Source organism: Meleagris gallopavo, chromosome 5 (assembly GCF_905368555.1).
Source record: "Meleagris gallopavo chromosome 5, MGAL_WU_HG_1.1, whole genome shotgun sequence".
NCBI lineage: Eukaryota > Metazoa > Chordata > Aves > Galliformes > Phasianidae > Meleagris > Meleagris gallopavo.
The window spans coordinates 31,369,392-31,441,480 of record NC_139408.1 but is presented as its reverse complement, the minus strand read 5'-3'; positions in this window follow the sequence as shown (position 1 = coordinate 31,441,480).

The following is a 72,089-nucleotide window of genomic DNA, read 5'->3' as shown; positions in this document are numbered from 1 at the left end:
TTTTTTAATTTTCTGGCTCTTTCTCCACTGTCAAAACAACTAACTCAACATTTTGTTCCCTTTGTTTTATAAATCTGAGAGAATCTTGAAGTCATCCTGATGCAGCATGAAAGAATATAATATAAAATTCTAGTAGCCTGAGGGGTCAGAAAAACCCTTTCCCAAACCAACAGTATGTTAGGGGACTTCTGTTCCCTAAAGGAATGTTACTGCTCATGCACTCCTGACTTAAAGTTGTTGTTGGCTTGTTTTTGTTTTTTTCTTGTTTTTTTTTTTTTTTTTTTTTTTTTTTTTTTTGGCTTTAGGAAGAGTGCATAAACAGCAACATTCCTTTTGTCAACTGGAATTAATTATTGAAATAAACTATTGTTTCTTTTAGACTACTACAGTCAATCCACAATGAGTCAGTCTTTAAAAAAAAAAAAAACAAACAGTTGTTCGTTTGCTGCCTTTGTGAAGGTAAAAACTGAATAAATTTTAAAAAGCAGGTTTCCAGCACAAAATTCTTGTTGCTTCTACTTCCACAGTTTTTATTTATTTATTTATTTAGCCTTTACTGTACTTTATTCTATGTTGACAGGAAAAGATAATCACATCAGCTGCAGGTAGAAAAATAAATTTGCTTCGGCCAAGCGTGTATTTTTGTTGTACAAAACCTTATTAATCAAGACTTGCTTCTGCCTTGTATGACTTCAACATTCAAAAGCTGGGAGTGTGGAATAAAACACCCTACTGAATTATAGTGGGAATTTCAAATGCAGTGGGCATAATGGGGAAAGCTGCACTACCGTGCAAGCTCTCTCATGATACAGAATACTCTAGGCTAGGCATTACACATCTTATCTACACCAGCCCAGAATCTGACCCTTGTTTGTTTGTTTTTGCTGAAGTCACTGCTGTTTTTTATTTTGTTGTGGTTAGAAATATAGCTCTGCCTTATTTCAATAAAGACCATTCAAATGAAAAAGAAATTCTTTTTTTCCACTATTATTTTCTAATATAGTCACAGCCACAGGGAAGAATGTAAAGCATACACAATTTTGAAGTTTTCTCCAATGTAACTTATACTGCCATCTTTTTTTGTTACTATCTTATTTTTTAGTTCCCTAGAATAGACAGCATGCTTATCTGATGTTAAGCTCTAGTTCTTACACAAAAATTTTTACTAAATATCTAACTTCTCTGGGATACGGAAAACTCCAATTAGAGCCCATTCCTGGAATGAGTATTTCCTGACACCTGAACATTAACAGTCAGTGAGCAACACATGGTTTCATCAAAGATATGTCATAAAGGGCAACAGCCAGAATTTCCTGCAGTTACCAGAATACTTTCATGAGCAATACTGGTTCAGAGTTTTTAGACTCCCTCATTCTTGAACTTGTCACATTTTAGGAGAAGCTAACAGCTTCTAATAGCTGCTCTTATAACCTCAGGATGCTATACTGACGACTCAAATGCTTTCACTCTGTTAAATTTGATGATGGAAGAAATGTATCATGCATACAGGCACACTGACAACAATATATAATTTACTAATTACTAACAAAAGCAAATACTTAGTGTAATATTATGGCTTTACATGCACAGAATTCTGAAGTCGTAATTTAATAATTGTTCTCTAGTTGTCTAGTGCATAAAATTTTTACCCACTTATGGACTCCTAGCTTTGTATACATGTAAATAATTTTCACATAGGAATTCCGGATCAGCACTTCTCCACTGCAGCCAGCAGTTCTATGTCAAATAACCATTAGCTAAGATACGGTCACCCATATATTAAATTGCATCTTTGACGGCTGTTATCACACATCTATTGGTTCACAGAATCATAGAATGGCCTGGGTTGAAAAGGACCATGGTGATCTAGTCTTAACCCCCCTGCTATGTGCAGGGTTGTCAACCACTAGACCAGGCTGCCCAGTGTCACATCCAGCCTGGCCTTGAATGCCTCCAGGAATGAGGCATCCACAACCTCTCTGGGCAATCTGTTCCACTGCGTTACCACCCTCTAGGTGAAAAACTTCCTCATAATATCTAACCTAAATCTCTCCTGTCTTAGTTTAAAAATATTCCCCTTTGTCCTGTCACTATCCACCCACGTAAACAGCTGTGCCCCCTACTGTTTATACGCTTCCTTCGAATACTGGAAGGACACAATGAGGTCTCCCCAGAGTCGTCTCTTCTCCAAGCTAAATGTGCCCAGTTCCCTCAACCTTTCCTCATAGGAAATGTGCTCCAGTTCTCTGATCATCTTAGTGGCACTTCTCTGGACCCATTCCATGAACTCCGTGACCTTCTTGTGCTGGAGGCCACAGGCCTGGATGCAGTACTCCAGACGGGGCCTCACAAGAGCTGAGTAGAGGGATACAATCACCTTCCTCTCCCTGCTGGCCAACCCTTTTTTAATGCAGCCCAGAACACAGTTGACCAGGCTAAAAGCACACAATGTTGGCTCATGTCAAGCTTCCTGTCCACCACGGCTCCAGGTTATTCTCCACAGGGGCACTTTCAACAGGTTCTTCTCCTAGTTTGTATAAATATCTGGGATTACCTCAGCCAAGTGTAGCATCCTGAACTTGGCCTTGTTGAACCACATTAGGTTCTCATGGGCTCACTTCTCGAGACTGTCCAGGTCCCTCTGGATGGCTTCCCTTCCCTGCAGTGTATCAACTCTACTGCTCAGCTTGATGACATCTGCAAATTTGCTGAGTGTGCATTTGATGCCATTGTCTATGTCATTAAGACTGTTGAAGAGCACCAGTCCCAAGACTGGCCCCTGGAGGACACTGCTTGTGACTGGCATCCACTCTGACACAGAACCACAAGTTTGTTTGGTACATTACTTAAAGTCAGCTTGAGTCAGTCACAGCACAGCTCCTTGCTAGGCATGATAACTAAACAACTAAAACAAGCATACTATATCACATTCAGCAGCTCTTAGCCTACAACAGGCTTCATATGGAAACAGAGATTCTGCTGGCATCTTTGCAAAGCAGTTTGACTAGTTTTTGCAGACAGTAGCTACACAACACAACTTACTAGTCTGTGGAGCTCGAGTCTGATGAGAGACCAGTTTCTACTTCATTCTTTATAAGCTAATTTCTGATTGAGAACAATATCTCCTACATGAAAACAAACCTGCAATATACAACATCACTAGAGCTTGTCCTTTCCTGCAGATTAACATCAGAGCTGACTTTGAAACCAGAGATCTGCTATAGTATGACATTTTATTCCACAAACAAATGCAGCTGATGAAAACTGTACATATTCCTATTTACAGAAAATTAAATAGATAGCAAAAAATGTCTAGATAGGAAAAGGAGATTTACCATCTGCAAATGATAGAAAAGCATATTGATTATCTCACCACAGATTCTGGAAATTTGATTCTCAAAAGTGGCCATTTGTTGCTTTAAAGAGTATATAAGGCATCTTACACAATTATATGAGAATTAGTTCAAAAATATAGGATTGAGTCATGCTGAATGAAAAGTTTTGTCACATTCATGAATTCTTGAATAATCTTATATAATTTAGCAGAGAGAGGAAAACTCAGTTTTAATTTACAGATTTATACACTGATTGTCTAGTGTAGACTCCTGGTGCAGACATTCTATCAGTCTTGTACAAGCACATGAATACCTGAAAATTCAAGACTATTGTACTTAGAATAACTGACAAAATGTAAAAATGCTAATTTTCAATGAAGAATTTTGAAAATGGAAAGATACCACGACATGGGAACAATGACAAATAAAACACTGAGCTCCTCTAAGGAAAGATTTTGAAAGTCAGCAATTTTCCAATAGGCTTTGAGATAACAAGGAATTGATCCAAATCACATTGTTAAGAAAAACATGAGGCAAAATTAAAATAAAAAAATATTTCAACTTTAAGCATTATTTTCTTAACTTTGTTGCCTTGTTTACTCGCTTGCATCCTACTCGCTTTTCTTCTACCTACTTGGCCCAAGGTTAGAGGGAAGATGGTCATTCACTGCAGAAAGAATTAAGCAACTGTGGGAGAAAATCCATTTTACCATGAATTCCATCTCTTTATGGTATAATCAAACCTACAATACAGTGTCAGAATTTCAACTTACCAGTGTCTTAGCAGAATTGCTATTTTTCTGTTCCTAAGCTAACTTCCAAAGTAATTTCATTTATGAGATCTTAAAACTTCCTTCATTTTTGATAAGTCTTAAGGTCTTGCTTTTGTCTCTGTCCATAGTAGGATAGTTAGAACTAGATGACATTTAAGGTTTTTTCCATCCCAAACCATCCTACTATACTATTCTACAATTCTATAAATAAAAGGAAAGAAAGAAATATTGATGCTTAGAAAATTTCACCTGGGAGTACGTTCCAGTCTGAAGAACTCCACATTCTACCCAAAAGGAAGACATTCAAATCTCTTTTTATTTTCTGTGACAGTGTGTCATGATTCTAGAGTATTAATGGCCTTTGTCATTTGTGGAGTAACTGGTCTCTAAAAATCAATAATTATGCTCAGCTGCTTGGCATTAAAATCAATCAGTAATACTTTGGTGAGAGACATCACATCCAACAGTAAATACCAAGTAAGCTGTCACTTGATTTTCACTATGAAAATATTGAGTATTTTCACACTTCTACCTTTCAGAATTTTTTTTTTAACTCCTTAACTGCAAGAATATATATATATTTTTTAATATATATTTCTGAACGGAATCAGGATATCTGACTGTTCACTGTCCTGACAGAGAAGAAGCCTAGTGCAAGAGAAGCAGTCTGTAATCACTGATGCTTTAAAGCGTAATACCATGAAACAAAATACTACATTACGAAGAAATATTAAGGAAACACATCTGCATATTACTACAGATTGATTAAACGCTAAGTGTAGAATTAGCTAATATCTTGGTGCTTCAGTTTTGAAAATATGCAGGTCAGTAATACTTAGACATGATTTATTTATACTGAGATTACATTTGGAAAAATCTCATAAATGCACTTTCATGACTGTCTAATTAATGTGTATCTGAGACAAATGAGACAAACTTTGCTGCATTTATTGCAAGATAAATGCAAAGAAATTAAAATTATTTCAGAGGAATTGATTTTCAACTCTTATGCCCAGAGGAGCTCTTCATTGCTTACATGAGAAAGAAAAGAACAAAGATATTAAAATTAGCACATGTGGGAATTCATCCTCTTGCTGTGACACAGGGAAATGCAAATTATACGATAAAATAAACATATGAAAACATGCATACCTGGAAAACAGGAGAAAGTGATAGAGCTATTACTCTTAATTAGGAAGATGTAGCAGGTGGGATGATCAAGAAACCAAAGACAGTTTGGCAAAACCTTGCGAAGAAAAAGCTTTCTGCTTAGATTTCTTTATTTCTTGAGTTAGATTAGTCAACTTTAGGATTTATGACTCAGTGAAGGTTATTTAGGATTTGTGCTTTATTCTGATCCCGGATAGACTTCTGTCCAGAAAATGAGTTCCTCTACTGAACAGAATCAGATGCATATTTCCGAACTGATGCTACATTGATTTGAATACAGTCAAAGCAAAGCAGGTTTTGTTGAAGATCTGCATTTCAGGTTTTCTTTTCCTCCCGCAAGTACGCTTCTCAAGAACTTAATGTTATGGGAGGACAGTTCTATATGACTCTTGTTATCTTTAGTTGCTGCCAATTCATTATTTAATGGGGATATCAGAGATAATTAAAGACATAGTCACTCTCAATAGAAAAAAATATAGTTAATCTATTATTTATTATCTCCAACTCAACATATGTGAGGATCTCAATGCAGAATGACATTGCTTTGGATTTTATTTAATATTTCAAGGTAGTATTTGGATCTCCTTTGACTAATATTTCTACATCTACATTGCCTTCAAAGCCAAAATACTTGACTGACTTTGCAGATTGATTGTAAAAATCTGTATACTTTGCCCGCTGTATGAATCAGGACATCACTCCTATAGTAGTATATGAAGTCACTCACTTCTGCGATGAAGTATCATTTTGAAGTTCTCATCATAGTTCACTGATAGCTCCAAACTAAAAATAAATTACTTGTCTCACTGAACAACAACAAACATCGTATTTCAGGAGAATGCAAATATTCAAACCGGAATTTGACTACAGCAAATCACTGAGAAACTACTTGAGAAATTTTCATTAATCTGTAAGAATCTCACATTACATACGTGGAAATCTCACATTTTCTTTTATCTAGTTTATTATCTGCATTACTTGTTTTCCCTATGATACTAAGTATTCTGTTTTAATATATTATTTAATTTTCTCTGGTCTTGAGGAATGTCTAAAGCTTCTTAAAGTTTCCATTTGCTTTTCTGGTGTGTTGCTTTTTTGTTGTTGTTCTATCATTATTAACAAAATACTGTATTCTTTCTTCTTCATTTATTTACTCAAAAGTTCACTATTAACCAACTATTTATTCCTGACAACAACTCTAAGGGCATGACAACTAATGTTGATAGTGGATTGCCCACTCTAATTAAAAAATCAATAAATTGTTCTTAAAACAGTTATTCTACCTCCACTAGAAGTATTAGATCAGCAGGTAAGGATTGTTGAGATTCTGAAATAGAAGAGCACAGTTTGTTCTTACTTCCACATAAACTAGACTTCCTACTACACTAAAGGTTCTCTTCACACTTTGAAGACTGCTATTCTTTGTTTTGTCCTTGTTTACAAAAAAAAAAAAAAGACTTTCTTACAAATTTCCTTTATTGATTGCAGTTATCAGAAGACACTGAGAAGATTTTTAAATTCTAACTATGGTGTGTTTATTTGAGTGTTTTAACTACTAAGTAATTGTACTGACTTAGAAAAACTATCTGGACTTTTGTGTAAATGAATGGTATGCCACCTACTGAAATATTTGTTGAATCCTGTTATCTTTAGTATATTCAAGTTTACCTGCTATCAACTATTTCGCGCTTTCTCAATTTCACATTTCTGGGCCCAGATTTTCACAACTACTTATGCGAACATCTTTTATTGATTCTAACATAAGAAATGACAGACAAAGTTAGAGAAATAGTCCATCTTTTTAAGAATAGTCTCAGTCAGTAACCAGGAGCCAACACTTACAAAAAGAAAACAAAGTCCAGTAGATATAGCATGGTATCTCTTTACCACGTCCAGTACAAAGGATTGTCAAACCAGAGTCTATATACAGATTACTAAAATTCAGCAGATCCTAACATTCTCATCCACACAATTAAAACATTGCACACAAATGTTAAAGTACTTCTTTTAAACCCGTTGCTGGTAATTTAATTGCTCCCCTGTATCTTTTCCAAAGAAGGAGCTAGTATTTTTCTCTTAATTTTATAAACATCTAGCATGCTGTTCTGATAGCTCCTTTACAAATTAGATTTCTTATCTATCTAGCTTCTTGCTACCTGAGAAAGTAACTCCAGTTGTTTTTACTACTCTTTCCTGCACTTTCCTCTTGCAGTGTATATTTCTTTATAGTGAGGATGATAACTGCTCGTGCTGTTCGAGTGAAATGAGTGTTTAACAACTATGAGGCTTGGGCTATAACCTACATATACTTAGTGTGTACAAAGGCAAGAGTCAGAGTTTAATGATTTGCAGCAGACTACATTTATTAAGAGCTTGAAGACAAAGGAGGATCACATTAAAACCAAGGGCTATCACGCTATGTCATGATAAATGCTGTGTTCAGGCAATGCTTTTGTATGAATCAAGTCTAACATGTTTAAAGTTAGGTCCACAATAAGTGCTTTGTTGGACTGAGTCCCAGAATCCTGCTTCCTTGAAAGAGGCCATAGAGGTTCATCAGCAAAGTTCACAACTAGTACAGGCACTGCCTCTACTTCAAGCCAGTGTGAAACTCTGCTTACTCTGTCCTTGACCTAGTATCATCTTTGTTCTGCTTTACTATTTGGAAATTTTCCAAAAATATGTTTTCACATGTAATTTAGATACTATTTTCTTAAATGCCCTGCCACTATCATCCCTTTTTCTTAGAAACACTAGCAAGTATTAGCTGATATCTTTCTTCTGGTCTTTCAAGTCATCTGTTTAGTACTTCAATAAATATTCATTTATTTTCAAATTGATTATCTTTTCCAAACAGGCACTCCCTACCCCCCCCATCATATTCCTTATATTTACTTATACTTTTCCTTTTTGCACTGTATAATTAATATTCTTTTTGTTCTCATTGACTCTTTAGGAACAGTACATATTTCAAATATCTAAAACAGATCTTTTTAAATTTAATCTTCAGTGTCAGAAATAGTGCAAGGAAGTCCCTTGCTCTTGTGCGTTTCAAAGCTCACCTATGTGGTATAGTTTAAGGACTTTCTCCCCACAAATCTCCCCACATATACATTAGGGCAACACTAGAGCTAATCTAAAGATTTTTCACATTACTGTTGATACTTTGATACTACACAAGGAGTAATGTATCTGGTAAATCTAAAGACTAATATGCTTTGCTTTTTCAGTGAGATATAGTGAAGTATCAAATCAGCTTTTTAAGGTTAGATGCCTCTTGTGCTTTTTATTTATTTATTTATTTTTTTTAAATCAGACTATTGATTTTCTCCCAACATTCATTGTCTAAAAGTTGATCACTGACTCCTTTTATCTTTTAAAACAGGACACACTACAGTTTGAATAAAATATCAAAGAACTCCAAGTAAAGCCAAAAAAAATCTGTCAGCGCAGTTTGTCAGGGAAAACTTCTTTAGAACTGAGAATCTGCGAAATACAACGGTCTGCATTGTAGTTTAGTGCCACTTCCTGTAAGTATATTCGTTCAGACATTTAGTCACTTTGTGACTGCAATGCTGAATACTCTGATACTCAAGCTAGTAGCAATTAACAGAAATGTTATAGAACACTTGAAAAAATCCTCACGCAAAATATTTTTTCAAGTGTAATTAATTTCCAAAAACCCTCAGGAAGAGCTACTTTTGGCCTTTAAGTTTGAATGGATTCTATTTTGAGTATACTTCTTAATAAAAAAAAATGAAAGAATTGTATCTCTTTGTAAGTTCTCCAACAACTGTAGGAAGTCCCAACTGCACTTTCTATACATTATGTCTTTTCTGCTAATTCCAATTTCTTTCTTACTTGCTTTATTTTGTGCAATAGCAGTCATAATCAATAATTAATATATTTAGCAGTAGAGAAGAGTACTAGAAAGAGGGAAGGGATCTATTCAACCATGTGGAAGTCTAACACCAGCAGCTAATTCTCACTTGCAGAAATATGAACCTTTTCAGGAAGGAAAAAAAACAAAAGCCTGAGGCAAACAGGAGGAGCTATTCTCGGACGAATTTAAAATATGCATGCAATCAGATGGAGTTCTAAGATGCAAGTGGAAAGATGCTATTCATCTGCTGCTGCTGGTGTTAGACTAGTACAATCACTTGATCTGAACGGACAAGATACTAGTTAAGCAAGAAAATTAGAAGAGTGGAACATTTTCCAGGGATTAATATGTGATCAGGACGAATGAATTGCCACTGATGCAGCAGAAAGCTAATCCATATAGTCACTAATCCTCAGGAAGTTCATCACACTCTTGCTGTTGTGTTTTTTCAAGTTGAAAACAAAAAGAAAAATTACTCCCATATTGAGAGTTATGTATTTTATTAAAAAATAAACAAAAGAATGTGATTCAACCTAGTTATAGCTCTGAGAGCAAGAAAAATTTTAGCATTATACTTGAAATGAACAAAAGCATATGCTTAAATGGCAGGTAGTTTTTTTGTATTTTTCTTTCAGGTCTTGTACAGGTGAATGGGAAAATCTTCATAACTACCACAGGTGATGAAGCCCATGTGAGAATTGATACTACATCTTCACACCTTGTGATTTTTTATTATTTTTGTTAGTTTTTTTTTTTGACTTATACTGAATCTATACTGTTTGGAGTTACGTATAAGAACAACTTCTAACATTTATTGAAGTTACATACCATACATACCAGTTACCTGAATTACTGTAAGATCCACTGTAACGTAAATCTTACACGGAGTAAAACTTTGAGAAAAAAAACGTATTTACAGTTTTTTGTTATCTCTATTATGAAGCAAGAGAGAATCAGTACATAGTAATGAGATTCCTAGAAGACAGAAAGTGCCAATTTACACAAGGAAAAGGAGGAGATGAAAGGGAGGTGAAATCTATTGAAAAGAATTCACATGCATTAAAACAAAGAAGGCAGGGGGACTGTCAGCTTGCACTGATCAGCATAGACAGATAGAAATTAATTATATTTTGTTTAAGAAGCTTTCTCTGTAGCCATGGTCAATTTTAGAAAGCACATTAGAAGATTTTTCAGGCTAGGTTTCCAATTACCTTGGACAGCAGGGAAAGTACTTTGAAACAAAATTTGTTTTAAATTGGTAAATGCAACCAATTCTGACTGGCAGTGTTTTCAAAATTTGTTACGTAGTATTAGTGATCAATATAAAAGGGAACACCAGAATAAGCTTTCTTTCTTTCAAAGAGCAGTAAGACAAGAATATCAAGAAAAGCCTGCAAAACATCATTATTTAAGAAATGGTGAATAAAGAAACAGGAAAAAAAAAAAAAAAAAAGGAAAGGGCTTGCCCATGAGGAAAACAATTTCACTTGCAACATTAAATATGAGCCCTTACAAGAAACGATATAGCATGCCTGGAAAATATACCACTTCTGACATTAGAAAATGTACTGTCCTGAGTGTTTTTTATTGGACCTCATGGTATGCGTGACACCCAGGAAAGTGTAAATCAGAATTGCTAGGCAACAGACTCCTGCCTTTGGGATGACTGTGGAGGGAATGATACTTTAATGCTTTTCATCTCTTTTTCATAGGTTGCCTGGGTTGTCTTTTTAGCTTGTGGGAGATCTGTATACATGACCTTCTTTAATGAAATAAACTGTTTCTGATTTAGTTATTTCTGTAATTTTACAATGATCTCTGAATGAATTTAATTCTCAGTAAACCTTGTTTTTTCTGTTGAAGACCCATAATCAGTTTTATAATTGTTATCAGAATAGCTATACTAGTTCTTGGAAATTTTTAGTGTTATGTTAGCAAAAAAAACTCAAATAAATTGAAGTAATTATCAACAGAAAGTTTTTCAGGAAAATTTAAAGAAAACTTACAAATAATTGAAGAACAGAGTAGCCTTTTTTCCTACATGACAGACTTTATATATATATATATATTATATTTGTATTAAATACATATGGTGTGATTTGTTGCTAAGATGTGTTGCTATAACTGCCACCTCTTCCTGAGGAAAAGGGGCAACAGCATTTTGTAGGAGGAGGCTGTGTGTCATAATTATGTCCTTTAAGATGCATATTCTGCAATCTATGGCTGCTGGAATAAGCCATGCTATAATTCAGACTTTATATTTTTTAAGCCAAAAACTGAAACATGGATTGTATCACAGTACCAGACACTTGTACATTGCACTCAATTCCAAAGTTGCCAATACGCTTTGAATTTTTTCACTCAGTGTAAAAAAAGGCTGTCCACAAAAATAATATTCTATGGGTCAGGGTGTAGAATTAATATTTCCACCTATATGAGATCTCAACTGCTTTCTTAGGCAAAAAATAATCACCTTCCCAGCTGGCATATATCAAAATCAGATTTTCTTCACTGTTCAAGCACATGCAATTACTAAATATTTGAAGGCAAGTTCATGTCTATTTGTTTTTTTTTTTTTTTAAAGAAGAGTCTGAGAAACTGACTGCTTCAGACCTGACCTTTGCTATTTCTAGATGATACATTTTTGTGATCCTTTGATAAATGATATCAACAGCATCTTTAAAGAACATTCATTCTTTCTCTTCCTGAGCAAATTCAGCACTATGATTCTATTCTTAATTTGACTGTAAAGAAAATAGTGCCTAAGCTGATACTGTTAGTTTTCTTTTTAATCTTCCATACACAGATAAAGAATCACTATTTATTCAAGGAGATGTTATTGCTGAAAAAAGTTACAATATCCTAAACTCCGAGCATTCAGAAATTACAAGTCAGCTTCCAGCCTTTTGACAATCAAAAAATTTCATAAAAGCAGTATAAAGATTTAAGGTAAATGTGAGCTATGCACATATACTTCTAAAATTATCCAAAAAATGAAGTTTTAGGTAATGTACACAATCTTATTCAATTAGAAATGTTTTTCTATTACCTCTGAGAGAATGACTCCACTCATTCTTTTCTTCTAGTGTATTAAAAGAATTTGGCCAATCCTTATTTCTTTCAGTTACATGTATATCTAGTACTTCAAGTTCTCTCACATGAGCGCTTTCACTTGCATATTCTGCTTTGTGTTTTGTTTGTCCTTACCATCATCTTCCTATACCTGTCACATACTGTACTTCACAGTTTCATCCATACATTGCCTTTCATCTCAGTTCCCCTCAACCTTTCCTCCTGGATCCTGATTCCCTACATATTTTATTCTTTGTTTCCTCGATTTCTCTTCCTTTTACAATATATTCCTCACTTCGAAAGCTGTGTGGGACCATAATAGCTAATTGTTACCCAACTTTTATCTTGATGGAAACAGTACCATGAAAATTATAACTCCTATCTCCAAAGCTAAAAGAAAATATCGTTATTGTTCATTGATTGATCATTATTGTCATGAATGTAGTAATACTATTTATATTATAAAAAACATTAATAAATGATATTCAGGCAAATTTACAATGGAGTCTAGTGTTGACAAACTCCTAAAGCATGATTGTTATGCAAAGATAAGTAGTAGACAAATATGAATTAATATTTACTGAAATTGACCATAGAAATATGGAACAGTATCTGCTGACAAGAGAATGATTTAACAGGCCTAATTTCACCCTTTATGAATATAACTCTAAGCAAACAGAACAAACAGTTTTTATAGAGCCAATCCTTTTACAATGGCTGTAATTGTATTACCAGCCATAAATAACATTGATAAACTTCGTTACACAGTCAAAATATCAGTGAGGAACAGACATCTAAACTCATCAAATCTTGAAATCTAGATTTCATTCTTGACACAGTCTTCTCTAAGACAATCTACAGATTATTCTGAAGTGAGACATTCTCAATTTGTTGATTTTGTGATATGATAACAAATATCAGGAGAGAACCAAAAACAGTGAGAATTGCTCAACCTCAATTTTTCCCCAGTGCAGCAAGTAGTAAAAAAAATTAACAGAAATGAAATGTAACAAACCCTGGCTTTCCTGAACAGCATCTAGCAAGTATTTTTTTGCAGTGAGATGTGTCAAATTTCACAAAGGTGATATAAGGAGCGTTAAAAAAAAAAAATACTAGACAGTTTCAGGGTTATCTTTCAAATTTGCAAGATTCAAGTGTCACCAGATATACTGAGAGAAAAACAAACCAAACCAACCAATTAACAATGAATTCCTGCATATTTAGAAACAGTGTTGTTGGGATCACAGCAAATAGAAGTAGGATAAATACTGATTTTCTGCAAGTTGGTTACAATTTTCTAACAGAAGTAAAAAAATATAATCACAGAATTTTGTGTCCTAAACAAAATATGTAACACTTTCACTTTGTCATGAAATTAAATTGAACATTCATTAACAGGGCAGTTCACAACAAAAGTAAGTTCAGAGATAAGTAAATAAGGCGCTTTTTGACAAGAATTGTCAGATTTTTCATCTTTCCACATTTAGACTTAGTCACTTCACAATCACATCAGCCAATTAAGAAGATTTTCTGGATCTTCAGATTAGTAATTAGAATAAAGTTAAGATTTTACCAAAAGAACATGAGCATATTCTTCTAACCTTGTATGTTTCATTATGTTTTGCACAAACAGGGTGTCTTATTCTGATAAAAACTGATATTAGCATTTGCTTTTGTCCTATTCTAGTTTCAGTTAACAATACGTGCTGAAAACAAGACCTGATCAGCAAAACATTGTGTAAAGAAATAGAAGATATTTTCCACTCCGGACCAATGACGAGGATCTAGCTCATTTACCTCATTTGAATTATCACCTTCAGCTGTTCAAGACTGCGCATTTTGTACTGCTTTACAAGTCTCAGAGTTCATTAAAAATTCTACCTATTGGAAGCTACCATATTTTCTTGTAGCTTATGTAATTAGCAAACAACTTGCAGGCTTCTTTAGGAAGAAAAAAATCATTTGAGTCACGTATCCCTTCACTGCAGTCCTCGCATGAACAAAAATACCTGCCGAGTTCCACTGAACACTCTAAGAGTAATCAATACTCTTACACAAAAAGAAAAAAAAAAAAAGGACCACTGCATTATTTCTGCTCTCTCATATGTACTTGTTGGTCTCTTGAGAGCTTTCCAAATTCTTTTTCCTCAGGTAGGCAAAAGCTGCAATCGAATACATTTTTAGTTTTCGCATATACAGTTGTCCAGTGTGTAATATCTCAGCTGGCATAGCTTAACTGTTGTGGAATTTTCCCCCCCATGTGTTTGTGAATTTGTGTATGTATATATATAGACACACACACACACACACACACACACACGATTGACAGATAACCATCAGTAAAGCCTGCAATGGCTTCTACATCCAAGATATATTTGATGGCCACCACTAAAACCACCTTCCACAATTGTAACTATTTTTCTTTTCAGTGTTGGTAAGGCACATAGAGCATTTTACTAAGAGAAATTCCCCAGGTACTACTATGATCAGGAAGGCTTATGTAACCTAGGAAGATGTAAGCAAAGAAATGGTGAACAGAAGTAACAGAAGAGTATCCTGGATTTTGGCACTGTTCCTATGGCTACTGAAAACAGTAGCCACTCCTGAAGCCAAGAATCCAACTTGGAGAGAACCAAAAAGCATGCTTAAGTGATTTTTCTAAATGCCTTACAACTTACAGTGAGGTCAACCAACATAGTTTTTCAAAATAAATGGCCAAAATGTGCCTTGAACCACTCTCTCTTAAAAAAAAAAAAACTACATAGGAAGTAGAAACATACATTCACATGAAGATAGCACATAAGTATAAAAATAGTTAACATCTCAAATATCAACTTAAATTCCAGCTTAAATAAATCACATATGACAAATAATTCCTATGGGTAATTGGCTAAGTGCATAATTGAAGTCCTCACCAGTAAATATTTCAGACATGGTAGGTTGTTTTCTATATATTTCATCTTAATTTATGCAGTAATTAATTCAGGAAGGTTTTAAGTCCCATATTATGCAGGAGGACAAATAAGAAGATCTTAATATCTCTGGCTTTCAGAATACATTACCTAATTAACAGTTATTCTGATGCTGCAAAGAGCCTAAACACTCGTTGCCCTTAACAGCAGTTATACTAATTTCCCTTTTGAGCACACATTTGGTTTTTCAAGTTCTTTTCATTACAAGCATAGATGTCTAAAATGCACATGAGGGTTAATCTGTCACTACACTACCAAAATAATAGACTGAGATTGCGCAAGGCTAAGCAAGGGATTATTTTCTTCTTTCACAGTGCATGTAAAGACAGAAGTAATTTGGGTTAACTGTTAGATATATTTCAGACAAAGCTAAAGGAAAAAAAAATTAAGAAAAAAGAATTAAGAATTAAGGAAAAAAAAGAAGTGCATGAAACAATAAATATTCTCCTCTGACTTTAGCACATTTTTAACTCCTATGAGTACAGTAACTGTTTTATCTTTTCTAATTCTTATTCCTAAGCAAGATCTCCTTAATCCCCACTAGGAATCAAACTTCTTTAGATCACTTTAGTCTTAACAAAAAGTTACAGGACAGATTTGTGTTTTTTTTTTTTTTGTTTTTGTTTTTTCCTCCCCTTTTTCCTATTTCTTTTTTAAAACAGTAGTGCCAGTGAAGGGAGATTTTTCCTTGGCTTATTTGCAGGAAATAGTTTTAATTAACTAAGCACTGGCAGCTTCTTAACTAAAGCATGATTCTACCACTACCCTTGCATCTAATGCAGATAAGGTGTGAACATGCATTGTGATGTGTTGGTCATGTCTATCTACCAGGCACCCACACAGCTATTTCTTCACTGTCCCTGTAAACATAACCCCAATAGCAGTAGGAAGAAAAATTCAGAGCAACAGGAGTGGAAAAAATTCATGGTCCAAAATAAAGATAAGAAAGTCACTGACCAATTGCTGTTGTAGGCAAACTAGGCTTGACTGGGGAATTTAACTTTATTTGTTGCTAAATAGTATAAATATTTGAGTGTTGAGTCAGAAATCAGAAAAAAAACAAGGAGAAAGTTTTCTACTACTCTTACACAAACCCAGCTTCTCACTCTCACATCAAAGACCTCTCCTTTCCCCCTTCTTATCACCTTAGGTTACAGCTGGTCCTTTCAGTGTGGCAATGAAAGATGCAGGGGATAAGAGTATGCTGTTTTCTTTCTGTTTTCTTTCACACTCTGTTCCTGTACTCCAGAATGAGTCCTCCATAGGTTCCAGCTTATGGGTGGAATACTTTGTCCACCATAAAGACCCTTCTACTACTTTAACTTCTTTTTCTGCTATTTATGTATCTCCTTTCTTTTTTCCTTCTCTTCCTCATTCTCTTTACACCCTTGCATTCTTTCTCCTCTTTGCCTCTATTCCTCCACTGTCTCTATATTGTTTCTCTTGATGTTTTTGCCCCTTTTAAAAGTCCATTTTCTTATGATAGGCACAGCTGCACCCTACAGCAAGTCTATTGTTGAGTCAGTGGCACCTGCAACCCCTCCCAAAACCTTCCTGTGTATACGCAACATGAATGTTAACAAAAAAGAGGAATAAGAATTAAAATTAAAAATGTCTGGTATTCTTAGTTTGTAGAACCAGAAGACTGTAAGGAGAACAAAAATTTATTTTTGTTTATTATAACAAAGAGAAAAATAATAAAAAAAAAACACTGTAAAACTCCATGTAAAGTTTGAATAGAAAAAGTGTTTTTAATACGTTTCTATTTTAAAGGAAATTCCACATTGAAATGTTTGAGTCCTATAAGCAGCTTTGCTATCTGCTGTACTCAGTGAACTACATGTATATACTTCTAAGTAATTAATGTTTCCATAACAAAATGCTGTCTTGAATGCTCAGAAGCAGAGACACTAAACAGCAACCCTCTGCAGATAAATGTAAGTTTACATTTTTATTTTAGTATGTTCTTAAAAACTCTTTACTATAGCCATTATACCAAAGTACCAGTCACTAGTTGAAAACATAGTCCTGCATTTCTGTAATGCTACAATGGTAGAACACTATAGTGATGGAAGGTACAGCAGTAAAAGCAGAGTAGCAAAGTCTGTGACTGCAACAAACAAGGACAAACCCAACTGCAGCAGCCATGAATGCAGAAACAAAGGAAGAAAATTTGCTTACCTCAGGAAAACCTCAGATAGGCAGGATCACCCTCACTTCCACTGCCAACCCTTAAATGAGGTCTGGGAAGCAGTGGATCTTGACTCCACCCCCTCCAGTCACTCTGGTGCATTGCATACAGCTGAGCTTCTCTGGGCTGGCCATCCCTCCCCACCAGTGCTCAATCACCGTTTCAGGCCATGATTTAGCATTTCCAATAATTGCAGTCTAATTGTCTAATTGCAGTCACAAGTATTTGAATGCACTAATAAAATCATCTATTTTTTAAGTTTTATACAGTTATGTGCACTAACACTGTTCAAATGACCTCCATTCCAGAACTTAATATAACTCAGCAAAACCAGCTGTTTTTCCATAACATTAAAGAAAGAGTAGTTGAGTCAATTCTATCTTATACAAAGGTTCTAATTAGAAGAAATTTCTTTGTATTAAACAGAAATATCCTGACCTGCTTTCTTCTTATTAATACATAATAAGTATTTTTATATATGTATATGTATATACATAGTATATAGTGAAACTACCAATATTTGAAAGTAAGCATTTTCTAACGGATACTTGGAGCCCCTATTGATTTAGGTAGATTTGTTTCTGTGAAAGGTAAATAATGATAAATGGCTTACGTTCTACAATGATGCAGCTTAGTACTTTCAGTTAAATGACAGTAATTATCTGTAGTTATTTTGTAAAGGCAGCTGTTATTGTGACTGACAGAACGATCCTGTAACACTTATTCTTTAAAATTCTTAAATTAATTTAGAATTTTTGAAAATGGAGAAAAATGGTAAACACTAAAAGTACAGAAATTTCTCATATGATTCTGCATCTCCCCCTCCATCTTTTTTTTAAGCAGCTATTCTAACCTACTGGTTAGAAGTTATGCTGTTGGACTTCATAACATGCACAAACATATACTAGTATCAAGCAATTTATTATCATGTGAGCTTTGCCAAGAAGTTAGGTCTCAAACAGTGAATGGTCGCATTACTTTGAAAGAAGGCACAGGAATTATAATGACCAAACTAAAATTTCCAAATATGATTTTAACATAAACCTATTCCAAGCATTAGAGCACTGTGTTTTACAGCTACATCTGGTTCTTTCTTACCACCTGTTAAAATATGAATGAATGAAAATGAAAGACAGAAATAATGTAGAATACAGCTTTTGCTGGACTTCTGGTTATGCAAAAATTGGTTAAGGAGTAAATGATATCAGATCTGTAAAGTCAGGTCTTTTTTTACTTGTGAAGTAGTTTTTTTAAAAAAAAAAAACTTTTCAGTGGCATTCAATCAGAAGTTTCAGTCAAATTTGCCTAGTTAGTGATCAAAGAGACTTAGGCAGATTCAAGATGAAACGTTTCCACTCCAATATTCTGTTTATTATCTATTTCTAGATGAGACTTGAACAAAACATAGCAATCTCTGTTCATTTTAGTAATTTTTTTTCAAAAATTTAGACTGCAGTTACAATAGTAAAAGTTATTCAAATATCAAAAATTAAAAGGCAACTGCAAGTATTTATAGTTATATAAATACAAAATAATTTTCAAAAGACATTCATGAAGAAATACGGTCTAGTCAAAGACGTGCATAGTAATTAATTTACCAAAAAAAAAAAAAAAAAAGGAAAAGAACAATCTTTTATTTGAAATAATGACACAGAGGGAAAATATTAATCATTTACAATCTATATTAATTTTTTATGATGTACAAAGAGGGGTTCATAAGTACTTATTTCCTCTACAAAATCTTTGCCATTTTTACCTTCAAAACCAAATGAATGTTGTTTTTTTCTTTTGCATTCAACAGACATCAAAGAAAAATGGGAGACATTCTAGAAATATTTATAAAAACTTCAGTATTCTCCAGAATCCTAGCTTTTAGCTAGCTGGCTGAAAAAATATATACATATTTTTATGCATGCATATAGAAAAAAGAAAATAAAAAGTATTACTTGAAAATCTGATTAAATACTGTTTGTTTTTTTTTCATAGAATGCAAAAATATATTTGATCCAAAGTATATAGGAGCCAATGAAATATTTTTCCACGCGTTTCAAAAGACATTCCAGAAGACAACTTCTAGAGAACTATCATATAAAGAAAATAGACTGAAAATGTTTTAATATTTTTATGTATATGTATATAATAGATGTAGAGAGAGACAGTATTCTTCATTTTAACCAACAGCTGTTTTGATATAGAAGATTAATTTTAAATAAGCACTGTATTAACCCAGCTCTCATGAATGCTCAATGTATTTCCCTGATACTACTTTTTTAGGGATCAGAATGAATATAGAGTGGCATTCTGTGACATATTTGAACTTTATTCTCAATGCTAAACAACAGTTTGATCATCAGAATAGAACAGCAATTTCATGTAATATTTCTTTTTGGAAAAACGAAGGTGAGGTCTGACTACATGATCCCTGAGTGTGAATACAGATTTCTTGCAGAAGGATAAAGAGTGAGAAAGGATTGCAGTGTACAACTGAAGTCTGCGTGTTATGATTTTTCTAAATAGATATAAATCATGCACTGAAGTGTCATAGAATGACTAACGCACATGCTTTTCTTACCCAGTCAAACTTGAAAAAAATGAAAAATGTTTGCTAGTATCAACTCACCCTGGTAGACAGTAATCTACATCACAAGAAACACTTAATTGAGTCCATTTGGCAGTCTCTGCTCAGCAAGGGCCTTGTAATGAAATAACTTGTAATAACATACCTCTCATCCCTAGAGAGAGTGTCCCTGCAACTCAAGGTTGGGGTCATTGCAAGGGCAAGGTCAGGTAGCTTATGTTGAAGCTGCTACTGCCACGTCAAATTGTCTCTCTCTCTCTCTCTCTTTTTTTTTTTTTAATGGAAAAAAAATCATTTTATGGACTATTTTCTAGTCTTCACTCTTGCAAACCCTTGTTTGTTCTGTCTTCTAGCAAGACCCCTATAATATTAGAGCAGGATATTACTGAAAATTAAATATGCTATGAAAATGAATTAATGCTTCATATTTCTTATTTATTAATTAATGAGTTTGTGGTGTTTTTTTTTTTTTTTGTTTTTTGTTTTTTTTGTTTTAATATAAATTAGTACAACATATCTTTTACTGCCAGTAGGAAAAGTTGTAGGTTAAGTTTTCAAAGTGCCTAGGAGGTGCTAAATACCTCAAGAAATGCTGAATACCTTCTGCTGTTAGAAAATTTGTTTCAAAAATATGAAGAAAAACTAGTGTAAGCAAAAAAAATTATACATTTCCATTCCATGATACTATTGCATAGTAATAAGCTTTCTTATAACAATGAATAATTAGTAAGAAAAAACGATTTTTATTAGGATCTAATTAAATAAAACTGATAAAATATTTCAATAAGTTAGCATGAGGATCAGAAATTAAGATAAAATCGTATAAGAGGGATTCTAACCCTAGCCCTAACCAATCATGATAGGTGCAAAGGGAAACACTATTCTTCAAATGTCTACAGAAAAATCAATTACTTTAAAAACAAAAACAAAAAACAAACAAACAAACACCAAAGCAAACAAACAAAACCTACAAAACCTGACTGACATTTTGAAAATACAGTTCTCTTTTCATCGTTTAGTTTGTAGAGCTGTGTTAATTCAAGCGTCCAGCAAGGTTAGAGTTAATAAGGAAGAACAATAAATATCTTCTTCTCTCCACCTAAGTAAAAATATGTAACTATAGCCCAGTTCTAACTATATAGATATAATATAATATATTATAGATATATAGAATTATATAGATATAATTCTGGTTACATCTTAATTTATAGAAATAATTAGATCAAATTAGATCATGGAAAATTTAATTAACAAGACATAATTTTGCATTAAATCTATTTTCAGTGGAAATTGCAAAATACCTAAGTAATTCAGTACTCATTATTTCATGATTTAGCAACAAGCATCATGGGGACTTTAAGTAGGAAAATACAAAAACAAAAACAGAGATCTTCCACACTGAGATTTTACACTGTATTAGGATATCATGTGGCTCTTACAGAAAAAATAAACTGGTTTTAGATGCTTGAGGGAGTGTATCAAGCCAACTTTCATTAGGGCAAAAGTTCATACATCCCATTAACTAGGTTCCAAATTTCATGTCATGATCTTTAACGCACCTTCACCATAAAACACATTTAACTTAATTCTAACTTTTTGTATTTTTTAAATATGCACATAATATACTACTAATATGAAAGGAACCATTATGGAATATCTCACCCAGTGCAACACTGTCTGATTATAATTAGTTCTATTAGCATTCATTACAGTAAATTAATTTGTGTTAATATGGATATAATCTCATGATTTGATCAGAATTTGGAACCAATTAATTTCTACCTAATTAAAAGAATTATTTCTTATACTAAGAGCTTCCTTTTCTTTTGAAGTTGTTCTTGAACATAATCACCACTCTGTGCATTACGCAATCTGTAAACTAGCACAAGAATCATCTGTAATATACAATATGATATAGCAAGATCCAGTTTATACAAGTCCCAATACTCAAAAAAGTTCTGGACTTCTTCACTATCCATTTGAGTAACTCATTCACAGGACAGTAATCTAGTGCGAGTGAAGAGGATAAAATAAACAATTCCATTTATATTGTCTGAAATCACTTCTGTCCAATCAGAAAATCTGAATATGGTACACACCCATTTTAAATCTTTAGCTGTGGTGCTTACACTGAAGATTATATATATTGGTCTAGCAACAATAATTTAAATGGAAACATATATTAAAGTTGTTAAGGATCAGTTTCTAAAATGTGTTTACGAAAATATGTTGAAAGAGGTTTGGAAGAGACTTTAACACTCTGGTTTCTGTTCACCAGTGCTCTACGAATCAAATAGTTTCACTGAACTCAATAGGACCTATTACAGATGAAGGCATGAATGAATATTGGTCTGGTTACTAGAAAAGTAATGTTACAATTGCTTTCCTTTTAATGACTGGAACATTCATCCATGTTTTTGAAGGAAGAGAGTAAAATCTACTAAAGTTACAAGTCTTATTGGAGATATCTTGTTCAATTTCATTAAGAAGTTGACCAAAAAATTGTTCTCTGTCTTTAAGATGAAAGCCATATGCAAGGAAATGCATCGCTCAATTGACACAGCTACTGAGAAACAACAGTTTACATATGAAATTTTATTATTATCTGTCATACATTTATCCATGTACTTTTGTTACTAATTAGCAGAATTCGCCTTTAATTATACTTGGTAAGGATTGTTATAAGGGATTTCTATTCAGTATTTCAGAATAGAAACTCAGTTTTTTAGACTCTTTATACATAGAAGTGACTCCTGACAGCTGTGCTAAGAATAGCCTAATTCAAGTCTGAAATATAAGTGTGTATGAAGCAAAGATCTGGCAAGGAATTCCTCAAAGTGGAAAAAATTGGAACTGACATTCACTGATGCTTGCTGAAGGTTTATGGGGACCACACAGTGGATAAGAGAACCCTGACATGGTGGGTACTGTGTTTCAGCAGTGGCAACAGTGACAGTGACCATCTCTGCTGGTACAGTCTTTTAAAAGCACAGCATGCAGGTTCTTGTTCACTGCTGGTCAAAATGCATGGCTAACGGTGGTGACCATATTGAAGAATGTGTTTTCTAGCTGAGAATTTGCTCTATCAAATAGTGTTCTTGTGTTTCTTGTTGAAATTTTTGTGAAAATAACTAGGAGGCATTACTTTTCAAGTAACCTATGTACAATTTCCTCTTTTTTCTTTTTGAAAATTAAAGATATAATATGGAAATAATATGGAAATGGTCATGGAAAAGTAAAAAAAAATATATTCTAGACTGTACATTCCAAGAAAAAATAATTGTCTTTCCATTCGGTCTCAAAAAGGAAGCCAAGCTGAGTAGCACTGAACTCCACTTCTCAGTTAGCTGTTTGAGGCTACCTGGAGAGGACTTTAGATGTCATCTGTTCAATTCTACTCTATGGGTCCTAACTTTTTCAGTATGCTGTTGAAGAACTCACCACAAAGAGGCTGTTTCAGAAAGAGATGGTTATCTAAAGTAAGGAAATACAGTATTTTCTTACTTTTAAAATGAAAATGGCATTGACTCCATGTTTGGGTTTAATTTGGAATCTTGCTGTTGCTGGTTCTCATAACTTTAAAATTGTTTGCATCAGCACAGATCAGGGGAAGGAATTCAACATTACATTTGCATATGTTGTTCATATATGGACAGCTACATGCTAATTTCTATTAGGAATCAACAATTTATGCTCATTTAATGTATTCAGTCATTAGATGTAACATGAACAGCTTTAATTCAGTGCTCTGATTTGAACATTTTTGTTTATTTTACCCCGTTGCCTCTAGTTTGATACAAATTTTATTTTGGAAACATGCTTTGACATTTTCCTCTTCTTTAACTGACAAGTCATATCACAAAGCCTATAAGGAAAGCTAATATAAAATGTTTATATTTATAAGCATTTTTTTTTTTAATAATTACAGGGCTTTCTGTGAACCAGAGTATTGGTCTGAAACAATATGACATACATTTGCAGTATGTCATTAACTAATGATCATCATCATACAGCTGAAGGAAAGAAAGACCCTGGATTTCAACTATTAGTGAGACAAATGGAAATTTAGGTTTTCTTTCTTTTTTTTTTTTCCTTACCTTGATCCTTGTATTTTTGTCTGAAGTAATATAAAATAATTTTATGCTCTCTGTCTATGGTACATATAGGTGAAATCAACTCACTCTTTATTTTCATAAACGTCCTCATCATTTACATGAGAAGGTTTGGATCTCTCACATAAAAAATTCTCTAAGACTACGTATCATTGTAGAGTTTTCCATAACTTCAAGAACTCTTATTACCTATGTTTTTTATGTCAGTATCTTGGCCTGTGTAACATTTATGTTACTATTTGACAATGACAGCATAACATCTTTGAGTATTTGATAGGAGATGAAGTCATCTTCATGCTATTTAAAGGTGAGATTTTGTCTGATTTTTAAAGGATTTTACTGACACACTTTCTGCTACAAACAGCCTTGCTGAATTTCCTTAAATTAGATAAGGTGATGTAAGGCAGGAACCCCCAAATTCTTCATTGAATTCTGCATCCCAATTAGGAATCGCAGCTCATTTCAATAATATTTTCTCTTAACTACTACTGTATGCCCTGTACCTGCCCCTGCTCTCATCTATGGAGAGAGTAAGAAAACAGAGTTGACTGCTTAAGTTTCATTGTTCAAGGGTTATTATTCTTTCCATTTACAGTGTAGAAATGAAGCAGGCCGACATTGGCACTTTCAGTCAGTATATATCTAAGCTTTCCTGGAGAAACTCCAGTACAAACCCTTGCTATTACCCAGATTAGCAGACTTAGTGTGTCAAGTGTTTGAATTTTTTTTTTTTCCCCACTGTGTTCTTCCAAGAGCATATGTTGATCGTGATTTAAAGAAAGAATTTACCTAGGCCAGAGACTTCACTTAATCTGCCTGGATCATTCTGAAGGACAAATGGAAGATCTTAGAAGACAAAAGGTTACTTTCCTTTGGCTAAAAGTGTAATGGAAAATTCCAAGATATAGTCGCTTCTCATCTGACACTCAAATGTCTGAGTTTAGCAGCGTAGTACTGCTCTTGCAAACATCCATGTATGGTTTGTTTCTACATGCACAAATAGAAAGAGTCTATCAAAATCTTTCCATACTTGGGCTGCAGTTTAGAGTAGCACAATTTATTTTTCACACCAAGAACATAAGAATTTGGGTTATTTATTTAAGGAGTACGTGGGGAAAAAAAAGAATTTACCTATTGAAATAATTTTGCTCCTTTCGTATATGACCACGTCTTTTGGCATGATCGGATACTGTACAGTTAACTACATTATCTTGTTAGGACAGTTATACTCTCTCATATGACAATGACTTGCAATATGTAGTCACTGCCTTCTGGGGAAAAGAGAAAAAAAAACAGCAATTACCGTACAGTACTCGAATATGCCTGCCAACAGCAGAACAGTGATTTGTGAGACACATCAAGAGCTTCTGGCAAGATCAATCTTGTGAGATCCTTCTGATAGAGGAATAATGAGTTGACAAAGACCAATGTTCAGTTAGGCCCAAGCCCAATAAGATTACTGTACAGCATCATCAATATTGTCTGTGTTTGGAAGTGACACAATCAGAAGGGAATCAATTGTATTTTCCACAGCACTGTCACACATGATTTTAAACTTCATCTTACAGCAGTGTAGGGAAGCTTGCAGATGTTGGCAGATTTTTGCTAACTTATGGGATGTCATTATTAAGTAGGAGCTGCGCACTACAGTAATTTGTGGTTCTGTGTGTTCCATCATATCATCTTTCTGTTGAGGAGAGAGAAGGAAAAGATGCAGTAGCCGGAGGGATTTGTCTGTTATCACCCTCATTTCACTGTGATTGTTGAAAATACCATGTGATCCTAAAGGCCCAGATTGTTTTCCAGGGAAGGATTAATTTGGGCTATGTATCAAAGCAATTTTACTCAAGCAAGAGCAAATGTCACTATTTTTAAAAAAGACAACAATGAAAATATTTTGATTCTCTGATTATAGGTTTAGAATATTGATGACCCCATTTGTGAATAATAGCTCGTATCTAAGAGTTTACCATCTGTATTTAAAACAATGGGTTTTTTTTTTTTGGAAACAGTTTTCTCAGTCTCACCATAGTTAAACATTCTGTCATGGAAAGCTGTCACCTATGTATGCTCTATAGTCCGCTTACATGTCTACACAGTTTTCTATAGTGTAGCTTAGTATACTGCATAGTAAGCAAGAAATAAAATACCAGTTTATAAGTAATAGCCCAATTTAAATTAGCTTATAAACACATTTCATAACTTATCTTCCATATAGTAAATTTCTGTTTAATATTTTTGAAAATAGAAGAAGCAACTAAGAAGTGGTTTCTTCTGTAAATACAAAAGATTCTAAAATTTTCCTTTTTTTTTCCAACTTTTTTTCATATTCTCACTAGCATTATTTTCTCTGCCATGTATCCTTGTTCTAGAGAACAGGCTTTTAATTTTTATGAAAAAGTAAATCTAAAATCCCTGAAGACAGAAGTCATATTTTACTCATAAAATTCAATAACACAGACAGCAGAAGTAAAAATTTCTCTTAATTCTGGGTAGCAGAATTTGTTAATGTTTGCATAAAGTTGTTCTGATTTACAGTAGTTTACTTGACTGGTAAGAACTACTACTTCAAATAGAAGAATGGCCCCATCTTTGTGGACATTTTATTTGATCTTTCCACAACCAAGAGAACAAGACTGAAGAGCAGAGAATAATAATTTCATATTACAATTACTAGATACTGAAAATCGTATCTCTAATATAATTTTTGATTAAATTTGGGAGATCAGCTTATGATTAAAAATTGAAGACAAATTTAAATATATTTAAGAAATTCCCAAGAACATATAGTGTAAACATTATTTAAAACTGTTTTCTTTAATTAGATGAACATTGCAAAAGGTTTGTTAATGCATAGGAAATGGATAAACTCACTAGAGACCAGTTATCCTACCTCTTCCAACACACCAAATGGTTTCCTATGGGTCAGATCTTCAATTTTTCTTTACTAAAAATTTAATCCTAAATTTCTGTGGGGGGAAAAAAAAAAAAAAAAAAAAAAAAAAAAGAGTCAATACAAAATTTTTAATCTATTGCATGTATTGCATGTTACAACCTAATAATAGGTAGATAATAGGTAATAGCAATAATATATTCTTTACTCATTCATCTCACACTGTTCCACTGCTCTGGGACTAGGGCAGGTGGTGGGAAATTGTGCACCCCTTGTTATATATATTCACAAATATACATCTTTGCCATATGTATATGTCAGTTACTATCCTTTTCTCTATGTTACTAAATAGTTTTTTCTCAACCCATGAGTTCTACTTTGTTTTTTTCCCCTTTCATTTATCTCCCCCCCAACCACTGAAAAGTAGGGAGGAGTGAGTGAATGACTGTGTGGTGCTAGGCTACCTGCAAGGTTAAGCCTGGCAAACATTCTCTATTACATTTTGTTGCTGTGTGGAAGATGGCAGCAGAGGGGCAGTCTGACAAAATAATGTCTGACACGGAAGTGCTGATGAAGCAAAGACATGAAACTGAATTTCCCTATGTGAAAAAAATTGCAGCCAGTGACATTTGTTGATGCTTGCTGAATGGTGATGGAGACCAAACAGTGGATATGAGCACAGTGAGGTGGTGGGTGGTATGTTTCAGCCGTGGCAAAAATAACAGGAATGCGAAGGTGTCAGTCACAAGTTCTATGCTTCTTGTGCTACATACGTCACAACTGAATTGATTTTCCTCCAAATTAGAACAAAGACCAGGACCTCCTATTATACACTCATGTCTTCACAAGCGAGGAGGTTCACTCTACAGAACTTAAAATAAGGGTTGAGGCCAAGTAATATGCTGGCAGAGGTCAGAGGATTGTCATTAGTGGCACAGAATCTGATTGTAGGCCTGTAAGTAGGGTGTTCCCCAGGCACTGCTGCTGGGTCTGGTCTTGTTCTTCATCTTCATCAACATCTTCATCAATGACCTGGATGAAGGGATAGAGTCCAGTCTCAGCAATTTTGCTGATGATACAAAGCTGAGAGAAGTGGCTGACACACTTGAAGGCTGTGCTACCATTCAGCATGACCTGGACAGATACAAGAGTTGGACGAGGAGGAACTTGATGAGGTTTAACAAGAGCAAGTGTAGAGTTTTGCACCTGGGAGGAATAATGGCACGAATCAGTACAGGTTAGCAGATGACGTGCTGGAGATGAGCTCTGCGAAGAAGGATCTGGGGGTCCTTTCAGTCAAGGCCAGTGGTATCCTGGAGTGCATTAAAAAGAGCATGGCCAGCAGGTCAAGGGAGGTGATCCTGACCCTCTGCTCTGTCATGGTGAGGCTACATTTAGATTACTGTGTCCAGCTCTGGGCCACACAGTTCAAAAAAGACAGGGATCCCTTAGGACTCCAGCAGAGGGCCACAAAAATACTAAACTGCCTGGAGCATCTCCCATATGAGGAAAAACTAAGTAATCTGGCTCTGTTCAGCCTGGGGAGAAGAAGACTGAGAGAAGATCTGATAAATGTTTATAAATATCTAAAGGGAAGTAGGAGACAAAAGGATGAGGCCAGGCATTTCTCGGTGGTGTGTAGTAATAAGACAAGGAGTAATGACCTAAAACTTGAACATAGGAAGTTCCGTACTAACATGTGGAAGAACTTGTTTATGGTAAGAGTTGTGGCCCATTGGAGACAGGTTGTGGAGACTCCTTCTATGGAGCTATTCAAGACCCATCTGAATGCCTACCTGTGTAACCTTTTGTAGGGTACCTGCTTTAACAAGGGTGTTGGACTTGATGATCTCTTGTCCCTTCCAACCCTGCAATTCTGTTCTTCTATGATTTGGAAGAGCAATATCCAACACTCACATAAATAAAATTCATGTGTATGAACAGAAATACATTTAATTGTTTGATTCACATTTACAGTTATAATTGTAAATGAAGATTTTTCTATGTAATATGTCATACAGAGAAATTTATGAAATGATAAGTGCTGAAGAACTGGACAGGTGAATCTAGTCTGTATCTTTTCCTCCCTTTACACTTTCTGTTCTTCATTTTTATTTTCTTCCTTTCTACATGTTGCCAGTAAATGCACAGGTATTTCTAGTAAGTAAGCTAATTTTCCTAGTGTGTATAACGGGATATCATCTGCTACATAATTCATTAATAATCACAGAGTGTTTTCAAATAATTTCCTAGAATAATATCTACTTATTGTAATTAGGGTTCATCTTCAGTAAGAAGGACATGAGAATCTACAAAAGTAATCATGATTATATTTTTTTGAAGGCCTGGGATCTCAGTTCAAGGCACATACTGCATGAGGACACAATAGCTGAAAAAGCAATACCTATCTTGAACATTGCCACATTGACTTACAGAATTGTGCCCTTGAGAAAAAGAGAAACACAGAGCCATGCAGTGACAGAAATGAAATAGAACTGTCATCTAGCAATTTTTCATAATCCATCAAGTAAACTATTAAAGATATAAGAAGAGCCAGAGAGTTCTTGGGCAAAGGTTGTTAAACTGCTACTCCAAGGGCAGGTCACATCACATTGCTAAAACTGTTAGTAAAAGATAAACTTGTGTTCACTATGAAACTTGACATTGCTGGTTTTCAGCCTCACCTTTAATATTATATACTTGTAGTCAGGGACATAGCTGGATAAACTAGTAATTCAAGAGTTAAAAAGAGTTATGTTAAGAACACTGCATACTGAAAAATCATATATTTGTCATCAAATAATGTGAATCTGATTTTCACTTTACTTTACATACATTTTTCATAAATAAATGATGATCAGATGACTAAAGCACCTCCCCTAAAAACTGGGGCACTTCAGCCTGGAGAAGAGAAGCCTCCAAGCAGACCTTATAGCGGCCTTCCAGTACCTGAAGAAGGCCTACAGGAAAGCTGGAGTGGGACTGACTGTTTATAAGGGCATGTAGTGACAGGACGAAGGGAAATGGTTTTAAACTGGAAGACGGTAGATTTAGACTAGATATCAGGAAGGAACTCTTTGCTGTGAAGGTAGTGAGATGTTGGAACAGGCTTCCCAGTGAAGCTGTGAATGCCTCCTTGCTGGCAACTTTCAAGGACAGGCTGGACGTACTTTTCAGAAACCTGGTCTAGAAGGAGGTGTCCCTGCCTGTAGCAGGAGTGCTAGAAGTAGATGAACTTAAAGGTCCCTTCCAACCCAAGCCATTGTATGATTTTATGAATGTGTTCTCTGTTATCTTGTCCTAGCTCAAATATATATATATTTTTTTCCACAGCAATGTTACTTCTTTGAATGTACAAATGAAAAGGCCAGACTAACAGCAAACAGCCAAAGCTTAATCCCTCATCATGAAATTAGCTTTAAAAAAAAGTAACATTTAGAAGATTAATATATTTTGGTTCTTTTATTTGCTATCCAATTTTGAATAATCATCTTTTCCTTGTGAAGATAATAATTAAAAACCATTTTTCTCCTCTATTTTCCTGATTCTAACGTCTAGTAGTTTCAGTTAATATGACCTAGTATAAGACATACAAATAAAATCATGAGAGATGCTAACAGAATACAAGCAAATATCTCTCACCTGAATGATGAGATATAGAGGCTTGTTTGCCTTTTCCCTGACACAGATGAAATACAACAAATACAAAATGGATTTACAACACTTGCTACCTCTAAGCCATGCACAGGTCACAATTTCTGGAAATTCAGAGCTTTTCTCACTACAAATGAAGCAAGTGAATTTTTGTAGCTCTAAAAATTTAATCCCTTAGAATTGTAGAGGAGTTTGACAGATGTTAATATAAAGAAAATTCTGCTTCCATAAGACAAAATGATATGCTGAAAACCATGCCTGGTTACTAAATACCATAGTACTAGTACATACATGCATAGTACAGCACTGTGCTGTCTAAACATAAGCTATTGTGCTTGCCTACTAACTATTCCTAGATAGTGCTTTAATACTCAGGCACAGTTCAAGAAATCACAGAAATTATGCCATTATCCTGTATCTACTATTTCATTATGGAGGACAATGAAGGTCAGACTGCAAAGACTTTTTGAAAGCTACACAAACTTCCTGTCATATTTATCCACACCCATTGAAATACGTGGGATGCACTAAAAGTAATGCCTCCATCTTTTTCCATGGAAACTACAACAAAGTACAAGAACACTATGTGTTAGAGAAAATTCTCAGCTACAAAACACTATTCTTCAACATAGTCATCACCATTAGCAATACATTTTTGTCAGTGAAAAACAAGAGCCTTCATGCCATGCTTGTAAAAACATATGCCAGCGGAGGTGACCCACTGCTACTGTAGCCACAGCTGAAACACACCACCCATGTCACTGTGCTCATATCCACTGTTTGGTCTCCATCACCATTTCGCAAGCATCAACAAAATATCTACTGATATCCCACCAACACCTGCATCTGACATCTTAGGCCAACATAATAAAATATGAAGCAGTAATTTCAGAGCAGTTCTCATATATACATACAACTTCTTATGTGGATCAGAAATTTCAATCTATAAACTATTTCTAGGCCTCTGAATTTAGAGACAAACTCCATAAATCCTCAAGTTTACGTTTTAACATGGACAAACTTCTGACGAATTTCCATTGAAATTACTGATAAGTTAAGGACAAATCAGCACAATTTTCTGTTCTGTCAGAATAAAAAGTAAAAATTCTGCATTGCTTTTCTATTTGAATCATTTTTGAAGTAAATATGGCTAAATGTATTTTGAGCTGCAGTGGCAGGTCCATCTCGACTTCTACCTTTCCTGAAGATTCAGAGTATCCTGGGACTTAAGGTTGTTTGCTTTTAGAAGGAATGAATAAGAAATATTTGAATGTATTGTTCTAAAAACCCACTGAATGTAGCAAGACAAAACAAGCAGTGCATCCTGTACTGAGGGACTCAAGACCTGAGGAGTCCTTTTGCCCATAAGGGCACAACAGTGCATGTATCAAAGGCCTTGAGAACAAGGAATTGGTATCAAATCCCGCAGAAGGACAAAAGTGGCAAATAAAAGCTGAACGCATTGCTACATAATCATACTGCAAGGAGAAACTTTCTCCAAAAAAAGAAAAAAGTTGGACAATGAACTGCACATTCCATGTGACGTATCTAGCTCACTGCCACTGTAACTTTGTTGACAAGGTAGTTTGCTCTGCTCAGAGTGGTAATTCTCAAGCATGAGCAGCGTTTTGTGGAACCATGGTCTCCTGCACATGGTCTATAAATCACACGGGGCCAGAAAAGATGTGACTGATTTTATTGGAAGTAAATTTTATATCACATCCATTTGATGATTTCATAAAACAAAATAGTAGTGTCAGGGGCTTATATTTTCACAGCAGTATTTTAATTCTGTTAATATGAGTTCTATTGTGTTTCAAAAGAATAAGTACATAGTGACCTCAGCAACTTTCTAGTGCTGTTTATTTTTTATTCTTAGTCAACAGCAAGAATTTTAGAATTCACTAGTGTTTTTTCTTGCTTTGATATTAAAGATCTTTGAAGAATCTTCTAAGTATTTCTGTAACTACTACAAATCATATAAAATGTTCACTAATGACTGATATGTAAATCTTGATACTATGCAATATGTATATGTTTTATATATACTATGAACTTAGTAGTACATATCTAAGTCACAGTTTCTTGATGCCACTGGCTAGTTTGTAACCATCATACTATCTAGTTTGCATTTTGCTTTGTATATTTTCTGCAAGAATGAGCTAAACAACAAGAGAAACTGCCAAGAATAAGAAGATTCTGATTTTATAATGCTAGCATAAATGCTTTATATAGTTAATACCTTGTCATCTTTGGGAAATGGATAGTACTTCAAAAGTAAATTTGTGTAATGCATGGAGGATTGTTTCTGTTAGGATTTGGAGATATCATTAAACGCATCACTGGTGACATTATCATTGTTATAGTTATGAGTTTTTTTCCCCGTTTCACATTCACTGATCTACATTTTTACTAAGGGTTTTATTTTTGATAGGCTTTGGGTTGGCTAGAGAGTCATGTAAGGGTGGGTCACATTAAAAAATCTGTTCAGCATTCTTTCTATGACTGACACCAGCTACTATTAGGTACAGAAAGAGAGCAGATATAGTAATGCAACAGTATCACACCACGTGTATTCCAGTACAACCTTCTGACTTTCAACAACTTTCATACAAAGAATTTCCTGAGCCAGAAACTAGAAATTTATGTATTATGGATTCCTATAAACTTGCTTATTTCTACTTTATTCAACCTATATTTTCATTAAAAACAACACCACGCCTAGTCAGAGCCATAAATATTATTGTGTAAGCAATGTCACAAGAGGATATACATGTTAGTTTGCATGCCTTTTATAAAGAAGTGTAGAAAATATCTTAGCTTTGAGATACCATTGATGCTTTTGTTAATTGTCTGTCTGATGAAAACACAGTTTACTTCTTAAACAACCAGAAGTAAATGATAGAAGAGGATTACAATTCAAGATGTTCTTGATGAAGAAGCATTATGTTTTGAAATAACAAAGTGAATTACATCTCCAGCATGAAAGTAAAATTGGAATACTAACTCATTAACACAGGGTAGGCAATAAACAACTGTGTTATCAGAGGTTTTTGCAGGAATAAATTTAACATTAACTAAAATATCATTAATTCTAAGCTGAGCATTATGAACACTGTGCTGTTACAAAAAGAGGGAATCCTACAGTAAGTATATGAAGGACGTGAAATAATTATTTTCTTGTTCTTTGTAAGATGCAATTGGAGTAGTAACACTGGTTTGATACTGTAGTTAAGAATGTGATCAATTTGTAGAAGAGTCTGGAAGAAAGCCAAAAAAATTTCCATGTAGAAAGCATGACTTACAAGACCAAAGACAAAAGTGAAAGGAAGAATTTACTCATTGTCCACTGGGGAAAAGTGACTTGAATTGCAGCAAGGAAGATTTAGATTAGATATTAAGAAAAGTATTCTGAAAGCAGAGTGCATAACCTCAAAAGATAGTAGCATCCCCATAAATGGAAGTTTTATGGACCACACTAGGCATATATCTCTCAGAAATAACACAGATTTAGCTGGCTCTACTACGAGATAGTGGAGAGAACTCCATATGTATTTCATTGTTGGCATTAACATAACATCTTCGCTGATGTTTCTGAACATTATTAAAATCAAAATTGCATGTGAAATGTTGCACTTTACAAAAGTGAGTCGTAATTAATGATGAAATAAGTACTTTTTAACAAGTAATTAAAATCATGAAATTTAGAGATTGAGGCTTGTCCGAGTCTATAACCTCAGGTGCATGCCCGAATGTCATGCAGAACAGACATTTTAAAGGAAAAAAACTTCCCTAGGAAATTTCTGTACATCTTGCTTTACGTTAGTATTGAAATCAGAACACAGCTATTCAGTTTGCTTACCACTTTCAGAGGCTTTGTATTTTCATATTTTCAAAACATTCATGCCTTTCTTGCCAAGCATAAAAACCTCAATTCTTTCAAAAAGTCACAAAAAAAAAAAAACACTAAAAATAAAAACCTAAAAATAGTGTTAGACATAACATCATCTAAGTAAATAGATATAAACTAACTGATCAGTTATTCTGCATTTTTTTGCAATAGTGGAAGAATCTGGTATTCAAATAATGCAACTTGACATGGATGTCATTTTCTTTGGAAAATTATGCCAGATTTCACCCACTCATGAGCCTTCCTTCTGTTTACAAAAAAATCCTGAGGAACTAGAAGAGTTTAAGTGAGTATTATGATTATTTGATATGAAAGTTGAAAAAGAATTAAGCATGATGGTGAACTTGTTTCTTTATATTCATCTATTAAAAAAAATAGGTGATCAACTGTCCCCTTGTCATTTTACTGCAATTGGCAGTACCATGGCTCACAAAAAATGGCATGTGACACTTGTCATGTTGATCTGCTGAGGCAGTTACATGTGAGGGAACAAGAAAGTATTAGCATAACATCTTCGATATGTATTTGACTGGAAATTTACAGCTGAAGTATGTAGGTCATAGCTCACAGTCACTCGATTTCATAAGGTTTTACATTTCCCCAAGATGTTTAGAAGCTATACGTGCTCCTCAAATCAGTCTTTTTAATACATATGACAGTCTCAAAGCAGTTGTGGATGGAGCAACATTTAATGTGTGCTACACAAAAATCACATTCATAATACAAAATCTAAAGTATTGTAATTTCCGTTTATTCACATCTGTGAGAATATGGCAGGTAAAAGATGGATAGACAAGGTTAAATGATGTTCTCATAGATTTGTTATGATGTGCAAGATGAAAGAGACCCATAAAATTATATGTCTTATTTACAGAGAAGCAGAAGTACCCCCTCTGGATTGCCAAATACCATATGAAATATCAGCAAGCATAGTAATGTGTCCTTGCTAATAGCTCCACTGTTTATCTGTGACTAAGCAGAAACAGGAACTCAAAAAATATTTAGTTTTTCTTCATATCTTGAAGCAATATTCAGTTGTTTGTTCACTTTTTGTAAGATTACATTAGCGCCTTTTAACGACATTTATCTGTGATTCAAACAGTTTTAAAATTAATGTATACAAAATACATGTGTTTTGTTTGGAGCCAATTAAATACCTTTTAAACTATGAATTATGCTTACAAAGCTTTTTTGTGTTTTGATATTTTAATCCTTTAAAGTTAACAGTTAAAATAGTTAGTCTCTTTTTCTCTTGGAAAACACCACATAGCAAATATATCTGGCAATATGAAATACACTAATCTCAAGAAATCAACAAACTGACCACTCACAATTAGCCTCACTTAGAAGTGTGTTATTCTTTCAGAAATATATTTCTTTGGGCAACGTGAAAAAATGTATTACTTATGTCATCAGCAATTGCAAAAGACAATTTCCAGAACTATTCATCTAACATATTGAATTAGAAAAAAAACTCAGACTAGTAGGACTAATCGGAAATAATAACTGGTTCACAACATAAAGCATAAACTGCAAGTGCTTAATTTTTGGTATTTATTGACCAGTTACTGGCTTTTTATTAGCTTTGGTTTATTTCTTATTTCAAAATGTTTTAGATATGACCAAAACTTTTTTTTTGCGATGTCTTAAAGGGTCATGGGTTAGACTCTAAATATTCATATTTATAGGTTAAGAAGAAAATGCCATAAGGGATTAGAATTTATATAGGAAACCATGTAGTTGTTTCATTGTGACTTGTCTGCACACACGTATTGCACTCAAAATATTAAAAGGGAGGTCTTCTATTAGCTAAATCTACACTGACTCATGAAATATATATGTTTCTCCCAAAATTATAAAATATATAATGCTCTATCTCATCTGGTAGAGATGGAATCCCAGATTCATAGCTGTACCGGTAAAATAATTCTGATGGTCCAGTCAAATAAAAAAGATCCAAGTTTAATATTTATCTCTCCACTTCCTAATTTCTCTTGGAATCCTGTTGAAAAAAGTGATGCGAGATGTAATATAAAGGCTATATACTACAAAATATTGTACTTACCCTTATTAGATATTTAAATTTTATGGACAAAGTTTTATGAGTAAATCTATTTTATAGATCTGTTTCCAAATAATAAGAGGCCAAAATTATTTTTCCAAATCAATCTACCAATTCACTTATCCCTAAAATGTGTTTCCAAATCAAGTGTGAGCTTGATGGAAGGGCAATTCTATACAATGAGTTTGTAAAAGCTAAGTATAAATTTGCCCACAAGTTTAAGTTTAGGTTTTATCTGGTCTCCAAATATTTTTGTATTAATACATATTAACATTTTGTCATACCACAACAGTAATGATGTACTGATTCCAAAGACCTTCATTTCTTTTTAATGGAGATTTTCATTAGTGTTAAATTTTCAGAGCTTCAAAAAATAAGCCTTTTTTTTTTTTTTTTTGGCAAACTTTTGTTAGAAAGAAATAAAAGCAGATTTGCTGCTCCAGATAATAGATTTCTGGGGATGTATCCTTTGAGCGAATGATTTACTGATGGTAGAGTATAGATGAGTAAATAACTCATTTGTATTACTGATCAAGCTGTTCCCTAGAGTGAAAAAAAGAACTAATAATTATGCTTCCAAATATTATTTAACTATAACCCTTGTAATTTTTTTTCTGTTTTCTGTTTAACCTCTATAAATTATTTATGTATGTTCTGGATCCACAAATACAAGCAAGCAACACTACCACCACATTCAAATGTATATATAAAATCTTTAGCTTTTTGTCTGGAGGCAGAAAATGATAAATTTACTTTGTTTACCTGTACAGTCTTCACAAGCAAATACACATAAATCTTTTCCTTTCCATCTGTAATTTTATGTCACCGTATAATGCTGGCTTAACAAATAGTGAAATATAGTAGAAGATTGAAGTGATTGTTGAATTACAGTCTTGAAACTGCTTTATGTAGGATCTGCAATGAAAATTGTGGTGTCATAAACCTTATACAAAAACATCTGATTTTTACAGGCTTTTCAAGAGAAAGCTGCTTTTCTAACCTACTTGGAAGCAAGGTAGATAGACACCACAGTGAACTGCTGAAATCTTAAAGGTAAAAACTCACAGCAGAAAATTTCAGCTAAGGCTTTTAAAGAAATTTCTGTTCGTATAGCGGGGCATTCCCAATTAAGTACTGATTTACTTTATAAAAGAAAGAGGAAAAGAAAGGAATTGGAAGGCTATTTTTCCTAACTCTGTATTTAAAGCTTTCCAATAATATTTGTTTTGCCACTACTTGAAATTTTATCATATACGTGATGTCTGCTGGCAAGCTGGAATGAAACCGTGGGACACCAGAAAAGAGGCAAACCTTCTTTAGTGACCAAAACTTAGCTCCAAAGGCCTGAGCAAACATCCCATTGTACACACAGAATCCCTAGTGACAAACCCAACACCCAGTCAAAGTCTGTCCCACTACAAAGTTTTGTGGGGAAATTTATGAGTCTGTCACTGTGGTGGTTTCTTTTGCTGGCCTAACACTGAGTTTAATATCTAAAGTTTCAGAAGGGAAGTGATTTGTTGTATTTTGCTAAGTCCTTTATGTGGCCAAATTATATTTCAGTAAAACCCAGTATCCATAGTTACAGTACTTTCCCAATGACACAACAACACTTCCTGATAAAGTTTCCCCATTACTCAGCCAGCAAGCTTGTCTTAACTCCAGCTCTCTTTTCTTCTGTTAGAACTAATTACACTTATAAACAGCACCAGGCTTTCCGTTTCCTCCTTTACTTGAGGTGTACAATTGCCAAGAAGATCTATATCTGCCAGGAAAAAAAAACTCCTGAAACTTGGAGCCAATTAACAAAACAAATAAGTTGTAACTTAACGAGTATCCAGCAGACAAAACCTGGTCTTACTCTAGTAAAAGCTGTTGTCAGAGTAAATAAATAAAGGGCAGAACTTAGCTACTGGCAGAGGCGGGGGGGCATATTGTTTTACCAAGGAATGCATTTCTCTTTGTTTTACTAAGACCATGTACTTTCTCCCCTTCTGCCCCTGCCCACAGTGCCTAATTAATTCACATCAATTTTGAAAGAATACATGATTAGCTGTCCTAAGGCTAAGCAGCAGCATATTGAGTCACATGCTAGAAGGCCTAGTTTGGGCACTGGCTCAGGATGGCAGGAGCCATGCCAACACAAGAAGCTAAATTGGTTGCAGGGCAGGGGGTGCAGGGCTTGCCAACTAACTGCCTTGTCTCATGGCACCATCTGCCAATTTGCAGATGGATGTTGGCATCAGATCTGAAAGAGCCACTTATCCACTTTCACAGCTACAGGCCACAAGAGTGAAAGGAGAAACGTTTGAAAATAAGGAGGGAGTTGACAAAAATGTGCATCTTGAGGTCTACCACACTTTTTCCATCACATAAAAGTTTTTCTTAAGTAATAGGGAAATCATAGAATCCTTAGAGTTGGAGGGCCATCTAGTCCAACTCAGCTGCAATGAACGTGGACACTTGCACCTACAGTGATTATATTTCTCAGATTGCAAAAAACCTATGGTTAAAGCTCCCAAATCTTTCAGATGTAAAGTGTTACTTATTTCTTACAGATAATGGTACATACAATTCTAAAACTCCTTGAATCTTCTACTGTGTGAGGAATTTACCAAACTCTAAAATGAATTCCCTGGTGATACAACCTACTTAGGTAACCAAAAGTGTCGGATGAGTAGAAATGCATTCTTTAAAAAAAAAAAAAAAAATCTAAGTTAAATTTCAGAACTACTTCAGAATTAATGTGGAGAGAAATTGGACAGTTCATGAAGGATATTATGCTCTTTGAAACAGTTCTTCCTTCTAGCATATATAGTTCAGCATTATGTCAGAGTACTGTCAGCTTGCACATGACCAGGAATCTTCTGTTCTTTGTCTAGAAAACTGAAGCTACTCAGACATCCATTTATGTGCAAAGAATCATATTTCAGATTCAGTCCAACTCCATAGTAGCAAAAGAATTATAAATGTCAACTTTAAAGTTATCTACTATTAAGGAGAAGTACGCACATATCAAATTAGTAATTGTTACATTGTTGAGCTGATCCATTTATGTCCAGGTATAGTACTGATCTTGCCTTCATCTACAAAGCTTTTCATTTGTCCTAGAAATCTGACATACCCTTTTTTCTCCCTGTAGCCCATCTGGGAACATGTCAGGGAAAACCACAGTTTTTCAGAGTGAAAAGAGAGGTAGCAGGAGTCTACAACAACATAACATCAGAGAAAACTTGTAACTGCTTACTGCAGAAAGTCAGCAAAAGTCCTATTTGACTTTTTTGAAACACTATGCAAGATGCATTCATTCACATAAATATAGTAGCGCGAGATCAATAAGTCATACCACTATAATTCTTCTCCAAGAAGAAAAAAGAACTGGGAAATCTAACCTGTAAAAATGTGTCATTGTTTTGCACAATTGTATTTCTCAGCATAGATTACTAAAATGTCAAATTGCTGCATTCTGAAGCAGATAAGATTGAGTTCTCCTGCACGTGCACTCCCAGGACTAGTTAAGTGACATTCACAAAAGGATGACTCCAAGAAAGAAGACTCCTGTGTAGAGACAGTACAATTGTTCTGCACCACTTCATGACGGAAAACTGTAAGTCTCATATTTCTAGCTGGCACCTCACTCATAAATTGGCCCATTGAGTTTGCTGGTAATTGTGCAAAGTGCCTGATGCTGCTTCGGTTTCCACACTAACTGATCTGGCACTAGAAAAATCCTAGGACTACAGAAAAACAAAACTACCTCTGTGCAATCACCATACTGAAGAATACTCCAATGAGTGCTTAAAAAAAAAAAAAATCAGAGAAGGATTTTGGAAACTAGATAGATAAACAGACCAAAGACCTCCAATACAATATTTATTACTTTTTATTGCTTTTCTTTTTCATTTTTTAATATTTAATATACATAGGTTGTCACCATTGTTAGCCAGTTTGCACGGATGAGCTGAGTAAAACTCTCATCAGTTCGTGTGATAGCTGTGCATGACATCTAGAGCATGGCTCGAATTTCACATTGCTGTCACCACAGCTGAAATGCACCACCCATCACCTCACTGTGCTCATATCCACTGGTTGGTCTCCTTAAACATTCAGTGAGCAACAATGAGCTTCAGAGGGTAAAGTCTTTTCCACATAGAGAAATTCACTTGCACACATTTGCTTCACATGCACATGTCTGTCAAATGCTATTGTGTCAGATTGCCCCTCTGCTACCGTGTTTCACACAACAACAAAATGTAATAGAATACTGTTAGAAACTTTCTGCCTCTACTGCCATCCCACCAACATCTGCCTCTGACATCATGAGCCAATATATTAAAATAGGAGACATTAGTTTCAGAGCAGCTCCTATACATGAAAATGTAATAGCAAAAGCTCAAGAACATGTAAGTGCTTGGACATGAGGTTCTATTGCCTGCTGTCCCACAGTTAATTTGTGTATAAAATAGCAGTATATATTCTGTTATAAAAAGACATTAATTAGGAACATTTTTTCAATGTTTTGTGCATGTTTCACCTGCAAATATTTAATCTGCTGTTAGAGCTTGTAGGCTCTCATCTATAGTTTCATAGATGAATTAACAATTTACTTCCAAGGTCTAAGTAATTTTTAAAAGATATTCAAAAACTTTATGAAAGGCTACATTCCTTTACACACCCTGATCTATATTAAATCATTAGGACTAATATTTAATGTAAAGGATACTTTTACTTTTTATTGCTGCATACAGAAAAATGGATGATAATCTGCACTGAGTTACCTAAGGAATGGTCAAAATGGTGAAAAAAATACAACTGAACATTTTGTTGAAATATTGCAACTCATATTGATCATATATTGGAAGTCTTGTTGCTAAATCTGGGAAAATAAGTGTTGTTTTTTTTTTTTTCAGATTTGCAAACAAAGTAGGTTAGTAGTAGGATGGTTAGAAGCATAATTTATTTTAGAGGACATCAGCATTTTATCTATGTGAAAATTCTTATGACAAAAAGATTGGAATTTTGCTATGTGATAATTTTGGCAACCAGTATTCTGCAAGAAAAAGGAATCTTGAAAATAAAATTATCTCCACATTCAAACCACATGAAACTAAAATCAATAGAATAATCAGGAAAATCAGAAACAAGAACAACAACAAAAAAAACAGGTAATGGTCTAATGAAGGTATGAATGTGAACCAAGACAACCAGAAGAAACTTAGTATAAGCAATTGCAAAGCACCCTTCACTCAGTTCTTCTGCACCTACCGATTGCAGAACATATGGTCCTTCAGCTGAGGGTCTCAGAACAGCGGGTTAGTTTACATACCATATGCATGCAATTGGTAGGCACAACGGGGTTGCGTTAAGGTTATTGCATCTGCCCTAATTCAAAATTCCCCTTGTATTTTTAGGTTTGTGTTGGACAGTAATGTTATTTTAACAGCTTTTGTGTTAAGTTTCACATGTTTTTTTAAACAACTTTATAGCTTCCTTTATTTTCTTTTTATTAATTTTGACTTTGTAATGGAATCTCTGGAGACTTAAAATTGAAACACAATGCAGACTGATTGCTGTTAATCCCATACTCCCATGAATGACTATCAGCTGAACATTGTGGTGTCTGCAGAAGCTATGTAACTGAGCACTTCGTATTTTGTATTTCTAGTATTTCAGTATACGTGCTGTGGACTGCTTGTAGAATTCTTGGAAATATTCTTCTCCCCCTTCTAGTTCTCCATAACAGTTTGCTTACATAAGTTCATTAAGATGAAAACAAGTAGTTTAGGTTGGATAGGATAGTCATTGATTGTAGCTATTTGGGGCATGAGTATTGAAACACTTGGATATCATACTCAAGTTGAATATAACATAAGCCCTATAAACAGTTCAGGTATTTCACAATAACATCAAAAATTCATCTTCTGCTAGTGCTTTCAACTGCTACCTAGAATATTAATGGTAAGTATTCTTATGTTACACTTAAGAAAAAGTTCTTGAGAAATTTGGACATCAAAACTCATGTTTACAAGGCTTTCATAGTATTGTGAGGAATTTCACACTAGTTTTATTGTTTTGTAATTCATGTAAAGAAAATCTAATGATCCATAAAGATGACTTTAATGGCCTCCAAAGCACATACAAGTTTTCTGCTACTACTACCCATGATGCTTCACTTAGTTTTACCACAGTATGTTATCTACCACCACACACAGAAGACAGGCAGTGCTCTAACATAAAGACTGTAAGGTGAAGTGACAATAACTTCCAGCAGTTACTGGAACAGTTTAAATATTGGTTTACCTCTAACTTCCTAGTGCCAGGATTAATAGTGTCTGGCAATTGCATCAATATGGTAAAAGCAACAGGAGATAGCAAGTAAATATGAATATTTCAAACACAGCTTAAAATCTTTTGTAAATGCTTTTTATGGTAGACAATGGAGAAATTACTATCCTTACAGTGAAAAGCTGTGGTTATTTCACCTTCTTTCCAAAGAGAGTGAACTCCTCTGAATGCCAATTTTTCATTAAAAAAAAATAAATCAGACAGTAACATTCCATAGCTTGCAATGACAAGTCAGAAAGCTACTGAGTCCAGAAATAAAGTGCAGGTGAAAAACATCCTTAAAGACATACCATAGCATATGTGAGCGTAAAAAGCACTGGGAATCTGCTGCTAATCAGGTCATCTGTTCTTCTGATATTACAACCTATGAAAAGGAATCTTTTTCACATAGCATGTTTGTTCACATTCATTCTTGGAGAAGACTAGGTAGGAGTTTGATTATTTTAGCTATGCATACAATTTATATAACCATCACTAATCTACCTAGATAACTTATATTAATCCAGACATTACAGGAACTGGCATCAAAGGTAAAATTCTATTATTCAGGATGAAATTCATAGTTTTCTATGAAATCTGACAACAAAAGCTAACTTTTACATAGACTGAGAAAGCCTGAATATGGAAGAAAATCCAAGAATTCTGTGAGGAGTATATCTGAAGCTTAAATGTAGGTTCCTTTAGCATGGAGAAGCAAACAAACTCACAGACTTTGAAAGCTATATAGCTTGAAGACTTACACAGTAATCCTATAGCCTATTTGATGCAACAAAGTTTAAACACACGTCCAAAAGTCAACAGTTTTTTTGCATCTAATTTCAGTCATCAACAACAGTTCATAAAATTGACAAGTAGGAAAGGATTAAGTCACTATTGAATTTGCCAGCTAAAAACGCTTAAAGTTAGAACTGCTCTGGAACACTGTGCAACAGTGGAAGATGCAAGAAAACTTTCTACCGGGCCAGGAGCTTGCTTGCAAAGGTATTAGTGCTAATCTTATTTAAAAAGCAACCCACACCTACCCCAGCTTACCCTTTCCAAAGGCTAGTAGAGCCCCAAGAAGGGCACAGTCTGCAAATAAATTGGTGCTCCCCAGCTGCCAACCCTAAATGCGGGTAAGGAGGAGCAGAGTCCACCCCTCCCAGTCACTCAGGTGTATTACTTGCACCTGTACTCCCAGAGTTAGCCCCACCTTCTCACCTCATGCTCTATCACTGGTTCTTGTCATGATTTAGCAGTTCCTGTATAGGTAGGATCCTTTCCATAGTAAAACAACCAATGAAGACTAAGGAAATAAATGTTTTGCTACCTATTAGGTAATAAAAGGAAAATATTCTAAATTTAGAACATTTACTTTGCCCTTTAAGTCCTTATCACACTCTAACAATTACTGTCCCTATACAGACCAGATTCTTGAGGAGTTGTCAAATTCTGTCTAGTTTATAGTCACCTTAACCTACTGCAAAAGGATGGAAATTTTTAACGTATTAAAACAAGCTTGGTTGTGAAAATAGGCTCCTCAAGACCTACTGCTACAAGAAAACAGTTCAGAATAGTGGAAAAACAAAATAACTGGTGCCATGGAGTTTTGAATGAAGACCCAGATCCTCTTGCAGCTGCTGTAGTGTGGACAAATTTTTGCCATGCCTGTAGCATTACGTATTTAAGCGTAGTGTGATCACAGGAGAGATTTACAGATGAAAGTCATGTAAAGCTACGAGAGAAATTTGAATAATTTTCTCCATATTCAAAACAACAAGCCATTAGTGTTCTTCACTCCAGAACTTTTTATCATAGTAATTAGATAGATCCTGTAGTTAGAAATTACTATCAGTTCCTGCTTCTGGAGAAGCCAAGTAGTTGTCAGTTGTAAGTCTTCAAAATTTAGGAATTTTTCACTACTATAGTCATTGGAAAAGGATGATAATCGCTCCGAGTAATCATTTCTGCCTTTTTAAATAAATTTTCACCCATGTTACCCAAAGGAATCAAAGTGAATTTGGCCCATAAAAATGTATTCATCCAGAGTACTTTCATGTTGACAAAATTTCATGACAGATTCTTGTCTTGGTATTCTTTTCTTTAGAATCCTTTTAGGAATTCTTCAGGATTTTTTTTTCTCCTCCCTTCCCTCCCTCCCTCCCTCCTTCCTTCCTTCCTTCCTCCCTTCCTCCCTTCCTTCCCTCTTTCCCTCTTTCCGTCTTTCCCTCTTTCTTTCTATAGCTTCGTCAATCTCAATAGAATGTGAAGAAATTTTTAACTTTTCTTGCAATTTACACCTCAAATGCCAAGAAAGAGAATGCCCACAAATTACAAGGTTGTTATTTCGTAACTGCCAAGTTAGTAGAAAAATCTAGTTAAGAGATATATCCAGAGTAGATGGAGAGTGGTGGAAAAGCTAATCATTGGTAATGTTTCTTAAGATTCAGCAAAACGGCTTGCTATCAAACACATAGGTTGCTCTGAAAGTAATGTCTGCATTTATTTCCATGGAAACTAGAACAAATGCAAAGAGCACAATAATACTATTTGATAGAGCAAATTCTCAGCTAGAAAATACTTCACCATTACCTATGCATTTTCACTAGCAGTGAATAAGAGCCTGCAAGTTGCACTTGTAAAAATCTGTGCCAGCAGAAACTCACTGTCTCACAGCTGCTGTGATGGCACTGTAACTGAAACACAGCACCTCCCACCTCACTGTCCTAACATCCGCTGTTTAGTGACAAAACGTAACAGAATATTGCTGGGAAGGTTGAACCTCTACTGCCATGCCACCAATATATGCATCTGACACTGTGGGCCTATATAACAAAAAAGGGAGTCACAGAATCAATAATCATAGGCAGACAAATTCAATAATCATACAATCACCAAGGCTGAAAAAAGCCTCTAAGATTACTACCTTCAGAACAGCCTTCCTATATTAGATTTAGCAATACCGCAAAATTAATCTGATTTATTTGTAATTGATTTGAATTGGCTGCTTTTTAATTTTCAGAAGCCTTTCCTGATGCAACAAGCTAACTTATTACATCAGAAAATGCTAAGCTAATTTACACTAAGCAATTTGTGGTCAGCAACACAGATGAACACTTACACTTTTTTTTTCCAAGACTATTCAGTTATTTTCTTAAAATACCATTTTAGTATTCATTTTTATATTTAGTTTATATATTCCATATACATTATCTTCATTTTGTAGGCAGAATCTATCTGCCAAATAACCAGGTATCTTAGGAAAAGCACTACCACTAGTGGACAGACATTTATAGGATGGAATAACTACCTTAAAAAGCTTATGTCTACAGCTGTACTCATGAAAAAGATAAAACAGTCATACTTCCTTGGAGTAAGCTATTGGGCAGGTGGCATACTCATTCATTTCTTACAGTAATTGAATCTCTAACTGTCCATAATTTCTCTATAAATCATACATATCCAAAAGCCTTTCTGCTACTTTCTCAAGTATATGCTATGGAAGAATATTAGTAATTAATTTCCCAAGTTATTCCATAATCATTGTTATCTCAGTTTTTTTCAGTTGTTCATTTTAACTCTCAGCTGTTATTTGTATTTTAGGTTCCTGCTTTGGAGAATAATTTATTTTCTATTTTGGATTTTTCTCTTACATTCCAGCACATATTTATCCCGTGGCAGATTGAAAGGTGTCTCTGTCAGGAAACATCATCCAAGGGAACACAAGATACTTCACAGCATAAAAAAAAGGTGTGGTGGAGGAGGAGAGAAAACATCAGAAGCATTGCAAAAATACCTTTTTGTTCTGTATTCCAAAGCTCTAAAACTTTTCAGCAGCTTTGAGCCATTAGAAAGTGTAACTTGCTGACAACACTTTACATGGAATGTCAGCTTTGTGTGATTTGAAACAGCTGAGATAATAACTCCCAAATGAAAAAATTATAATACTGAAAGGAATATAAGGACTTATTGTACTGCTTTATTAATGACCAGTGTAGAGCAGTTTATGCAATAGCTTTTCTCTTATTAACAAAAGAAATTTTGTCTTTGTATCTCTTTTCCACTCTTTTGCGTCCTGGAAAACCATGGAGGAGAAGAAAATCATTTTCTTCTGAGGGATTTATTTGCTTCTGTGATTCCTTACCTGAATTGAAAGTTCTGTTGGCACTGTCATCTCACCTTTTTTGACCCAGCTGCTATTGCAAAGTGTTGGTTTAGTAAACAAAAATACTGTTTTCAAGCAAATGTCCTTTTCTGTAAAGAAACCAAGACAAATAAAAAGATAGAACAGAAGTTGTGCTGTGTTTGCTGAGAATGTTTTTTAAAGTTTACCATGAGGTGTCAGCAGCTCTTTAATTTTCGGAAGCCTTTTTCTGACATTGGGATCAAACACCAATTTACAGGCAAGTTTCTCAATACGTTTTCAGTGGTTTTAGAATATTTTCTATTTAGGAAGTCCTTAAATATATCCAGATGACCAACACAGACAAATGTGTCCATTTGTTACAAATACAACCATACATGCAAATAAGATACTAAATAAATGTAAAATAGACAATGTTTACTTCTAATTATCTTATCTTATTATCAAACCAAAAACAACCCTAAATGTTGTAATTTTGTTTTCAGATATTAGGTCTTACCCTTCCTGTTAAACCAAGAGTGTCCCTTGCACTCAGTAATAAACCTTGCAGTAGTACTATTCCATATAGATAAAAAGTCAAAATACTCTACAAGCCTGAACTCTTAACATTTAAGATAATGTTCACTGTAGGAGCACCGACACTTCACAGCAGTCTGGATCTGTTTTTCACTTCTGGAGATTTCACCTTAAAGAGTAAAGAGAAACTGGCAATTAGTCTGACCACCACATTTTTATTCTGAATGATATCTGATGGGAGTTAAGACACGGAATGTGGACTGAAAGTGCTGAAGCATTTTTTATCATTTTTCTTCATCTTAAACACATAAGACAAAGGAAGGTGTGAGGATATGGCCTGAGCTGGCTATTTGGTTTTGCCATCTAGCATGTGTGAAAAGTGATTTAAGAGCAATAGGCCACACTTTTCTTTGAAGTTCAGATACTGCCACATCTTTTTGAAGACATAATCTTGCAAAGTGCTGAGCACCCTGGCTGCAAGCCAGGAAAACACATAAACACATGCTTAACTCTAATCATAGGACTAGGCCCCTTGTGTTAAAGTTGACATGTGCCGAAGTGCTGTTCTGGATCAGTGCCAGAGGGTTCAGTACCCTTCAGGATTGATTCCTCAGTCAATAAACTAAAAGCTGCAGCTTAAAAGTAAGCCTTGGATTCTGTTTACATTTCCTGATAGCATTTTAAAAATAAAACAGCAGCTGTTAAACACGAATAGTCCTTGCTTCTTTGAGAGAAAATTGTCTGAGATGAAAGCACAAAAGTGCATTTTAATAGGCACAGGCAATGGACAGGATACTGACTTCATCCGGCTGCATGCAAATTCCCTCACTCTCCAAATAATCCCTTAATGACTTACTGGCAGACAGAATATTCAAAGTTTGTGGCAAACAGAAGTCTTGCCTTTCAGAGGTGCCTTTTGCAGTGGTCTCAGGGGGCAGTGCTCAGTTCCGGGCCAAAAGGTCTTGAGCTGAAGTATCCGAAAGCTGTGAACACAGATGTTTGTTTTGCGGTGGCTAGCTATAAATTAGGCTTTCCTGTCTGAGGAGTATTGTGGTAAAAGAAAATTCTACAGATAACTATGTGAAATTAATCTCAGCTACAAAACTCTGCCGTTTCCTCCCCAGACTGTCATCCTTTCACCATCAACAAAATGTTCTGCAAAAGAATTCCTGCAGCCAAAATTTTTGCAAGGCAAAAAGGAACACACCTCATTGCCCAACTAAATCGTAATGAAAGAATTAATGTTTTTACAGATCTTGTTGATTTCTCCACGGAATTCAGAGAGGCTTGGCTTAAATTTGCTTTGGCTGCTTTGATTACAAAAGAACACTTATTGAAAGGTTTTTGAAATAATTTGAAGCTAACTTAGTTAAGATTGTGATCAGTGGCTCTATGTCCAAGTGGAGGCCAGTTATTAAAGGTATCCTTCAGAGATGGGGGGGTCCCGAGACCAGAGCTCTTCAACGTGTTCATCAATGACCTAGATGGTGGGATCAAGTGCACCCTCAGCACTAAGATGAGTAATGTAGTTGATACAATAGAGAGAAGGGATTCCATCCAGAGGGATCTGGACAAACGAAAAATGGGCCCATGAGAATTAATGAAGTCAAACAAGTCCAAGTGCAAGGTGTTGCACTTGTGACAAAGCAATTCCTATTATGTGTGCAGACTGGGAGAATAATATTGAGAACACCCCTGCTGAGAAAGACTTGGGTGTTCTGGTGAACAAAAAGCTGATGAGCCAACAATGTGCAATTGCAGCCCAGAAGGCCAGCTGTATCCTGGGTTGCATCAAAAGAGAAACAGTCAGCAGTCCTCCTCTACTTTCCTCTTGTAAGGCTCCATCTGGAGTGCTGTGTCCCAGTTTGGTGACCCCAGCACAAGAAATACTTGGAGCTGTTGGAGAATGTCCAGAGAAGGGCCATGACAATAATCAAAGGGCTGGATCACCTCTCCTATGAAATGAAGATTGAGGGAGATAGGCTTATCTAGCTTGGAGAAGAGAACACTCTGGGGAGATCTCATTGCAGCTTTCCAGTACTTGAGGAGAATATAAACAGGAGGGAAACCAACTTTTCACATGGTCTGCTAGCAACAGGACAAGGGGAATGGCTTTAAACTGAAATAGGGGGGATTTAGTTTAGATGTTAGGTGGAAATGCTTTAATCAGAAAATGATGAGGCACAGGAACAGGCTGTCCAGAAAAGCTGTAGATGCCCATTCCTGGAGTCATTCAAGAGCAGAATGGATGGGGCCCTGGGCAGCCTGATCCAGTGGATGGCAACTCAGCCATGGCAGGGGGGTTGGAACTAAATGGTCTTTGAGGCCACTTTCAACCTAAACAATTCTGTGATTCTGTGACATAATGAGATTAAACATAAAATGTCAATGCTGAGTTGATTCCTAAAGCTTAGCAAACTTACCAAATTATTTTAATTATACACTTTTTCTGGCACTGAACACACTGAAGTGCTAAGAGAAAAACAATACTAACTGACAGTAGGAATTATCTAATTCCATGTAAAAATCTGTTCCTGCAAGATGTCTATCTGTCAAATTCAATTTTACAAGCACAAAAGGATGACCTAGACCTTGAGGATATTAGGTATATATCAGATGGAACCAGAAGAACTTCCAGATGATCCTGATAAAATTTTAGAACACGAGACTGAAGAATTATTCAGTGGTAATGTTTCTCTTTCTACTGTTTTCAAGTATTATGAAAAAAAAAATGTTTAATTATTCTGGAATGCCTTTTTTCTTTCTAAAAACTTAGGGAAATTCCAGCCAACAACAGTAAAATCTTGCTGATTTTTTTTTTTGTTGGTTCTTGGTAACTATTAAAAAACAGTTAAAATAAGAAACACTGCTATGTGTCTGAAACATAAAACTCATACAGAAGTTCAGAATTCAGGAAAGAAATTTTTTTGGGCCTCACTTTTCAACTGTATAATACAAATTTGTTTTCCTATTTTAATGAATTTCTGAAAGGGATTATAAACTCTGGTACCCAAAATTTTGGTAGAAAGTGATTGGAGTTAATGATTTACAATGTCCTTTCCAGGCACACACTTGAATTTGGGGCTGCTTTTTTGTTTTGTTTTGTTTTTGTTTGTTTTTTAATTGTTTTGTTTTGTTTTGTTTGTTTGTTTATCTGTTTCCTTAATATGTATTATTGGTTTCTCAACATGTTTGGGTCTCACTCCAAGATTTTATTAGAACAGAATTACATATTAATAATAGTGGTTTGGCTCTATTCACCTAAAGTTCTAGCAAACTACCTTACCTATCAGTTAATTCAGAGGCAGAGCTTTAAAGAATGTGCTAAAATCAGCCAGTACTTTTGTATCTTCTGACATGCATTCTGCGCCTTTGTCCTGCTACTCTTGCCCGTGTCTGAAAAAAACCACAAAGTGTGACTGTACTTGGAACATCTCCACTGTTACCAAGATTCACAAGTAGAAACACTGTTGATTTGTGTGCCCTGGATTTGTTTTTCCGGGAGGAAAGGGAGCAGGCTAAATCAAAGATGGAATTTGTAAATCCACTGATTTTGATTAACTTGATCTGATTGTGTGAGGGAAGTTATTTTAGATCATTTCCTTTATTTTTCTTAAAAGTGCAGCCCAAAAGGGTCTTTCACAGGGATCTTTTTCATATTCTGTTTTTGTTTAGTTATCATCTGCTGTCAAAGGTGTTCACACAGACCTGAACTATGAGTTGTGGCACTATGGTAAACTGGTTCCTTTGGAAGATTTTTAGAAGATCTCCTTTGAAGGTTTGGCCTTTAGCCTATAGGGGTCAAAACACATTTGGGAGCTTATATTATTTGTCACCAGGGAGAGTCTAGGGTAAACTTAGAAGCACATTTCACTTCAGAATCCACATGATTAAAATTAAAATAATATGTCTGCTGTGTATACAAAAAAAAAAAAAAAAAGAAAAAGAAAATTGGATTTTCTTCTATATCTTCAAGTAGATACAAACAATTCATCATATCCAAAATAACGTATGTAATATTACTACAGAAACACATATGCAAAATTTCTATGACAAGAGGTAAAAACATTAATATATTAGCCTAAACAGACAAGTTCTATTTCTGTAAGTTTAGACCACTTCGCTGTTCTCTCTGGAACTTGTGTAGCCAGTTCCACCAGAAAAGATGATTCATGGATATTTTTTCTCTAAGGTACAGAAGTATCTTTATCATAGGGTACTGTTACAGAACTGATTTTGAAATTCAGTACTCCAAGCAACTTTCTAGTATAGAGTGAGATTTAACTTTCATATCTGAAGTCCAAAAAATAGCCAGAAAGGATTCAGTCCTCATGAAGTCTATGACATATCAGAAAGAAAATATTGCATAATAATTTATTTGAGTATCACTGTCAACCACTCATCTTCAAAACTTCTAAGACCAGAATGAAAACATGACTATCCTCTAAATCCTTGTATTTCAAAGATTATATGTAAATTTAGAGCTAGATTTTAACATGAAGAATCCTGAGGTCACAAGGAGTTGGCCCAATTAATTTGTATTCATTCTCTCCTCTGTCCTGGGATCTAACACAATATGGTATGACCACAGATATCTTGTAGCCTAGATAGCATAGCTGCTATGAGATGAAAAAAATCATAGCTCTAGGTCAGTTGCATATCTCCATATATCAAAATGCAAAAGAAAATGATTAAGGAAGAGTACAATTCTTCCAGAACTCATTCATAGTATTTGTTATAAACATCTTTTCTATCTTACTACACTGTGTGCAGCAGCTTATGAGTCATTAGCTCAGAAAGCGGAAGACTTGTGTTATAGTACTCTGTCATTAATCTGTCATGCAGTCTTCGCAAATTTCTATGTCCTGGTTCTCTTTCTCTTTGTATTTTCTATATAGAATATAAACCTTATAGAATTAGATTGACAGGCTATAGTTCGATATGCAAACATTAACTCTAGGACTGAGTGCAGGATTGAAAACATCACAGCTGCATAATGCAAAACTTGTCCAGTGTAAACTCATTTTGAAGGTACTATCTTGTTTGTTTCCCACAATAATCTTGTATTACCAACCAGTACACTAGGGCTCCATACTTCAGCTTCTTATCACAATCTGTGCATGTTCTTACATCACTGACTATGACGTTTTGGTTACTTCATCAGAAAAACAATTGGGTCCTAAGCATGATTTGGACCTGTATAAATGAATGATTACCAGTACAGATATCAGATAGAAACAATTTTCTCACTAAGAACTCACAGTGTCTTTGGGGTCCATGTTGTGCCTGGAATTTTTAGATGTTACTATAACAGTTCCACCAAGAGCAAAATTAAAATAGAATCTGTCTTAATGATCTATTCAAGTTAGTCGTTCTAAATTTATGCTGGTACAAGTCAGAGTTAACTTTCAGGCTTTTTTCCAATTTTTCATTCATATTATAAAGAATTTTTTGATTTTTGCACTTATTTGTTTTAATTTACATTTCTTTTAAGAAAAATATAGATCCATTGGGCAAATATTTAACTATGAATAACTGTGAGAGTCACAGGATGAATTACATTTTTGACAGAAACAATTATATAATATTTGTAACAATCATGTTATATAGAAACTTGAAATATAACATTTAATAATAGCTAAATATATTGATCACTGGAAATAGTTTCTCTTAAATGTAGTAAAACAGATTCATTGCCCTTCCTCTCCCTCCCCCCGCCTCTTCCTTCAAGAAAGGTGAATCACAATTATGCCTCCAGGAAAGAGGTCTAGTGTTCACACTTCATCAAAGGAAGATCAAACACTTACAATGGTTCTTTTTAAAGTTAATTGTTTCCAGATTGTTGCTGGTCATTTCTTATTTTTAAGTGAGAAAACTCATAGTACTGAAAATAAAAGCCATATCCAAAGTTTGCTGCTACTCTGGAGAAACAGTGTAGACTGGACAAGTTTGATCTGTAATATCCAGTGGGCAACTTTTATTATAAATTAAAACCTCCTATAGAATAGAAATATTGGCAAGCTATCATCTTTTTGTGCTCAGTCTAACTTTTGATGTCTCTGTTGTGCTAGTGTTCTAATTTCTTACAGAGTACGTAATATTCAGTAGGATGCTTTTATGTCAGAGTAGTAAAGTTAAACAGCATTGCCCAGGATGGATTAACAAAGTATTATAAAGAGTTATAAATGAAAACAGTTGTATGATAAAAAGTATTGAATAGTGAAGTTTTTCTATGTGTTCCTTCAAGTTACAAACCAGATAAAAATGTAAATAATCTTATCTTTGAATAGTTCAAACTCACAACATCTACTGAGTAACTTAGAACTGTGAGATTTGTACATGTAATCTGTATCTGAAAGATCCTCTGGCTTTTAGTTACATAACTTTTAAGGTTAGAGCCTTACAAGAGGCAATTCACTGAATTATTTTTCTGTCCATAAATTACAAAGGAGTATTATGTTGTTGTAAGAAAGAAATTGGTCAGAAAAAAATTCAAGGCAAGACTCAAAATTGCTGTGATGTCATTCTATGAAGACAGACAGACTGACAATCAGTCTTAAACTGGTAACCTTCAAAGCACAATTCTTATTAAAGCATACCTGGCTGTCTACAATTGAACTACTTTCAAGTACTGGCATAGGTACTTTGCACACTTCTCCACTTCACAAATTCAATTTTATGAAAATAAAATGCTCCCCAAAAAGTCATAAGTGAGTTGTGCAACTCCAAGGAGGCTCCGAAGCTGAAAGTCTCACATTCATTAAATTATTCCCTCACATTCTGTACCACAAAATCCAATAGGGAATACCTTATTTCACTCAATTGAAAGAGCCAGTTTCAGAGAACATGTATAGATTGTACAGATTCCAGAATTTGAATAGAGTTCTAGCACAAAAGTTATGAGTGTAAGATGTTTCCTAGAATTATTAAGAAATAATAATAAAATAATATTAAAAAAATAGTAAATATACACACTAAAGAATCACTGTTTTCTACGTTTTTCAGATGCAAGTAGGTGGGATGTTTAAAATCAAACAGTAATCACACAAATTTGCAACTTCATGCTGTTTTAAAAATCTGTCTCTGTGACTCAGATCAGCCAATGACAAGGTAATGTTCCTTGTCACTGGGCTTCATTCTACTGGCAGTGCCACACCACAGAGTCTGCAGGTTTAGTAGACTTGCAGAAAGTTATCCTCCTCACCTCCCAGGAAAGAGGAATGGAGTATTTACTGTGTTGCATTACAGTGGAACTAAACACATAAGCATGGTCTCACACTTGTGCTATCATTCTCCTTTGGGAATTCCCACCATGAAGTGGAAGAACATTCATCATAAAGTGCATAAAAATGAGATTCTGCACTTTCTCCCATCTTTTTCCATCAGGTTTAGGAAATTGTCTCAAAATGAAATAAAACTTTTTTTTTTTTTCCTACAAAGATAAGATTTTATCTATCTTACTTAATCTTTTGAAAAGCAAGAAAACCAGAGAACATGTCCAGGACAAGATGTAGCAGGACCAAAATGATACCGAAAGAGTAAAATTAGAAAAAACAATCAGGAAATATTTTTGAATAGGTAAGACCACAAACTACAGGATCACAGCTACAGCCATCAGGTGCAATTAGATAAAAGGATAAATGTTGAGATCACCTCAAATCGTAGATGAAAAAACATCTTTTAGATGCACTCAGTCTAGTTCTCAAGCAGTGACATTTTTAAGTACCTCTGAAGTGTCCTTAGCCATAAGAAGATCTAATAGGTCAGACATATTCTAACAATTCAAACTCACAGAGAGAAGAAAGACACGCAGCAAAGTTTTTCCACAACTTGAGGACTATATAATTCTTGCTAGTCTTTATATAAATCAGTACTAACCTGTAGGTGATCAAAATTGGAAAAATGGAAGAGTCCCCCTAGCACATTTTACAAGTGACCAAACTCTGCATCAGCAGACAAAATGGATTTCTAAGACATGAAATAATATTTCCTTATATTGGATGTAACTTTCATCTGCCCCAGTGATTGAATCAGTGCCACTAGAAGCAGTTTGAAGCGTGGAGGCTGCACTGAGGAATGATGGGGGGAAGGGCAAGCAGGGTGGGAAGGAATAGCCAGCTATTGCACAATAGCTATTTTACAGCAGGAATTCACACTGAGAAGCCATTGAAATAGTGTTCAGTGAATGCTAGTGATTGAAATACTATTCTTATTGTAAACACAAGCACCGATTCACATAGGGTATAAGCAGGTGCAGCTTCATTGAAGTCAATAGTGCAGCACCCACTGGGCCTGAATTTAGCTCACAGTAGGACTTGCTGTGAAGTGTATTACACTAATGATAGCTATGGAAACATACTGTTTCTGCATGACCTAGATGCATTTGCCCCACATAGATGTTTTCACACCAAGACAGTGTTGTTTCTAAGTTTCTTACAAGGAAGTAGATGAAATTGAGAGATCCATTTTAAAGCTGTAGATGATGCCATTCTTTTTTTTTTTAACCCATTTGTTGAAGGACTACACAGGACTCCTCTTTGTGGTTACTGGGTCAAGGATTTTGCAAATAGACTTCCTAGAGCTGGGTCCTTGATAACAAGATTCCTGAAGTTAAATTTAATTTTCTATTCAGTCATTTTAATTCAACCTGCACAGTTCATAAAGACAGTTGTTGTAATCTACATAATAAAGTTGTTTGATGCATGTTGACTTTTTTCCTATACGGCTACTTTTTTCCACCTTCCACAAAATATATAGTTCCACTCTGCTTTCATGTTTTCTTTCTATTCTTCTGAGAAGATAAGAAAAAAAAGTGTATAAGATTTAAATGGTATTTGTTTCCTAAAGATGCAAATGAAAAAAAAATCAATGCATTTATTGAGTATGTCATGTCTGTCCTCAACCATTCTGTGATTCTGTGAAGAGGGTAATACAAGCGGTTTTACTCATCTCCATTGCACAGGTATTGCAGAGTAAATTTGGCTCCATGATGCATCTATTTAAGACAAGGTAATCCATATTGTATCCAATAGTTAAGGTGCAAAAGGACAACTTCCTTATCCTCAGAATTAATTACCGTGGCAAACAAGGAACAAGGCATTAGCTGAACTGTATTGTTTTCTCTGAAAATTCTTAACCCGTAACTGACCTAACTAGGCTTAAATCATGTTTTAATTTTGTATTATTATTTCTGGAAATTTTATGGCCTAGAAGAGGGCTGAACTTGTAGCAAATAACACAATTCTTTGATTAATTCCACATTTAAAGCCAAAATTAATCTTTCTGCACAGAAAAGTTCAATGTTTGAGGTCTATTTTTACTTAACACCCCCCTCCTTCCCCCCCCAAAAAAAAATCTAGAAGCAAAAGCTGCCTGAAACTTGTAGAAAAGTGTATATAGAAAGGCAAACAATTTCATAATTTTTGTAAATCAAGTTTTATGTTTATATGAATTTTAGTCAGTATTTTTTTATCTGAACATAGTACCCATGCATTAGAGCAGCTATATTACACAATATTCAGAGACAGTAACATACGATCATGTCAAGATTTATAATTGATTGATTGACGTGTTTGAAATGAAATGAAGATAAAATGATACATAAATGAATTTACAGTGATGAAAATAATAGTTTTTTTTCCTTCACAAAATAATACATTACAATTTTTTTTAGTCATTAAAAGCAACATGCTTTTGAGAATAAGTTAAAATTATAAAGAGTATTTTTTGAAAGAAAGTTGTCTAGTCATCCTTACAATAAATGAACTTTCTCAGGGATCAACAGAAAGATATCACCACAGATTTTATCAATTTCACAGAAAATCTATAGAACTGTGTTTTAAGTTTTTAAGTTATCCTATTTTAGGAAAGGGAAGTAGAAACTAAAGCCTATTATCATTCAATGTGGTATGCACATGCTTAAAATTGTCTGCATGCTGTGAGAAATCAGACTTTTGTTTTTAGGCTGATACTTAAAATATTTTTAATAGCTTTAAATTAATCTGAATTTGTGAAGATGGGGTGTTGGGCTGTATCAGCCATTTTATATTTGTATCTGAAAAGCAAATCTGCAAATCTGCATCTGGAAATGTAAGCATTTTGTCTGGTGTTACAATACTTCTTGTTCTTAAAACCAGGCAAGGTTCTCAGAAGTACTCAATAAAAACTCAGAGGAAATTATCTCACGAATTCTTTTATGGCCACTTCAAAAAATGAATGTTTAAAGGGATTTAAATTCTGTATTCTATATAAAATCTCTGAATTTATATAATATAATGGTGGGAAAATTTGTGTACTCATTACATTTATGGATAAAATCACATATCATTTCACATGGGCTAATATATATTGTTGTGGGATGTTCCAGTGCTTGTTACTGTATAACTAGAAACATATCACTCCACGGAACACAGAAAACTGTAGCAGAATGGGAGAATCACAGGTTTATAAAGCTGTAGGTAAGAGACTGGATGTTCTATGGCAAAAGATCACTGATGGCATACAATTTCACATCACGAACAGACACAAAAGAAATAAGGACAAAAATATTATGGTGTTGTAAATAAATAGGCCAATTGTCGCAGTATGAAAATCTTCCTGCTATAAAATGACCACACTGACAACAACAAGTGAGTGTTCCTCTCCACTGCCAGGGACTTCCTAGTGTAGATGATTTCTTTCATAGTGTTGGCATTGGAAAGAATAAAAACATGTATCTCAAACAGACCATCTTTTTTTTTTTTTCTTTTTTTTTATTGTACTTTCTTTGTGCGATTTTTTTTCTTCTCACCAAGTCAGGAAAAACTATTAGGAGAGGGATAGATTTCTCTAATGAGCCTATAGGTAATGCAAAATTCATATGTCTCCACCTGCAGCTGGGCAAAGCATGATATGGTGTACAGATAAGAAAGCAGATTTTTCCCTGTTGTTTTTTTTTTTATTATTATTTGTTTTTTTTATTATTATTATTTTGGAAGAATCCTTGTTACTACTGGGCATCATGACCCACTTGCTTATTTTTAGGAAGAAGTGGATACTTTCCATGGGAGAAGCTCAAGCATCAGATTTGCTCCTTGGAGCATTAATAAAAGGGCTCAGTTAGATTCATCTCATTATTTTACTATGAGTATTGACTTTGGCCTAGAGTCATGTATAGATAAAATGGTGCAAGGGCTTGTCCTAAGTGATTACTCAGAATTACAAATCATTCCACATGTAACTGAATACTGCAGCCTAGCTGGCACTCTGCCCCTAGCTTTTTCCACCTTCGGCCCTTCAGCATTCTCCCTTTTTCCTCCCCCTCCCCTGCCCCAATAAGAGGATGAATCCAGCTTTGGTTAAACAGGCAATTTATCTTATTCACTGAAAGGTGAATTTTAATTCAGGAGCATGATGAGGATATACATGCCTATCACACAGCATTACATCAACAAAGATTTCAGGAAAATAGTTACTAGCCTGGTAGCAGGGGGACAACAAGCAGCATATAACTGTGTATGTGCCTTTTTTGTAATAAACTCTAATAGAAAAGACTAGGGTGTTCATTTCTTTTTTTGCCTGTTTTAGTAATTGCTTGATCGTGTCTAATCATGAAAAAGATCATCCCCTAAATGTGTTTGTTTTAAAAAGAAATGAGCAAGAAAGTGAGAAAGATAAATTTTAGTAGCACTGAGATTCTAAAAGCCCATTATTTTTAAGAGTGTGGAGAGGATCAATAAAATAAAGAGACACATAAAAACACAACATACTCTTGGTACATCCAAATAAAATAAAATATAAAGTACAACATTCAACTAGTACAAGGTGGGAGATAAGAAAAGAGTCTATTAAGGATATACCAGGTTTCAAGAGTGTATCTTCCGTGTTGCTTTACAGCAGTTTTCCACTGAGAAGGATTCTAGCATTTTATCTAAGGATTATCTTATAGCTAGACTTTGTGAAAAAGAAGAATCTTGAATATCGCACAAGTACCTATGAGCAAGAGTGTGTTTTAATACATATTCCTGCTTAGTCAGATATCAAATTCCTATAATTTCACAAAGCAGATTTTTATCCCAGTTTTGTATAGCTCTAGAGGGAAAAAAAATGCTTCCTGTCAGACATGTTATACAAAGTAATCAAAAACCTGACAGTACCTCCTCAAAAATGAAAGTCAGTGTTCATTAATAAAAAAAAGAATCATCCTATTTTATTTATTTATTTATTTATTATGGTAAAATGCTTTATGGGAATATGTTTTTGTTATCATTTTTACTTATTATTTCTAACATTAGTGACAGATTAAAATATATAAAGTGCATCTGATTTGAGCAAAGCAGACCTCGCTTAATTTATAAATATATCATTAATATTTCTGCTAAATATACCATAATTTTAGACTTGGTTTGTAAAGAACTAATAAAATGTTCAAAATACAGCAAATATCCTAAGAAATCTCAGTGAAGCTTTGTCCTTGCCAAATTAGAGCCTAAATCATTAATCCTAAATATTACCAATATAGTATGAATTTATAATTACAGTAATTGCTTTGCTGAAATATATGTACATTTCCAAATTGAGAGATCATATAGCTTTCCTATTTGGTTGCATTTCGTATTTGAATGTTTCTGTTATTTTAATGCAGTTAACTTTACTAGGGAAATAATTGTAATTTATTTTCAAAATTTGATCCAATGGTGCTAGTAAAATTAGACACTTTCAGCAATTAGAGAAACAAAAATTTGAATTTTAGCTTTTTGTTTAAAGCATCAAAATGTTTTCAGCTTCTTTAACTGTGTTTTAATCTTTTAGTGTGATCAGTCCTGTTGCTTGTGCAACAGAGATAGAACAAAAGACAGGAGAACAGAGATCTGATGGCCTCCACTGCCATAAGAGGATGCAGATTCCATTGACCTCTGCCTTCAGAGACTACACTGAGTAAAGACATGGAAGAGATATATCTAGCTGCTACTTGTGCTTCCCTATATACACACAGTTTTCAGAAAAGAAAGTCTTTAAACTCAATTGCAGCTTATTTTTGTCCTGTGTGGTATCAGTGTATTGCTATCTCCCCCGTACCAGGGGGGCCCTCTCTTACCATTTCTCCGCTCTTTGCAGGCAACATTATACAAATAAGCACTGTAGATAATTTTCATCTTAACTGTTCTATGTGTAGATGTTATTCCTCTGAGTCCCAGTGCCATGCTGAATCTAGTCAGGCGGTATGCTTAGTACTCCAGGTTTCTTTGGTTTATAGATGGAGAAAACAATTTAAAAGATTATTGGTGGAAGAGAAGCAGAAAAAATTACAGAAATATTCTTCTGGCAGAGAGTTTATTATTATCACAACAAACTACAGAAAAAAAAATGGAGACTTTCTGGCAGAAAAACTTCAATAAGTAATGGCTTTTAAAATCTGCATCATACATGCCTGAGTATATCTTTATTTTTTCAGAGAGTGAAACATAACAGCAAGAATATGCAGGGGTAGTTAATTCCGTTCCTGCAAGAGAGTTGTTGACTCCACAGTTGGATATATTATTCATTAAACGTAGATGAAAAAGAAAGAGTAAACAAAATTGATATGCTACTTGCTTTTAGCTTTGATAACCTCTCACATCTAATTGCAAATAAGAACTTTCCCTGTATCTGTTGTTAAAATTAAAATAATGGATAATTTCCAATTCTTCTCTGTCCCTTTCAGTTGTCCTGTGAAAGTATAACAGAGTTCTGTCTCTCTCTGGTGACTTGTCTATAAATGAAGATGAATAGAGGTTTTCCATTTTAATTAATAAGACCAGCTGCTCTCTAAAAGGCAGAGTGGGTTGGATTGTTTGCAGGTCTTCCAAGCTGATGTATCATCAAAGTTTTAGTGATTGATCAAATAACTCACCAGCCAACATTTCTGCAGAAAAACATCACAGAAATTTAATGCGAATGAAAAGTATCTTCTAGCTGTCTACACATATTTGAACACATATGCATATAATGTGGCAAAAAAATTACGTACTTTTGACCAGTTCTGACTGTTATGTTTAATGTTGTAGCAAACTGTATCACAATTACTTACCACATTTCTTAAATTAGCATCCCTTCAACGTTATTTTAGTAAAAAGAGATATTTTGTAATTAAAAAGGCTCTCACAGCATTAAAATCCATGTTGCTATATGCTTGTTGCTATTTCTCCTTAGTGCTACTTCTTTTTACCAATCATCAGATGGGTGGTTTTGGTATTTTTTTTTCTTTCTCAGCACCTTTTACAAACACCTTACTTTGCTTAGAGAGCTATTGTTCTGTTTAACAGTAAGGGAAGGTTGCTTCAAGCACAAAACAGCTGACCATTATCTTAAGAGTCCCTCTGCATCTTGATAGTCTTCTGCCTGCCCTAAGATCTCCAGAAGTGAGGTAATATCTAATTATATCTGAAATTTCTATGTCACAATAGAAAATCTTCTAAACTGTTATTTTCTACTGAGCTGAATTAGCCTACAGGTTTTTCTTCTCTTTTGTTAAATGTACAGAAATTAGTTCTGTGATCTGTTTTAAAACTTTTCTCAGCTTACATCCTAACCCCATAATTGAAAGTGTATAATGATTTTAGAAACAGGTTGTCCATTCTTGTATAGCAAATATGCTAGTGTCATAAATGGCCATTTTATAGATGGATAATGTACTATAGTCATAATTCTTCATTACTGATGGTTATTGCACTAGGATCACAACCCTTGGATATTGAGAGTCAGTTTTTTATATCATAACCATTTACAAAGGTTAATGGACTAGGTTTTTCAGCTTTTGACCTCTTGATGCTTAGGGTTAGGAGGCTGCATTTGTGCAGTAAACTGACAGAAAGTATTTGTTTATTTATATTATCTATAATAGACATCATTACTGCTTTTAATCAAGAAACTGAGAGCAATGTGACTTGCCAGAATTGAAGTTATTGGGGCTACGTCTTCTAATCTTCTAAGGTACACTTAGTATTAGATTTTCAATACTTATGAATGAGAAAGTCAATGTTTATTAACAGTCAAATTCTACTTTGCTTCATTTACATTAGTACAGTTGAAATTGAAATAAATATCCCCAAAATATTTGAAACCAATACTTCGAAATATGGAATTATTTTGGAGATCACAATGAGGTTGTTTAGGTCACCAATGCGCGGCTTGTACACATGACACACATGCTAATCTAAAATGGTCATAGGAGGCTCATCACAAGGGTATGTTTTCTGATTTAATCGTATGAACCCTTCTGCTTCAGAAGCCTTTTTTTTTTTCTATGCTACACAACATCTGCAACAGGAGACAGCCATTTTAGCATTTCTCCAATAAAACAACCATCAGCTCTGAAGCATGGAAAAAATAGTAGGAACTATCACTGAATCACAGGGATTTGAAGGGACCTCTAGAGATCAAGTCCAATCTCCTTCTCTGCTAAAGCAGGTTCCTTTACAACATATCAAACAGGTAGGCATCCATACAGGTCTTGACTATCTCCAAAGAAAGAGACTCCACAACCTCTGTGGGAAAACTATTCAAACTTGAAAAGTTTGAACTTAGCTTTTTTTCTTTTAGAAGTTGGTTAGCTAAACTTAGAAAGTAAAGGACTAGGAGTAAAACCGAGAAAGAAAAGCAGGAGGATACAGTAATTCCTCTGACACCAATACTCTGAAGGATGGACTAATGTTAAATTTGGGAAATGTTAAAGAATAGGTTTATTCTTAAACTAAACTTACAAAAGTATAAGTAGTAATTTGACTGTTTAAGGTGCCCAGTAAACGAGAGAGATAAAAAAAAAAAAAAAAGGAAAATGTGGTGAATCTGTGGCAGATAAGAGAATGTCGAACAGAGAACAGCAAAAGCATAGCAAGTTATCTAAGTTCAGACCAAGACCTAATACTCTGACCAAGGTTTCTAAGTTGTCCTAGTCATTTTTTTCATGATGACTGGAGACTTAGAGATCTTAAAACTCCTAGAGATTTAAAAATTTCTGACTATTCTAGTCAGCACAAGTTTTGATTTATTTATTTTTTAATGAATATTGCTACTATTTTTTAAAAATTGTTTTGATGACATAATCACTCAGAAAGGCTCATAGGAAATCTGTCTATCTCTAGCCTGTGAGAATTTGTAAAGCTCCTCAACTGCACTGGCATTTTTATTCCTATTTATCGCTCTTACATCTTTTACCCTCCCTCCCCCCACTTCTTTACTGCTTCTTGTTTGCTACCATAGCTGTGTGAGTGGGATTGCTGTACTTTGCTGAGCCTATGAAGCCAAATGATTCTGATATAATCAAGCTACACTTTTGTAGCGTAGCTTTATACCATGCAGGCCAGGGTGCTAACAGAATAATGTAATTAGCAGCTCAGATAACGATAAGCAAGGCATGTCAAACAAATAATCTTTTGGGCTTGGAATTGAAGCTGGAACGGTATCAGAGTTGCAGACAGTACTTCATCAAGCCCCAAGCACAGATATTTGGGAAGTATTTTGGATACACTGAAGATGCAATGATGGATGACACAGAGTGCTTCCTGTAGGACAAAAGAAAGCCAAAGTGGATGGACTATAACTGAAGTAGTGATACTGACAGGTACTCAGCATCTGAAAGAATTGCACTCTAACGCTCAACCTGCTCTACCACATCTGTAACTGATTATCTCATTTTACCTTCAGCTTGACTACAATGAAAAAAATGGATCAGTTAACCAAATACTGCTGATATGAAAAAGTGCTTACATGGATTTCTTTAAACAAGTGTTTTGGGAGGTAAAAGCAAGCAGTGTTTGCAGTTTGAGATCATGGAAATTTCCTGTTTTTCAATCATTTAGCATACAAATCTCACAGCACAAGAGGAAATGCTTCTTACATTATGAGGATCTAATCCCAGTGTATCAAAATCTTGCCCTATAGAAGCATAAAAGATTCTGTAAGATTTATGTTGGTTAGGTGCAAGTGCTTTTCGCCTATCAGATGGGTGACAGTCAGATCGATTAACTACAGTATATAGTACTTAAAGTGATGAAGAAAGACAGTGGATGGCCAAATGATTAATATCAAGCTATCTGTTCAGATGTTCAAAATTCTAATTGTGTCTAGCTCTGATCTCTATGCTCATTGCTACCAATGTAATTACAGGATATAATCTAAATGAAATTGATTACAAGAAAAAATCATAGTAACTGACTAAAGTATGTTTTTAAGAGATAGTAACACTTTATCGTTCTGCATTTGTATTTCTTTTCTTTTTCTTTCCTTCTCTATCTTGTCCATTGCTTACTCTTTTTTTTTAGTTCAATGTTCTTTTATCCTGAGCAATATAACATTTTAGTTCTTGTAATAAGTGTCTTCATGTGAGGCAGTCCAGCTAAGAGAATGTTATTAGACTGTGCTCTCAGGCAGTGCACCTTCACACGATCAATATGAATCTGAGGCTCTGTTCATTCCCTCTTTGCTTAAATTCCCCACAAATGTGCAAAGGAAGCAGCAAAGGGTGTCATCAATCATGGGATACTCTGACATATGCTGAAACCTGACCAATGCTGAGATGTTTTAATAAGGCATCCATTAGAACCCTCAAATAAATTGCAATTTGAAAACCAAACGTAATACCAGCCAAGTTTTCCTCATTCATCTTGTGGCATGTCATGTAATGTAATTGCACTGTTAATTTATCCAAGAACTTTTGCTGTATGTGTTTTCATCAGCATCACTTAGTTTCCTTGCAGACTACTTCTGTGTGCATACATGGAGGTAGACATATGTACGTATTGTACATACATGTACCTGTTTCTGCTTTTGGGGTAGATGAATGGTTCTGGTTAGCTCAGCACTATGCAGAGAAGCAATGAAGGATTTGAAATTTTTGACATATTGTCAATGGCTCCAGTGCTTTCTAACCAGTTCTTCCCTGGGGCAGACTCCCCCTTTCTATCCCTTTCCAGCTTACCATTGGTTTATATCCCTCAAGAGTGGGATCACTCAGAGTGCCTGTGGATCCCATCAATAAATATTGGCAAAAGGGTTGAGGGACCATTTAAGATCACAGAGTAGTGGCAGTCAAAACAAGACAAGGCTGGCTTCTGTTCCTGTGCTTAGGCGGCATGCATGAAGTTTTGACAAGGATAAGGAAAGTGAGAAGGTATAAATCAATAGCAGAGAATGAAAAAGTGTTTCTGTAAAATAATGTTAAAGCAATTACTTTAAAACAAAACAACAACAACAACAAAAACCAACAAAACATAAGTGCTGGGAGGGAAGATATAGGCAGGAGCTCACAGATTTCTTTGTCTCCCATGCATAAATCTAAAAGTAATGCTGTTCCTCATATAGGGACAAAGCAGCAATTTCTTCACTTTTTTTACTTCTGGGTTTTTCTTAATTCTTTCTCTCTCATGAGAATAAATACATAAATTCATGGGCATAAAGCACTGCTGTTATGCACATCTGTTTTAGAATTCCATTTTAGCTTTAATACCAATTACGATCTATTATGATTTTGTTTGTTTCAATCGAGCAGCTTCTATTTTGGAGCCAATGAACAAACAAATAAGACTCCTATATTTTTTTCAGTACAGCTTAATAAAAAAAACTAAAGATTCATAAATATATTTTCAAACTAAGAAAACCAAGACAATTAAATTTAATTTCCACAGTTTGATACTTTCTATAACAGTGCATCTCATTTTTAAAGAACTGATCCTAAAGATATTTTTTACTTCATTGACTTTATTTATATTGTAGACATTTGTATGGGCATAATCTATATAGGGACAAAATTAAAGGTCTGGCTTGCAGAAACACTTTGCACCTCAGTTTCTGAATGCCACAGGAATTACAGGGATCAGTTCTGATGATAACAACTGATGATAACAACATCTCATATGAACAGCACAAGGTTACTGAACACGTAATGAATATTCCAATCATTGTAGTGCCAGCATCTTAAATCTTTATGAAAGTACTCTAAAAATCATTGGAAAAATAACAAAGGTTTTAATTTTTTTATTTTTATTTTATTTTTATTTTTTTTACACAACTTCAGGCATTAGACTGCTTTTATCAAGCGACATTAGACAATAACATAACTACCACTCACAGAGGCTTATTTCCACAATGACATTCAAATAATGAAACAATACCAAGGCCCAAAGTACCAGCCATTACTGGCTTCAACCACAATCTCTCCTAAGGCCAACATTCAGAAATACGTAAATATATCTGCAGAAAAATATGTGTACCTAATTTTTCACCCTTTATCATGGAACTATTTTAAGTGTACATTCAAATTAGGCAAAAATTTTTTCAGAATTTTTTTCTGATGCATAGCAAGTTTCATTTCTTTGTTTCTTTTTAATCAACCTAAAGATCAACACTGCAATAATGTGAAGGATATGATGCAGTACTTGGTCAATTTTGTAATAATCAATCTTGAACTTCTCTGTTTTGATTTCAAAATGACACAACTGCAATCATCCTGAATAATGCAATCCTTCACTCTTTCTACACTTAATATTCTTTTGACTGCAATTATTATAGATGAGAAAAATTAGAGGTCTATCTACTAATAGTGACCTCTCTAGATGCGTAGGAATAAACCATCGCTTTTAATGAATATAAGATTAACAAAATATTAATATGCTGAAAACACTGAATTCAGTTCTGTCAGTCTACTTTAAGGAAAATAAATAAATGTGAGTCTTAAAGTGATATCAAAAAGCATTAACTAGAAATGTGCTTGTTAAATATAATTAAACAGAGTTTATGTGTCTGTTTCACACACACCAGGCATGATTCACACAGTCCCTAAGGACTCTATACATCACTTCGCTAGTGTAAAAGGAGCATAATAATATTTGCACTTAATTCATGGCTGTTTTATATTGCCAGAGTCACGTAAAACAGTGGGAGTGTAAATTAAGTTTGAAACGTAAGGAAGTGCAACAAAATTCTGTAAGCAAAGGTAAGAAACAAAAATACACTCATGTATTTCTGGTACTGAACTACAGCCATTATGGAAATCAATTGAAGGACTATTTAGTTTCTTCCTTTGGAAACACTGGAACATTTAAAGGAAAAGGGTTTGACTGCTGAGTCCACTGTGGGCTGCCCCATTTAACCCTAGGATGTTTTTAAAAGGGCTGATTTGTTTTACTTTTTGATTTCCGTTCTCTGAGCTCTTTCTTGAACTGATTTATAATTTGTGCATCTATTGCTGCCTTCAGCGATGCGTTCCATAATTCAGCTACCCCTTGCGTAATTAAATTCTGCTTGAATTGCTTATAGGCTTGTATTGCTTATAAGCTTCCTCTTTATTTTGGTCTGTGATCTCTTATTTCTGAGTTGCTAAAATTGTATTGGATATACCAGGAAAAACACAGTTTGAGTACTTAAATACCTGTGTTTGAATTCAGTTTGAAGCTCAGCTAGACAAGCAAAAAAAATCTTTGCTAACTCACATTTGAATTGAAAATTTGATCCTTAGAATTCTCTAGCGTTGGTGTGTCACGACTTAAATACACGCAGATAAAATCTATACACTATAAACAGTCCATCTGAAACAAAAATTTCAACCCTGTTTTGACTACATTCCCAATATTTTTCAGAAATATTCCCTAATTCAAATTTGGATATACATGAATATTTAAAATTCCCATTTTGTGCTTTTTATAATGTGCATTTCTATATGCTTTCCTAATGCTCAGATAGTTAAATGTCTCTTAAAGGAACAGGTCTCTTTCTCTTCCCTTGTTCACTTTGAAAATAATCCCAGGAATATACGCCAGTACACCAACGTGACCTCATGCACTGATATTTTCAAGAAAACCTCAGGAGAAAACTATTTAAATTTCATAGCATAAATCTGAGCTCTTGGCCAGCTTTCCATTTTCAAGTCGCCTGCACAACTCTCATGCTAATTCTCTACCAAACCTCGAGTTTATGAAAGCTATATTTTATCTGTTTTGTTGTTTGTAGTCACATGAGAGTTGAAAAAGGAATATTAGCACCACTCACATTTTATAGTAGGAGTCATAGCACTTGGTTGACCCCTTTTTCAGATCCTACTGAATTTGCTATACAAAGGAAATGGAAATGTTTTATATTTAATACAGCAACATATAGCAAGAGGTTTAGTTATTACACATAATGTTGCAATTTTATACCCTTTGTTTCAGTTGCCTGAACTGAAATTTCAAAGCTCAATGTCTGTGTCTTTTTATCTTGAAACCTCAGACAGAAACAAAGAATACTACTATACTAAATTTAATTCATTTTTATCAAATAACGTAAAAATCAGTTTTTGTCATTTAGCTACAAACCTCAGTTAAAGTGTATTGGAGATAACCTTTCAGTGATGACTTATTAGTTTAGAGCTCTTCACAAACAGATAAAATGAATAGTCAGATAGGTAATCCCTTAAATAGCAGGCACACACTCCCTGTACCTCCTTGCTCTCCACTGTCTGCCCTGAGCATTTGGCTAATTCTCTCCCCTGAATTTTGTCTCAAATCTATTGACCTCTATGTCATTTCTAGTTCCTAGAAACCTGAAAAAGTCACCTGATCATATGTGAATTACATCAGCTGTATATAACAGGACAAAATTCTACATACTGTGGCAAGCGAATAAAGCACATATCCTAATGCAGAATTTTAAAAAGATGCTTCAATATTATGACATAATTTAGATTGCATAAAACCTCTTAATGTTAAATAAAAAAAAAATGAAATTGAAATTTGAACTCTGATTTAAGCCAATGGTTTCAGTGAGTGAGTATTTCACTCAACATATTTGAAAAGCCAAATACTTGGCCAGCTTGGAATAGACAGAAAGCTTAAGTAGCTTTTGAGGGGGATAAAACAAAATATATAAGTTGACATATAAGTAGGTTGCTCCAAAAGTAATGCCATTTATTTCTGTGGAAATTACAACAGATACAAAGAACTCAATAACGCCATTTGAAAGACCAAATTCTCAGCTAAAAAAAACCTACTTGTCAACCATCATTAGTCACCACTACTGGCTATGTATTTTTGACAGTGATAAACAAGAATGCATGCTGCACTTGTAAAGATTTGCACCAACAGAGGTGACCCACTGTCCCTGTCATCCCAGCTGAAACTCACCATCCACCATGGCACCACCAACATCCACTGTTTGGTCTCCATAAACATTTAGCAAGCATCAATGAAAGTCAATGAATGGAATTGTTTTGAGGAATTCAGTGCCGTACCTTTGCTCTATGCACACTTCCACATCAGATACCAATTTGCCAGACTGCCCCTCTGCTACAAGGTAACAAAACATAACAGGATATTAGTCAAAAGTTTCCACTTCTACTGCAGTGCCACCAACATCTGCCTCTACTGTTGTGGGTCAACATAATAAAATAAGAGGCATTAATTTCAGAGTGGCCCTCACATCCACTGCCCAAACCAATGCACTGATGTATACTGTAATTACTTACTTCAGCTTTAAATTAAGACAATACAAAGCCTTAGCTCAGATAAACATATATAAATACAATCATTTCCCAAAGGAGGTCAATTTTAAATTCTTTAATCAATTGTAATACTGATGATGAAGGAAAATAAAAATTTAGAAGTAGTAAACAATGCCAAATATATGCTCAAGAGGACATTGCAGACAACATGGTAAAGCTAAAAGAATTCTCACCGTCTTCTGGTGAGTGTTAGAGATACTTGTAATAAAAATTGAGTAAAAATTAGTCACATCTCTTCAAGGATAATTATGAGACTATAAAAGATGAATATGAGCTCATATTAGAGAGACAAGAAAACCAACTTCATAGTAAGAATGTGTAAAACATCTCAAAATCTGGTGAACTTTCCTTCCTTCCCTCCCTCCCTCCTATCAACAAACTGCTGATTTTTCAAGCCAGCAAGAAATCAGACATAGATAATATGAATTTGAAAAAAAGTCGGGAGGGGAGGCAAAATACTGGAATTTTAGGAAGAATGAAGGAAGCAAACATTTCCTGGGAAGATGAAGTGATGAGATAGCGGAAAATTCACCTCGTTTCTTTCTCTCATTTACAGTGTGCTAGACTGCCCATGCACAGCTATCATGTATTCTTTTTCCATTATTACACATGTAAAAAATCTGTCAGGCACAGCTGGACTATTTTTATTTTCTATTAATAGTCATTTCTGTAGCAGGGACTTTTCAATGGCAGGGTCTAACCGGTGGAGTAATAATCGGATCACAAGAGATTATAAAATAAAAACATGAACATATGTGGGCACAATGCTTACTTCAGATGAAAATAAAGATCATGGAGTCACTAGGGGACATCCAACTTCCAACTACCTTGCACTGCCTTCTTGGTAAACAAATACTTAGTACTGCTGCAGGTATATGGCAAAGTGAAAATTGTTTATTGTCAGAAATATTATGAGAAGTTGTGTTCTTTGTTTTGTACTGTAATTTTTAAAAGAATATCATATAACATACAGTATTTTGTGCATCAAATCTAACACTTATTTTGGAAACCTTTACAGAAGTATTCAGTCTTGACACCAAGGCTGCATGGCATCACTGGCATCATTGAGAATCCACCTCAGTAAGGCATTTACTGCTACCACTGGAGATTTATTTTGCCATCAAGAGCTTTACATCTGTTGACACAATATTGAGTAAGCTTAGTTCTTTGTAAAATTGTCAATATTTTTTTTTTCTACATAATGTATAAGTGATATTAAATTGCTGAAATAGCTAGAAAAGTAGAAAAACATATGAACAGGAAGACAAGTGTATATGCAAGTGGTAAAAAAGGAGGTATATGTCTGCTAAAAATCGGTGCGACCTCAGAATTGTGAGATTCAAACATAGAATTTAGACAATATATACAAAATAAATCAGTGTCTCTGATGTAATCAAGTCTACAGAGAAAAATATTTTGTCTGACAAAATAGTGACAATTTGAACACATATTAAGGAAAATAGAGATCACTTATCCTAAAAGTTTTTGGATTTGCTGTAGACTTTCTGCATTGATAGAAAAGGAAATACTTAACTGATAAAACATGATTTGTGAAGGAGCCGGGTCTTAATAAGAGGACATTTTTCTTAAAATTGTTGAAATCTATCTTCAATGGAGAGTACTGCACTTAATTCAAAATCTTAGCATAATTTTAAGCTAGAATAAGGAAATGCTTACAATGAAAATTTTGTAAATAGTAGGTATTTGATCAAAAGTTTTCTGAATTTAAAGAGTAATTTTCTATTGATATAGGTTTGGTGTAGGTGTATAAATATTTTAGTAGTTGAATAATACTTATCTTAATTTTGCCAAATTGTCCTGAAGCAATCTTCAAAAAAGTTGGGTTTTTTTAATCTGTACAGTTTATAGAGTTGATCGAGCACAAACATAGTCAGAAAATGGTGTATTTTAAAATGATAATTTCCTTCTCGTGGGTTATTCAGCCCTACTGAGGAAAAAAAATAACTGAGTTATAAGAGTCTCCTTTCTGAGAAGAATATGAAGTTCTGTT